Source organism: Ictalurus furcatus, chromosome 18, assembly GCF_023375685.1.
Source record: "Ictalurus furcatus strain D&B chromosome 18, Billie_1.0, whole genome shotgun sequence".
NCBI lineage: Eukaryota > Metazoa > Chordata > Actinopteri > Siluriformes > Ictaluridae > Ictalurus > Ictalurus furcatus.
In genome coordinates, this window is record NC_071272.1 from 20,774,733 (window position 1) to 20,846,821 (window position 72,089).

The 72,089-nt window shown below is 38.8% G+C and overlaps 3 protein-coding genes across 4 annotated transcripts; all 3 read left to right on the forward strand.

Annotated features, from left to right (window-relative positions):
• Positions 1 to 4,633: 4,633 nt before the first annotated feature.
• Positions 4,634 to 15,613, forward strand: pde6b (phosphodiesterase 6B, cGMP-specific, rod, beta). The gene is made up of 21 exons (XM_053648856.1): positions 4,634 to 6,083; positions 6,732 to 6,884; positions 7,161 to 7,250; positions 7,679 to 7,819; positions 8,231 to 8,305; positions 8,388 to 8,452; positions 9,164 to 9,230; positions 9,348 to 9,395; positions 10,696 to 10,845; positions 10,966 to 11,109; positions 11,211 to 11,276; positions 11,646 to 11,792; positions 11,963 to 12,070; positions 12,161 to 12,270; positions 12,968 to 13,055; positions 13,152 to 13,252; positions 13,994 to 14,101; positions 14,251 to 14,314; positions 14,396 to 14,470; positions 15,012 to 15,095; positions 15,255 to 15,613. Exons 1-21 carry the CDS (start codon positions 5,613 to 5,615, stop codon positions 15,480 to 15,482), a joined length of 2,583 nt encoding a protein of 860 aa, XP_053504831.1. The 5' UTR covers positions 4,634 to 5,612; the 3' UTR covers positions 15,483 to 15,613.
• An 11,385-nt stretch (positions 15,614 to 26,998) lies between these two features.
• On the forward strand, positions 26,999 to 27,936 carry hspb9l (heat shock protein, alpha-crystallin-related, b9-like). The gene has a single exon (XM_053648851.1). It carries the CDS (start codon positions 27,073 to 27,075, stop codon positions 27,688 to 27,690), a length of 618 nt encoding a protein of 205 aa, XP_053504826.1. The 5' UTR covers positions 26,999 to 27,072; the 3' UTR covers positions 27,691 to 27,936.
• Positions 27,937 to 31,602: 3,666 nt separating this feature from the next.
• Positions 31,603 to 41,032, forward strand: zgc:103482 (uncharacterized protein LOC450001 homolog). 2 transcript variants are annotated; one of them, XM_053648846.1, is made up of 9 exons: positions 31,603 to 31,789; positions 33,580 to 33,837; positions 33,938 to 34,049; positions 36,276 to 36,422; positions 36,509 to 36,580; positions 37,535 to 37,618; positions 38,793 to 38,958; positions 39,044 to 39,229; positions 40,746 to 41,032. In XM_053648846.1, exons 2-9 carry the CDS (start codon positions 33,582 to 33,584, stop codon positions 40,788 to 40,790), a joined length of 1,068 nt encoding a protein of 355 aa, XP_053504821.1. In that variant the 5' UTR covers positions 31,603 to 31,789; positions 33,580 to 33,581; the 3' UTR covers positions 40,791 to 41,032. The 2 variants fall into 2 exon arrangements, with proteins under 2 accessions (XP_053504821.1, XP_053504820.1); XM_053648845.1 differs by having other exon boundaries at positions 31,604 to 31,789; positions 33,571 to 33,837.
• The last annotated feature ends 31,057 nt before the right edge of the window (positions 41,033 to 72,089 follow it).

Sequence of the window (72,089 nt, forward strand, 5' to 3'; positions counted from 1 at the left end):
CCGTTACTTTTCTCCCAATTGAATGACTAGTCTTATTTGTTTTTATTTTGTCGCTTTCGTTCAGGTCATTAATATGAAATGACTAAGCTTCACAAAATGTTCATTTAACTGATGTGTCTAATTGAAATAAATAAGCCTTTTAAGCTTAACAGTGTAATCCGTATATATAAAATAAATGCTAGTACAAAGCTATTAGTCGCTATTAGCTTATCTTACTTGTTAGCTACATTAGCCTTGTAGCGCTAGTGTAAAACTGAAGAAGCAAACCTCAGACACTAAATACGAATTGATGTGAATTAAATATGTCTTGTGCAATCGATTAAATATGGGTAAAGGGGATATTATGTACATGCATATTTTCTGCTTCCAATCAGTATTTCAATTGAGGGTTCCTCATAATTTGGTTTGATCCACTATGGTTCCAGTAAGCAAGCAAGATTATATGATCTTAATCCCCTTTTACATCGCTCCTCTTAGTGTGCATCCACAAAAGTCCTGTTGTGTGTGTGTTTTCCTCCTTTTCTGTGCTGGCTAATCCCCATACACACTGAGCCATGTGATTGGTCCTGGACTTCAGACAGCCTGTCCCAAGTCACATGATTCTGAGCTGAGCACTTTGGGGCTACTGCTGAGTGAGCACACATTCCCACGGGCAGGGACAGTCGTCTAGAGCTGAGGCTTTCAGTAAATTTGCACCTCTGCGTCTGAACACTTAAAGGCCGTTTGCTCCGGCTCCCTAGTGTGTAGAAAGACGCAGGGTTTAAAATCAAACTGTTTCTCGTTTCGGTGGAATTGTTCCAGTAAGACACAGTGGGCCTCATTTATCAAGCGGGTGCAAACAAATGCATTCATAAATCACAGTAGGAGTTTACACAAAAAAATCTAGTATTTGTGGGAAAATCCAGTTCATTGGGACACACGGTTGAGAGCTCGTGAGTGGGTGTACATTTATGTGTAAGGAGACTCACTAATGTGAACCTTGACTGATTAGCTTCAAACCATATAATTGGTGATGAGTTATATATACAGATTACACAGCAAAATCACCAGTGTTGATTTAACACCCTACAGTGTTTATGTAAGTCCATTGGACTCATATAAACACTCTGGGCGTTAAGTCAACACTAGGGATTTTACTGTGTATGCTAATAAGTTTAAATAGCTCATTTATTTCAATGGCACACCCCAATTTAATGAATGCTTTGTGAAACTCATATTAACAAATTCATATTAATGATTTGAAAGAAAGCAGTCCAAAACACATCCATAAATGAAGTCAAATATGACTAGCCATTCAGTGAAGACGAAAGCAACGGTGCCTTATAAAAGGAGGAAGGGTCATTGAGTTCCTTTGGTAGTCAGATAGTGCTGCAATGGCTGAGTTGCATTTCTGGAAGATTTAGTACATGCTGCACTTAGGAGCTCTCTTTGGGTTTTGCATATTATGGACATTTAAAGTGAAGTCCGTTTTGCTGTTAATGCACTAGATAACTGATTGGCTGATTGGTGTATTTCAACATATGCAAGTAAGTATGAGGAAAATCAGCATTAATGAGACGTTTTTTTTCATCTGCCCCGAATTTTTTAGTTCCCTTTTCGCCTTCACACTTTGCCAAATGATCTATCAATGAGGACCAATGTACTGGTTAAAATGTAGTGTTGAGGAAGGCCTGGAAATAAAATAAAAGTTTGGATCTGAGATCACTGAAAGTCTATCCAAAACCAAATGTCTAACCATTTGTCCATGCAAAGTGGATTTCGTACAGTACATAATTTACCAATAGGACAGCAACGGCTGTTTATGGATGGTCGTTTCTTTCCATTTATCTTTTTGTTGTTGTCACTTTAGCAAAACTTTAACATGTCTAAAGCCAACTTTACATTGCTTAGCAGCCCTGTTCCTACTGTGGGTGGGGTTACTTTTCATTCCAGAAAAATGTGAACAGAATGGTTCTCAAAGAGGGGACAGCTGAGGGGTCGCTGAAGCATATCCAAGCATTGCATTATTATTATTATTATTTTTTCCTTTTGTTATAGTGGTGGAAATCATAGATAGATAGATTGACAGAAAGATAGATAGATACTCTGTTCAGAACTTTACTGATCCTTGAAGGACATGTTTTGTTGCAGTACAATAAACAGCAAATTGCAAGCAATCAGGCAATAAACAGAGAACACAGATTACTGTCATAACAGTGGCTCCAGGCAGATGGATACAAAACACCTAGAACAAACCAGAATGCAGGGAAAAAAAAAAAAACTGGGAGACAGGGATCTAGGCTAAACTAGGACAAAAAGGAGCTAGGAAAAAACTTGAAAAAACAAAAACTATACAATGGACAAACAGCAATGGAAATCTCAGCCCCGCATGTAAACACAGGCACAAACACAAACTTAATGCTCCAAAAAAATAAAGAAATAAAAGGAGCACAGGGAACTTAAATAGGGAGCCTAATTGTAAAATAAAACAGAAGTGCATAATCCAGGGAGGAAATGCAGCAGCCAACAAAAAAAGTTGTTCAAAAACGTTAGTGCCCTCTAGTGGTCTGGGGAGGAATTGTCCATCGTGGCCATGACAATTACAGCACCTATAAAGCAGTAAACTAAGTAAATAGATAAAAAATGAAATGCTAAGAAGCAACAAAATAATTTAGTTAGTTAATTACATTTTTATAGCGCTTTTCTGGACACTCAAAGCTTTACATTGTATTGGGGGGGTGGGTCTCCTCAACCACCACTAGTGTGTAGCATCCACCTGGATGATGCAAGAGCAGCCATAGTGCACCAGAACGCCTACCACACACCAGATATTAGTAAAGAGGAGGGAGTCTATCCATCCATCTTCTATACCGCTTATCCTTTTCAGGGTCATGGGGAACCTGGAGCCTATCCCAGGGAGCATCGGGCACAAGGCGGGGTACACCCTGGACAGGGTGCCAATCCATCGCAGGGTACAATCACACACCCATTCATACACTACGGCCAATCAGTCTACCACGCATGTCTTTGGACTGAGGGAGGAAAACCCCGCAGCACGGGGAGAACATGCAAACTCCGCACACACAGAGCCGTGGGAATCGAACCCCCCAATCCTGTGAGGTGAACGTGCTAACCACTAAGCCAGAAGAGGAGGGAGTAATGTAGACAATTAAGAGATAGGGATTATTAGGGGGCCATGATAGATAAGGGCCAGTGGAGGAATTTCTCCAGGACACCTATACCCCCAGTTATACCCCTACACTTTTACCATAAGTGTCCTGAGATTTTTAATGACCACAGAGAGTCAGGACCTCGGTCTCACCCAAAAGAGAGTGCTGTTTTTACAGGACAGTGCACACAGCACTATACTGGGGCATTAGACCCCACACAAACCACAGGGTGAGTACTACCTGTTGGCCTCACTAATACCACTTTCAATAATAACCTTAGTTTTCCACACGAAGTCTCCCACATCCAGGTACTGGACAGGCTCAACCCTGCATAGCTTCAGTGGGACACCAGGTGAAAACTGCAGGGAGACATGGCTCTGGCCGGTACAGTAAGTGGTTGTAATGCAAGTGATCATAAGGTGACTGTCATTAGAACGTGTGCGTATGAAAGGGCACCATTATCAAGCTTATTATAATTATTATTGAATTCTTACAGTTGTTTGACTTGTCACAACAATGACTCAAAAACATGTAGGCCTATATATAATATCAACATGAGTCTAATGTCACTTTTATAAAAAGAATATGTTCTGATGGTGGAAAGTTCAGGAATAAAATGCACACATCTGCTCTGGCAGAACTGTCAGGTCATTAGGAAGTAGGAGCAGTGGCTTTTATCTTTTAGACTGCTCTTAGATGGATCCAGCTATCACAGAACTTCAGACATGCAGTGCAGCCTGTTCTGTAGATCCAGTCACTGGCGTCTCCGCAAACTGCATTGTGCTGCCCCCTCCTGGACACACACTGCACTGCACTCACGCCAACTGTAGTCTGTGTACAGTTATTACCCTGTTAGAAAGTTAGAAATCTTTAGAAATGTTTCAGGTCTTTTTCAGTACATAGGTTATGTCCATCCACACAGCAGCTCACCAGTACTTAACACATCACTGATACTTGTGCTACAAATGTGCTAACCCTGTGCTGGATGTGAGCTAACTGACTAGTTGACTGACCCACTTCTGATAGACCAACAAATCGTTAAATAAATAAATAAAATAAGATCTTATTTACATATTGGTAAAAAATACATGTCAGCTGTAATAAATACCAGTGTATATAGTTGCTTTAATGTTTTGTTAACAATTTAGCACCCTAATGTGGGTGAAGCAAACTGACTCCACTGACAGTTTCTAGCTCTCATTATCTAATCAGCAAACTGAAACAAATCTAACATTATGGTTTATATATATATATATATATATATATATATATATATATATATATATATAACATTAATAGTAATCTCAAATGTTTTATTTATTTGGTTACCCAACCTGACTGGATGGCAATTCAGAACAATCCATTATGTGCATTCTTATACTCACTCATACTCACACTTATAGATTTATGGTGTATTTTACACTGTTTATATTATCTTTTCGTTCTGTATTATTATTTTTATTGATGTTATTGTTGTTGTTAAGCACTCTGTGGGTGAAAAATTGAAAGAAAAATTCACTCGCTTGCTTTGCTTTTCTTTATTAACAGGCTTTGTGCTCACTGCAGCTCACTATAGGGAGGTATGAAGCTATTAATGTTGTAATAATCCTCCTGACCTTTTCCTTAAGATGTTTACCGACTCTTTATATAGATAGGCTATGTACTTCAGATCTGAATTTAGGGATTATTGGTTATGGACATTTTTTTTTTAGCTTATCTTTTATTTACACTCCATGTATATAACTTGGGAGAAATATTGTACATGAGCCACAACTATAGCACTTATTGAAGCTTATCATTTATTTGAATAAAATAAAATAAATAAAATACTGTCTGTTGTACATTGACAATGAAGTAAATTTGGACATGGATTTTTTTTATTATTATTATTTTTCTCTTTACTGATCTCTTGGTGGCAGTGAGGATAGGACCAGGGTGCTGAGATAATCAGCTAGTGGCCTGGCTGAATAGGACTTAGGCATGAGGAGTGTGTCTTTAATAAGAACATAAAGAGCTTGCGGAGCAACAGCCTGGGAGAGGAGACGAGAGACACAGCAAACATTTTTAACTTGCGCCTTTTTCTTTTGAGGCTTTTTTTTTTTTTTTTTTAACTGACAAGTTCTTCACAGTGACAGTTTTCTGTAAACACAGAGAAGACAGACTAGAGAGGATAAAGACTTAAAGAAGTCTGTTGAGGCAGTGGACCCCAGCTTTGCTGCTGATCACCTGATCAGTTTTGCATGAGCAGATCCTTATTCACCTTCAACACTATTAGGGAAACACCTTGCTGACGGTTGGCTAGGACGCCCCTGCTGCTGCAGGTATCACTGTCAGTCCCTCTTTTTCTCCACAGCTTCATAATTATGCATTGCAAAATATAGCTTTTTATTAATTTTTTTAAGTTTTAAGTCAAGACCAGATTTGAACCTCGTTTGAACCTCTTGCGGTGCTTACAAAGCGAAGATGAGCATCAAAAACGAAGATGTGGAGAAGTTTCTAGATGGAAACCAAGAGTTCACGAAGAGATACTTTGCAAAAAAGCTCAAACCTGGAACTGTGGCATCCATCATGAAAGTCCCAGAGTCCAAAGTGGATTTGGACTCTTTTGGGATGATGTGTCAGGTGGAGGAAGGCGCAATATTCTTCGATTTGATCAAAGAGATGCAGGAGAACGTCAACATGGAGAAGGTGATCTTCAAAATCCTGAAGCGAGTCAGTGCTCTGATCCATGCTGACCGATGCAGCCTTTTCATGTACAGGCAGAGGAATGGCATCGCTGAATTGGCCACTCGACTGTTTAACGTCAATGCTTCATCAAAGATGGAAGACTGTGTGGTTCCACCAGACTCTGAGATTGTCTTCCCTCTTGATATCGGAATAGTCGGGCATGTCGCCCAAACCAAGAAACACATCAATGTCAAGGATGTTAAAGAGGTAAGACGTATATTTAAATTTTTGGCATGTTTATTTGACATTTTTATTTTCTTTTACAATGGAACACCATGACGTATTGCTTTGTTTTTATCATATTTGAAATTGAAAAGACAGAAGCACCATTGGCCATCATGCTTCTAGGTACAGGAAGTAGAGGAATAATTTAGACCTGCTAAATCCTCTTGGCATAATCCAGTTATTTCAATATGTCATGACCCTTTCTGGCTTGGGGATTATTTCACCTATGGCATTGTATATTGTGTGTCAGCAAAAAAAGTTAAATAGATCAGGTTTGTATATATATATATATATATATATATATATATATATATATATATATATATATATATATATATATAAAGTTATTCCAGCTTAAGCATGCACTTAAAAATGCATTAAAAAAAAAAAAATTGGTCAGTGTAAAAATATTTCCTACACCACTTGCTATCAGTGTATGTGCATTGATAGGCTATTCATAAAAGACCACATGTAAAGCATAATAGGCGTAATAATAATAATAATAATAATAATAATAATAATAATAATAAATTATAATTCTCCTTGGACTAAACACACAAGGTTTCTTTAAGACTTTCTTTAAGACTGTAAAAAAAAAAAATTTAAAAAAAAATTAACTATTCATTCCAGAATAGCTACTTCAGTACGTTTGTTGATGAGCTGACAGAATACACCACCCGCAACATCTTGGCTACTCCCATCATGAACGGCAAAGATGTGGTGGCGGTCATCATGGCAGTCAATAAAAATAACGGACCCTATTTCACAGATGAGGATGAAGATGTGAGTGACTCACAGCACAGATAAGCCTAAACCTATATTTTTCTACCTGTATAAATGTCTTAAGTGTTAATTTGGTTAAATAATTAATTAAATAATTAATCAAGGTAGTTTTAGGTTCTACTTTGTGCTAATGACCGGAAGGTTGTGGATTCAAATTCACGCACTGCCCGAGAGCCCGTGTTTAAGGCCTTTAACACGGCCCTTAACGTTCAACCTGTATGCACTTCTTGAATTCGGCCTCAGTATCAGTGTAAAGTCTTTGTTTTTCACTCACAGCTTTTTTTAAAGTATCTCAAAGTTGGCACGTTGAACTTGAAGATTTACCACCTGAGCTATCTGTACAACTGCGAGACACGTAAAGGCCAGGTGAGTGTGTCTTGTATGTTCTCAGACCCTCTCAGCTAGGTCGGGGCATTTTAACAACGTTATCTTGATATTGTGATCAATTATGTCAAAGTGCACTTTTCTGAGATGTCATGGGCATCATAAAATCTTTTAAGGACATTTTATTCCGTAGTATACTCAATAACGACTACAGACTCTGGAAGCAGGACGCACATGTTTTGATCTTTAGCATTATAAAATAAAAATAAATAAATAAGTAAATAAAAAAACGTCTTTTTGTAGACATTAAAGTCAATTACTAAGAAAGTTTTTTCTATAGATTCACTAATGTTTTGCACTACTAGTTTGCAAGCAAACCTATATATTTTTAATGCAACAAACTTATGAATCATAGAAATACAAATATTCAAGTATTGTGATGTGAGATTGTTGTGATGTTTTGTGTACAGCTGCTTTTGTGGTCCGCTAACAAAGTGTTCGAGGAGCTCACGGATATCGAGCGTCAGTTCCACAAAGCTTTGTACACAGTACGGGCATACCTCAACTGTGACCGCTACTCTGTCGGTCTGCTGGACATGACCAAGGAAAAGGTGCATCCAAATCAAAAGTGGAAGTCTAGCTATATAAACTATATGAGAAGGGAGTTATGAAATAACTGAAGTCTGGGAGAAAGGCCACACCTAAAGCGCCACCTTCTTCCTAGTTAACTTCGTATAAATCTCTCCGTTGCAACCACTGGTGATGAAATTTGTCCTCTCCTCACCTACTATTAAAAAAATTCATACTCAAAAGTCTTAAGTTGGAGGTCTGGCTATCTGCTGTTCTCACAGTCCTGCCCACGTTTTACATTTACTTGAGGGCGTGATCTGCACTCATGAACTCCTTCCTTCTCATTTGTCAGAGTGCCTGTTGCCAAACTTTAAGTTGATATAAATGAATACATAATGGTTCAACACATGGCTTGGGTCTGACTCTTCTTTCTCACACGTGGTCTTGGACAGGAGTTCTTTGATGTCTGGCCTGTGTTGATGGGAGAGCAAGCACCATACTCTGGTCCCGTCACTCCAGATGGGAGGGTAGGTGATTTAATGACTCTGATGTTTCACTTCTGGTCTTATTAAAATTAACATGGAGGCTCATTTGTTTATTCTCATGCAGGAAATCATTTTCTACAAAGTCATTGACTACATTTTACACGGAAAAGAGGACATTAAAGTCATACCGTAAGTTCTACCTATGGCTACATGCATGTAGAAGTAAGGATGATTAAGATCTCAGTCTGATATAAGCACGACGTTGATTATTTTCCTATAGCGGCGCATCCCAAAGTGTGTTATTCCTCTCATACCACAGTGATTTACAAATGCCAATATTTATTTATTGTTAAAACAACACATCATATATATATATATATATTTTTATCCATTTATAGTATGCCTGTAATGTTGTGGAATGTCCACGAAACAAGTTCCTGTTATCACTTACGTAATAGCAGCTATAAACAGTTGTTCCCCCATCAGCTCCACTTTTTTTCTGTCTCTTGAAGTTAATAAGACAAAAAACTTGTCATATTGCAGAGCAACTGCAAAAAAAAAAAAATGCAAGCACCTTTGTCCTGAAGACTTTATTCCATAAATTCTAAATACAGCCTCACAGTAGACTTCACTTTATCAGTAATTACACATGCTTATTAATCAGTTTATGTTGAGTATCTTTGAATGATTTTTTTTTTTTACTATAGAAAAGAACGAGCACATAAACCATAAACTTAAACATAAACCTTTTGATTTGTAGCTGTATTACTATCAGAGCTGCTGTTATAGAAAATTAATCTTCTGAATTGAGAATTCAACAGCAATGTTCTCTTTTGTTTGTTTGTTTGTTTGTTTGTTTGTTTGTTTGTTTTTTTGTTCAATAAATGATCATTGTTACAGAAATCCACCTGCAGAACACTGGGCACTGGCTAGCGGCCTACCCACCTACGTAGCAGAAAGTGGCTTTGTATGTGTAACCCTTTTTTCATTTTTTGGCACTAAATATAAAAGTCATACAGTAAATTTATTAGGCACTGAAAGCCACACTTTGAACACTTTGTTTTTATTTTCTTCACTGTTTTAGATCTGCAATATCATGAACGCACCTGCAGAGGACATGTTCAAATTTCAGGTAGACACCCAGTTGACTTTTAAAATAGTGAAATCAGGAGGCTCTTGAGTGGGACAGTTGTCTAGCTTAGTATAATTCGCTGCTCTCTGAGTGGGATGGATGGTCTTTGTGTATCCTCTGTAAATCTGAGCAATACTAGCCAATCACAATTTTTTTTTTTTTTAATTCACGTATATAGAATAGGGCACTTAGCACTCTCCTCCTATGATGTTGAAGCCTGGGAACACTCTTCACATGGTGACATTTTGGCATTTTTTTTTTTTTTTAAATGTGATATTTCCCCCCAGAATTACAGGATTTTCTCAACTGAAATGTGTTTCTCTTTTGAATTCATAACAATCCGAAGTAAAGTTCTAGCATTATAAAATCTGGTTCCCTCCAAAGTGAAAACTGAGGAAACGGCGTTTAAATATTTACTTTCGTCTGCAGTACAGGAGCATTACCGACAGTTTGAAAGCCAGTATCTGATTACACTCTAATCATAGCTATGTAACACTTGATCAAAGCGTGGCATTCACTGTGTGGGGAAATCACACATAGCTAATAAGGTTTTAGACATGTTTAGGCAGACTGACTGTTTTTATCATTATATTGTTAAACCCGCTCCTTATCCAGCATTATCATTGCAGGAAGACATATTAGAAAGTAAATACAAACATTTGCAAGTCATTTTGGTGAAATATATTTACGGTGTCATAAAGTTGAGGTGTTAGGCTCCCGAGCGTTACAACAGAAAAGCGTTCATCCTATTATCGGGACACTGCGAGTCTGAGAACGCATAATTAGCCGTGGTCTTGGGGTGTGAAGGATGACGTGCCCTGTCAGTCACTCCTGACACAAAACAATCATGGTTGTCTATATGCGGAAAAATATAGACGAGGGATAGGGATATTCCGACGTTTGACAAGATGCGGTGGCTTCATGAGTCTCAGAGGAAGTACGCGCTAGCTTTCACGTTCCCGCTGGTAGTTGTCATGTGATGGGGAGAACTTGCTATTTGGTTTCGACAAATTTGACCAAATTGGACCAAAATTGACCAAATTGGTAGTGTCAAGGTCATGACCTTGACACTATAAATTTGGTCAGCTGGTAGAGCCAGAATTCAGCCACATTTGTTTTTTTCAAGACCTCCCAAAACATATCTCGGAGGAAACCTGTATTAACTCTTACAGTCAGAGATTGGTTGTTGTCATGCAATTGGTGAGCCTCAGTTAGTGGGTGGGAATCAGAAAAGGCTTAATTGGAAGAAAAAATCTCAACTCTCAAACACCAAGTATGCACTTGTACCTTTGTGTTGTAGAGCGAGGCACTTGATGAAAGCGGCTGGACCATTAAAAATGTGCTGTCTCTGCCAATCGTCAACAAAAAGGAAGAAATTGTTGGAGTGGCAACTTTCTATAACAGGAAAGATGGCAAGCCATTTGATGAGCAGGATGAACAACTAATGGAGGTATATTTCTTTCTTTTTTTTTTTTTAAATCTTGGAAAACCAGCACATTATTACTAACTAACTGCTTGTTTGCTATGTAAACACGAGTCTTGGATTTAGTGAACGCTGTTGATTTTAAAGGCTTTGACCCAATTTCTGGGCTGGTCGGCGCTCAACACAGACACCTACGACAAGATGAATAAACTGGAGAACAGGAAAGACATCGCCCAGGACATGGTGCTGTACCACGTCAAGTGTCGAGATGATGAGATTCAGGATATCCTTGTAAGACTTAGGTGCACCGTATTAAGTCACAAATAATGACATAATCTAGGAAAATAGACCGTGACATTACAGTGCATAATGTTTGTTTTTTTAAACGATAGAAAACCAGGGAGTATTTCGGGAAAGAACCAAAGGACTGTGAAGAGGATGAACTTTGGCAGATCCTGGTATGTACAATCTAACTTGTTAATAAATGTTATTAAAAATATAATATAAACTGGGTAACAATATTACCCCCAGCCCAACACATTGCATTAGCATAACAAAAACAGAAGGGTTCTTGTATTTTATGGTGCAATATTCCGGTTAGATTTGCCAGTAAGTTTTTTTGTTTTTTGTTTTTTTTTTACCGAAGTGAGGGGTTTTTGGCACATTAACAGGTTGGGACACTCAAATGAATTCCACTAAAAGGGTTTAATCCAAATAAAAAAGTTTGTGTAATATTTTCGTCTGTCATTTTTTAAGTAAATATTAGATCTAATTACATCTATGCAGAGTTAACTGTTTCCTTCCGTATCTCGTATCTCTTCATGTAGAAGAAAGAACTTCCAGGGAAAAATAAATTTGAGATATACGAGTTCCGGTTTTCCGACTTTGACTGCACAGAACTGGAATTGGTGATGTGTGGCATCCAAATGTACTATGAAGTTGGTGTTGTGAAGAAGTTTCAGGTCCCTCAGGAGGTCAGAATTCATGTCGATTATCAGTGGCTTTGTTAACTAGCACTCTTTCTAAGATACAACTTAATACATAGAACTCAATGTTTACTTGCATTGTCTCTGTCCAGACCGAAAATCAGTTCGGAATGTGAGCACTCAGGTATCTAATGACTTTACAACATTTTCTCCATTAGGTTCTAGTGCGGTTCATGTACTCAGTGAGCAAGGGCTACAGAAAGATCACCTATCACAACTGGCGCCATGGCTTCAACGTTGGACAAACCATGTTCACATTACTAACGGTATGAAGGTCTTTACGCAACACTTTAGCCTCAATTTGAGACTTGATCCGGTGGGATCTATAATTTGGGTTGAATTATGTGTGAACTCAGACAGGGCAGCTGAAGCGATACTACACAGATTTGGAGGTCATGGCTATGATCACTGCTGGATTCCTACACGATATTGACCACAGAGGCACCAATAATCTGTACCAAGTGAAGTAAGTCACTCTCACTAACCGTGTCAGAATATGAAAATAAAGCATACGCATATAAATAACTCAAGCTTAAGTTACAGTGCTGTGGAAAAGTATTTGCCCCGTCCTTATTTCTTCTGTTTGAGGATCATCAGTGTGTGTTTTGGTAAAATTCAGGTGAGCCTTAATGCTCGTCCGGGTTAGCAGTGGTTTTCGCCTCACCACTCTTCCATGGATGCCATTTTTCCCCGGTGTCTTTCTGATAGAGGAGATATTGGAGGAATTTTGGAAGGTCGGCCACTTCTGGGAAGGTTCACTACTGTGCTGAGTTTTTCCATTTGGAGATAACGGCTCTCACTGTGGTTCTTTGGAGTCCCGAGTCTTTGAAATAGCTTTGTTTTAACCCTTCCCAGACTGATGTATTTCAATCACCTTCTTCCTCATCATTTCTGTCAATTTTGGCATAGTGCGATGGTATTGGATAACTTTTTTGCTTCAATAAATCGCATTATTATTTTAAAAACCGTATTTTGTGTTTACTCAGCTCGCCTTTGTTTTATCTTAGATTTTGGCTACATTTTTCAAACGGTTTAGTACGAGATATTCATAAGAAATCAGGATGGGGGCAAATACTTTTTTCATAGCACTGCATATTTTGCATAAACCACATCTGTTGTGATTTCACAGTGTCTCAGTTGTGTCGTTTTTAATATGTTGTTAGATCCCAAAATCCATTAGCAAAGCTTCATGGTTCATCCATTCTGGAGAGGCATCATTTAGAATTCGGCAAGTTTTTACTTGGAGATGAGGTAAAAAAAAAAAAAAAGAAGATAAAATAAAAAATGGTTGCGAAATCTTTCAGACTGCTATACAAAACGACGTTTGTCATCTCCCTTTGTTCGCAGTCTTTAAACATTTTCCAAAACTTGAACAGAAGGCAGACGGAGCATGTTTTCCACCTAATTGACATCGCCATTATTGCAACTGACCTTGCCTTGTATTTCAAGTGAGTAAACATTTACTTCATCGGTTGTATTTTTTTTCCCACACTCTTTAAATGATAACTATGGTGTATTTAAGGAATGAAAAGCCTCCATGTCGTGCTGTTATAGGAAAATAATCAATGACATGGTGATGTAATGAAACAGAGTTATTGCTCCATTCTGAAAGTGGATTACTTTCCTATAAGAGCACATCCTAAAATGTTTTATATACCAAAGCAGTTTGCTAACGATTACAGTTCTTATTTATTGAAGATCGACGTTAAATTCATTTATAGTTACATTTAATATTGTGGAACATCAAACCATGTTAGAAAACTTAAAGAAATACTAACGTATTAGAACCACCACATTAAAATAAACCTGTAATTTGCAGCCGCACTAGTGTCAGAGCTCCTGTTATAGAAAATCAATCAACACCTTCTGACCAATCAGAATCCAGAATTCAACAGCGCTGTGGTATACTTGCATATAACAGCTACAGAATAGAATCAATAACCAAAAGAGATTTTTTTTTCTAGCACCAGCAGTTATGAAAATGATCATGTGTCCTAGTTTGCAAGTCCCAATTATGAAAAGGAAAAATTCGGTTGTTATGTTCCTCCTAATTATGACTTCAAGGGACATTCATATGCACCTTTTAGATTGGAAACTTGTATTTATGATATTTCGGATTTTCACATACGAAGGCATATGATTAATTCAAATCTTGACTGTTTCAAAATGACCTCTCTAATGTGAAACAGGAAGAGGACAATGTTCCAGAAAATTGTGGATCTTTCTGAGACGTATGAGGACGAGAAGAAATGGGTCGATTTCCTTTCTCTGGAAACGACGAGGAAGGAAATTGTAATGTGAGCGCAAACATCGCAATGGGTCACAAATATATAAACATAAAAAAAGAGATACTTCAATTGATGGCTTGTTTTTACTGCTGCAGTAAGGGCATTTTGTTCATTTTTTTTGTTTTGTGGATATGGCTTTGCTTACATGGAAACAACAGGGCCATGATGATGACTGCTTGTGATCTGTCAGCCATCACCAAACCATGGGAAGTTCAGAGCAAGGTGAGTGTGTCTGGATGGAGTAATCTCGTCAAAACAAAAAAATTCTGGAATTCAGATGTATAACTTTTTGTGTCTACCCAGGTGGCACTCTCTGTAGCAGCTGAATTCTGGGAGCAGGGTGACTTAGAGAGGACTGTACTTGAGCAACAACCCATTGTGAGTCTCACATGCTTGGCACCTTGTCCTACAGTGGTAGCATTCCTTAGATGATCCTATTTCCTAGTCTGCAAATCATAATGAATAGCGGGTAAAGGTCGGGTATCAAAACTGTTACTTAAGCGTTAAGTCCGTCTGTATTGAATGTATTTTCTCCCAAGGTGTGGTTCAGGTAAGAACACAAAACTCACACTCGGGTAGAGACCAAAACAACCGCTCCATCTGAGACGATCTGAGTGAGGCGGTCTCAATCCGGTTCCAATTGAACTCTAGTGCGGTTCGAGTGAGAAAGTGACTCCTAATCAACTAAGTGAACCAAGCACGTTGTGTGTTTGGGTTGCAGGTGAAATTCTTCAGCAGATCAGCTGCTAAACTGATCTGTGAAGCGCAAACTGAGCCAAACGCACCAAGCTGTAGTGCTACAAAAATACCATGGGCACTAGAGATTTGTACTGATGTCATTTAGTTAGTTTAATTATGTGCTAAAGTGAAAAATATTAATACTTGTTGCATAACTGATACTTGTTCGTTCTCATTTTAGCCCATGATGGACAGGAACAAAGCTGCAGAACTCCCTAAGCTTCAGTGTGGTTTTATAGACTTTGTCTGCACTTTTGTCTACAAGGTATTATTTAGGAGACATCTCTAATTAAACTGCTTAATTATAATTAATCTCAACTGCTAAAGCTGCATTATATTCTGGTTTGAAATACCAAAAAAAGAGCTTGGAGCGCTAAAGGCAAATGAGGCAAATAAAAGTATTACATGAACATATCCTCTGCAGGAGTTCTCACGGTTCCACAAGGCCATCCAACCCATGTTCGATGGCATCCAGAACAACCGAAAAGAGTGGAAGGCTTTACAGGAGGCGTATGAGGCGAAGCTAAAGGAGGCTGAAGAAGCAGCCAAGGCGAAAGCAGAAGCAGAAGCAGCTAAAAAAGGTTCGGCAAAGACATCACATAAAATTCTGACTAAATATTTGCTTCATTTGTTATTGAAAGTGAAAAAATAGGTGGCAAACTAGGTTACATGCATCAATCAGCCATAATATTAAAACCACTGACAGGTCAAGTGAATGGCATTGATTATCTCATTACAGTAGCACCTGCTGAGGGGCGGGATATAATAGGCAGCAAGTGAACAGTCAGTTCTCGAAGTTGATGGGTTGGTAAGCAGAAAAAATGGCCAAGCGTAGAGATCTGAGCGTCAAATTGTGATGGTAAGATGACTGGGTCAGAGCACATGATCATGGAGAAGCAGTAAAAAGATCTGTTTATCTGGGAAGTTTAAGAAATACTTCCTGGGTGAAGCTCCTTCATGATGTTGGCTGAGAGAGAATGCGCAAAGTTTCTTCCGCAATACTGTTCACAATTTAAAATACAATAGTTTTCATTCATTTAACACTTTTCTCGGTCAGTGCATCATTCCATTTGGGTTATGTCCTAGTGTTCATATCTTCATTATTATGCTAAAAAAAAATAGTACAAAATGAAGACCTTCTATGATCAGGGATGTACAAACTTTCGACTGGTAGTGCGTATGAAATACACAATGTGACAGGGCGCATTGTGTATTTCATAGAAGAGATTATACATGGTGCTGTTTTTGTAAAAATGTTTCTTTTGCTTCAACAGCTGCTGCCAATAACCCATCATCATCGGGGTCCAAGACCTGCTCAATCTGCTAGAACTGAATGGCCATTAGAGAAGGCAAGGTATGTTAGGGATTCAACACAGCCACTGAAATGGATGGCACATGGTGAGAGTGGCCTCACCCCAGAACAGAGGGACGCTGGGAAACACTGAGCAGGACAATGCATCACATGCTTCCAGTATGCCACTAGACCAACTGGGGCCTGACAACAAATTTCTGTAGACACAAACCAAGGTGACTGAGTTTTGCCTCCGGTTTGTACCATCATTGGGTTGTAGTTTTTGGTTAAATCCATTCTCGTTGTTATGTCACATGATCACTGAGTCTTGTATGTTCTTGAGCAAATCCATAAGTGGAGTGTGTCTATTGTGAAGATTAGGCATCAAATATGATAGCTATGAGGTGATACTTGTTGCTTCTTTGTAAAGTACATATACCAGTTCTTACTATTGTTCAAGGAAACAAGTGTGTTATATGAGCTGTGTTCCAGTCTTACGAGTTGCATGCTTTAAAGGCTCCTGTATCATTGGGCAGCATTTTACCTGAAAGGCAACCTTGGCAGGCATCAAGTTTGGGTCACATCATACATCATTACTGAAAGCATCTGAGAATGGATCCCAAACTAGCTGCAGCTAGTGATGGATGACAAACGTGTTGGTAAGGTGTTGGTCCACCACGAACCACTAGAACAGCTTTAATTTTCCCTGGCGTAGATTGTACAAGTCTCTGGAACTGTACTGGAGCGATAAACACTGTTCTTCTAAACGATATACCCAAAAAGATTTTGGATATTTTTGATGATGGTAGTGGAGAGCACTATAAAGTCAACTTTACACTGTGCTATTTTGGGTCTGATTTTACTGTCACAGACAAAAAAAGTCGCACATTGTAAAAGAATTCTTTGGGCGTGGGATGAGACAGCCGATTTAGAGCCACTGGAACAAGACGGCTAATGACAAAATTCTGACAGCGTGAGAAGGTTTTTTTTATTAAACGATCCTGGGAAACACCACACCCATCAGGAAATGTTTTATTTTAGGAACAAAGGGTTTGCAGTGACAGTTCCCTTTAAGCGAACAAGTGGACCCAAGCCATGCCTGCAAAAATAAACGCCCCCCTCAGCATATCAGAGCCACTCTAATTTCCTTTCATTTGTTTCCCGACCGTATGTTTCTGGTATTGAACACAACTAGGCTACTCTTTGCTTAAAAGCATAACTAGATAGCGAACTTAATATCCACAAATTAACACATTTGAACGCAAAAATAAATGCTAGTTACAAGTTACAGTATGCAGTTCATTTATACTATATATCCAAACTGTATTCCTCATCAGAGTGACAGTTTGGTACTTGTTGCACTATTTTATGGTGCTCTGATCTGACTAACAGAATTATGGGATTATCTAGACCAAGAAGGAGATGCAGATGCTGTCCAGTCCTCAAATTTGTACCAGCATAAAGAACTCAGAGAGCAGCATGTAATTGCTGCTAACAATGCTAACAATGCTGCCTGCCTAGGTAACTGCCTTCCAGTGGAACACAATAATGGTCTCAAGACCCACAGAGTTCTCCAAAATATAGATGAAATGTATATGTAATGACCCAAAAAAAACAAGCAAACAAAAAAAACGAATATGAGTGGGTAGTGACTAACAAATGTGCTCATGATATGTGCTTGTTTATCAGTCTACATCACTAGAATCATTTTAATAGCATCATTTTAATGTACTTTCTATGAATTTCCATCATGGCATTACATCAAGTGCTACCATACGTGTGCTTTTTCATACGTGTGAGTTTACACTTGTGAAGGAATACCAGTGCCAGTGGCCTTCATACCTCTACTCATATCTCATTTCTATCAACTGTCTTCTCAGCCAACTTGTAATGACACTAAACCTACAGACGTTATGGCTGTGTGTGATATCGTGAAGAGTATTTAAAAAGCAGTACAATGTCTCTAATTTTCCAGCGATGTTTAAGGAGGACGAAGTGTCTTTCCTACAGTAGGAACATCTACAAAAATTTGCAGACATCGATTGTAAATCTTAATTATGTCAATGAACAAATAGACTACTTCAGGTTTAGAAGGAAAGCATGGCATTATGGTATAATGGTATATTATGACAATTAACTTAAGCTAGTTTATTTTATGTAGAGTAAACAGAATACGGAACAATCCATTGTTCAGAAAAGGTCTTGACTTGAACGGGATAAATCAGGGGTCCATGCACCAGAGGTGCTGGGACTCTTTTGTTTGAATTAGGATTTTTTTGGTTGGTTGTGTTGCTTTTATGGGTGCTGTTACATATGCAGTGTTTAGTCTGTTTGGATGGAAACCTGGTGTGTTCTCCCACTTGGTGCAGTTCTTTAGGCAGGTGAGAACACAGCAATCACACGTAGGTCCGAGTGAGTGTTAACGTGAAAGGCTTTGGATCCACTGCGACCCTGACCAGGACAAAGCGCTTACTGAAAATGAACGAACACGGCGCTGTGTTCTTTGTGCTCAGGTGATTTTTCTGATTTATACACACACTTGGTAAAACTTTGTTTATCTTTTTTTCCAAGCACCGTATTTTGGATCAAAGAAAGTTTATTTTATTTATTTATTTATTTATTTTTTAAATGTATGATTATGTAGTAATTATGTGCAGTTTGGAACCAAATCAAATAGCAAACGCTCTGATTCAAACTCAACAAAAAGACTGATAGGTGTCTAAGCGCCCTAAAAATCCCTCTCTAAAGCTATCTCTGTATGTTATGAGAAATAAAGTATGCATTTTTATGAACTTGGAAGGTTTTCATTTTTAATCTGCTTTTTTTATTTTAAAAACTATGAATGGTTTCCTTAATTCCACACCTCACACATTTTATTTATAGAATAAAATCATACTTTTTTTTTTTTTTTCAAGCGTGTAATTACAGTTCTAGCAAGATTTGAAATGTTCAGGTATGTAAATAATCCTAAGAGGTTAAAATTCAGTTGCTCTCTAAGATTTTGTTGGTGGTATATTTTTAATACTCTCTCTCTCTCTCTCCAGCAGCTCTTTAATCAGAGTGTCATGTCACAGCCAAGTATGAGCAGCGACTCATGTCTAGTAAATCCTCTTATCTAATACAAACTATCAGCAGTTTCCAGTCTGCTCAGTGCTCATCTGCCAAGGTTATATTAGGAACTGCAGCTCATCTCTTAGTAAAGACAAAGACAAAAGTTCACAGTTGATGCTGCAGCTGCTGTGGTCACGTATTTAATATTTGAATGATTATGTTGTTCATTTCAATGGCCTGAATGTCGCATTATTACGACACATTATACAATATAACATTTCTTCAGATTTAAATCCTTGAAGCTGTTTTATTATTTGTTTGTATTTTTTTTTTTGTAGCTGTTGCAAAAAAAAATAAAATAAAAAATCAGGTTGCATAAAATAATAGTTTATCACTAGGAAAGTGATAGTGATGGCTAAAACCTGCTAGAAGTGTCTTGTAAAAAAAACTCAGCACTTTTTTGTATTGGACTGTGACCTGAATCCTGGGATTTATGCTAAACCGCGTATGGATTACGCAGCTGCTGTCCCTCTTTAAACCTCGGCGTTGTGGTGCTGAAGGGCAGCAGTGATAGCTGAACGGCTATCTTTACTGTTTCATAAATGGGTTAGGAATATGATTGTGAAGATTTATTATAAAATTGAGTGACCAGTGTATATGCAGCATCTTTGGGCATAAAAGGCTAATAATAATTGTATCTATTATTTTCATTTCATACTTCTTTATTATTTTATTTGAATGAAACTATAAAGTATTTGAATCTTTATTTAATATTTAGTTATTTTATTCATTAAGAAAAAGTAAAGCAGATTGGACTCAGAGTTTCAAACCAGATTTAATAGGTGTAGATGCAAACGATCATTTTACACAGAAATGGCCTCTGTCTTTCTTACAATCTTACTTTTGTGATTATTCAACTGTGATGCGTTTTGTGACCTTCAGTGAGATAACTATGAAAGCTAATTCTATGCTTTCTCATAACTTAGACAAGGGGCAACATGGAATTGGAAAAGGATAGTAGCGCTATGCTGGATTCGTGTGGAATTTATTTCAGCTAATTCACGATTTCCCACACGGACCTAAAAGGGATTTTTAGACAAGTACTTTTAAACTATTTAGCAATGACCCTGAAAAATATTTGAAAAATTGTGTATCAGTGTGTAATGACTGACTAGCACAAGCTGCGTCGAGATAAAAAAAAAAAAAAAGACAATGTAATGTAAACATTTCATTATGTGCTAAAGATTGCTGCATGAAGTCATTCATCATTAAGAAAGCATTATTTAAGTATACACCGATCATTAAAACCACTGACAGGTAAAGTGAATAACATTGATTATCTCGTATTAATGGCACTTGTCAAGGGGTGGGATATACAGTGCTGTGAAAAAGTATTTGTCCCCATTTCTTCTGTTTTTGTGTATATCTCATACTAAATAGTTTTAGATCTTCAAATGAAGTACGACATAAAATTGGAGCAAAAAATATTTATCACCCATGTGAAAAATTAATTGCCCCCTTAAATTAAAATCTGGTTGTGCCACCTTTAGCAGCATTAACTGCAACCAAATGCTACTGATAACTGGAGATCAGTCTTTCACTTACTTCTAGGACTAGGATTTACTCCTGTGCTTTGGATCATTGTACAGTTTTACTGCATAATCCAGTTGCACTTAATTTCAATTTACGGACTGAAGACCGGACATTCTCCTTTAGGATTTTCTGGTAGAGAGCAGAATTCATGTTTCCCTCAATTCTTGCAATTTGCCCAGGCCCTGAAGCAGCAAAGCATCCCCACACCATCACACTTCCACCACCATGCTTGACCGTAGGTATGAAGTTCTTTTTGTGGAATTCTGTGATTGGTTTATGCCAGATGTAACGGGACCACCGTCTTCCAAACAGTTCCACTTTCAACTCATCAATCCACAGAACATTCTCCCAAAAGGTTTGAGGATCATCAAGGTGTGTTTTGGCAAAATTCAGATGAGTCTTAATGTCCTTCTGGGTTAGCAGTGGTTTTCACCTCACCACACTTCCATGGATGCCTTTATTGCCCAGTTTCTTTCTGATAGTGGAGTCATCTACAGTGACCTTTATTGATTCAAGAGAGGCCTGTAGGTCCTTTGATTTTGTCCTTGACTCTTTTGTGACTTCCTGGATGAATGGTTGCTGTGCTCTTGGAGGAACCTTCCACTTCGGGGAAGGTTCACTACTGTGCCTAGTTTTTCCATTTGGAGATAACAGTTCTTTGGAATCCCACTCATTTTGAAATATCTTTGTAACCCTTCCCAGACTGATGTATTTCAATCACCTTCTTCCTCGTCATTTCTGGAAACTCTTTCAATTTTGGCGTAGTGTGTAACTGGGTAAGACCTTTTAACCAACGTCATGCTGTTGAAAAAGTTCTATGTAAGTGCTGATTTGATTGAACAGGGTTTGCAGTAATCAGGCCTGGTTGTGTCTAGTCCAGCTGAACCCCATTATGCTTACTACAAAAGCTTACTACAACAGACTACATTGCATGGCAAAGTAATAGTTGATTGTCAATATTAAAAATAACAATTCATTATTGAACATTGAGCTATTGAACACTGGAATTTATATTGTTTTTGTCATCGCTTGGCATCATGCTTTTGTTTTTATATATTAACGGCAGCTGTAGTTTGGACAACACTGGTACACTGGTGCGACACTGGTATTCATTCCAAATGAAAGAACCCGTTTAAATATAATCTTTATTAACTAGAAGAATTGTAGATACTGGCAATATTGTTGGATATCCTCTGGATGTAGCCCCCCACCCAACACACACACACACACACACACACACACACACAATCAGACTGTGTCTAACTCCACAAGACCTCTGAAGTTGTGCTGTGGTATCTGTCACCAAGATGTTAGCAGCAGATCCTTTAAACCCTGTAAGTTCGAGGTGGGGCCTCCAGGGATCGGGCTGTTTGTCCGGCACATTCCACAGATGCTCAGTAGGATTGAGATCTGGGGAATTTGGAGGCCATGTTCAACACCTTGAACACTTTGTCATGATTCTCAAACCATTCCTGAACAATTTTTGCAGTTTGTCAGGGCGCATTATCCTGCTGAAAGCGGCCACTGCCAACATCCACATGAATGCCAGAGACCCAATGTTTCCAGCAGAACATTGCGCAGAGCATCACTACTGCCACCATCAACTTACCTTCTTCTCATAGTGCATCCCGGTGCCATCTCTTCCCCAGGTAAGCGACGCACACGCACCCAGCTGTCTACATGATGTAAAAGAAAACATGACCCACCTGAGTAAAAATGTGTCTTAAAGTTCTGGCTAAAAACATGTGAAATTACAACAAAGGCATATACATCTACATTCAACAGACAAGAAAGTTCACATGCATCTGTCCTCTTTCTGGGGGGAAAGAAGACAGCTGGGGAAAGGCAGCTGCTTCCCATGGGTCTGGGTACCTAAAAATATTATAAAACTGCTCATTCAATCAAGCAGCTCCAGGCATAACTGACCCATTCTACCCAGGATCCTAGCGGAACCTCACACTGTAACCCCACATATACCTACTGTAAATGTCAATTAATTCTTGAGGGCACCATTTTTTACATGGCTGGAAGAATTAAGAGGTGAAAATGAAACTTTTACATTGATAAAAGTGGTGATGTTAGCAGTGATTTAGTAGTTTTAGTAGTACTACGTCTAAAATATGTAACGGAACGGAGGTATCAAAGCCTTATGTGACAAAAGCAAAAATAAAACTTCAAGAAAATGCTATGTATCAGACAGCAAGTACAGTAATAACTTTCACTGCTATTTCTAGGCTCTATATAATGTGATCCACTTGACCAGACTTTCATCTGTCTTCCTAGGGTCTCCCTAGAGTCTTTATCAAAGGGAAATTGAACATAATGCACTCTTTTTGAATCAGAGGATTTGACCTCGATCAGGATCTAAGGCACACAGTTACCCCTCTCTACGTACCCAATTCAACAATGCTTTGGTCAACGGGGAATCTCAGCATGAAGGGTGACATTGTAGTCAGATCCTTTACATTGCTCACCCAACCTCAGTGTCTGACCTCACTAATGTTCTTGTGGCTGAATGGACAACTGCCCACAGCCTCATTCCACAGTCAAGTGGAAAGACTTCCCAGAGGAGTGGAGGTTATTATAACAGTAACATAGGGACTCAATCTGGAATGGGACGTTCTAAATCTTAGGTGCAAACACTTCTGCATGCTGTTCTAGTAAATTTATAAAACACAAGCGTAAGGGGAAAAGTGACTTTGATGGTCTTAATTCTAGAGCACAATTACCTCATTTGAGGACTGGAGCACATAGATTTGAGGTCTATGAAGCAGAGTTTGAACAAAGTCTCTAGGGTAAGGGGTTACTATTCTCTTATGTTGAAGCATCTGGGGCAAGAGATTTTTTTTTTGGAGGGGGGGGGGGGGGGTTGGATATAATGGGAATCATTCTTTCAATATGATCCAGTAGAGGGAATGTGAAGGATGCTCAGATCCAAAGGAAACTAAACACATTCACCCCTATTCACCTGTTTGAGGTATCATTTGCTATATATTAGAGTTGGGGTACTCGATCCTGGACTCGGACTCGAGTCAGATTATAAACGAACTCGGAATTGTCACGCACTCGCGTACATTTGTACTGGAACTTGACACGGACTTGGACATTTTGGGCTTGGGAATTTTTCAGAGTATATGTACCTTATGTACCTTAATAAGCAGAGAGTCCTGAACAGGGGGTACCGCATGGTTTGCTGTTAAGGTTGTCGCTAGCTGTACAGCTGCTATTCAGTTTACAACTGAGTACAAAAGTTTGTATACCCTCCTTTTGAAATGAATAAAAACAAACTGTATGTTTAGGTTTCATATGCGTTCTTTTATTATCACGATTAGCCTAAATGGTCGTTTTCAAATTGTTTTAAAATATAAATACTGACATTTTAAAACTATATATATTTCCGAATGTAATATAAATATTCTATACAAATCAATCAGTTGTACGTAATGAAGGACAGAGGCACAAACTAGAGACTGTCACCAGTCATTCTAATTTTTCTTTTCTTTTCTTGGCTACATACTGTATCTAGTATGTGTAATCGTGTCTTTTCGTTATGTCTGTCCTATACTACTATATAAATAAGATATATATATATATATAAATAAGATATATATATATATATATATATATATATATATATATATATATATATATATATATATATATAAAATAAAGAAGTCAGCTATTTTATGGATCCCTGTGAGAGAACACTTAATCATTTAAAGAGCATTTTACTAAACTTGTGTTACACTTATTTTTAAGGAAGCAATTAGAAGGTGTCTGATGGCTTGCTGAGAAACGTCCACTTTCAAACTTCTAAAATAACCAGAGTAATTGAATAGGTAAGGAAGAAAAACACTCCATGTCCTGCTGGTGTAGGATAATAATCAATGACTGAGATACTGTTATCATGCTGAAGTTGATTATTTTCCTAGAACACGTCCCCAAGTGTTTTATTCCTCTTATACCACAGCAATTTGCCAACAACGATTTTTTTTTTTTCGGTTTGTTTACTAAAGAACAACATGTCATCTTTTTATTTTTACATTTAATGTTGTGGAACTACTGTCACTAGAGAAACATATTAGAACCAGCATATAAATAAGCTGTGATTTGCAGCTGCTCTACTGTCAGAGCTACTGTTATAGAAAGTGAATCAACATGTTCTGACAGTCCAGAATTCAATAATATAGTCCATATAATATGGATATTTATGTATAAATATCCATATTATATTCTACATGTTCTACTTTTTCTTCAGGTTGTCTTCTCATTGCATTCCCCCCCCCCCCCCAGTTGATTATCATCTATTCAACAAAATTCTGTGATGCCTATGATTGAAAACCAAAACACTATGAATAGCATTTAGTTGGTATTTTTAAAGCAGGAACAAGATGTCTGGTACAAGTGTGGTTCGATGGTCAGACCTTGAATGGAGAGCATGCTGAGAAACTCTGGCTATATTTAAGCACATGACAAAACATTATGAATGGAAACGGTTGTGAATTTCCATCCTGACACTGAGAAGTAGGTCATAGGATATTTATGACACGCTGTGATCATTTGAATATAATATAAAATAATATAATATAAAACAATATAATATTAATAATATAATAATATAATGGGCGCACGGCGGCTTAGTACTTAGCATGTTCGCCTCACACCTCCAGGGTTGGGGGTTCGATTCCTGCCAATGCATTGTGTGTGGGGAGTTTCCATGTTCTCCCAGTGTTGCGGGGGTTTCCTCCGGGTACTCCGGTTTCCTCCTCCAGTCCAAAGACATGCGTGGTAGGTTAATCGGCATGTCCAAAGTGTCCGTAGTGTGTGAATGGGTGTGTCAATGTGTATGTGTGCCAGGCGATGGATTGGCACCCTGTCCAGGGTGTCCCTCGCCTTGTGCCCAATGCTCCCTGGGATCAGCTCCAGGTTCCCCACGACCCTGAAGGATAAGCGGTACAGAAAATGGATGGATGGATGGATAATAATATAATAATAATATTTTTAAACTAATATAGTAGGCTATACAAAGCTTTCCAGTCTATGTGATGATCAGGGGTGGAAAAAGTACAGAACAAATTCAATTGAATTGAAACTAAGGGTATTATATCTCATAAAAAAAAAAAAAAATCCTGCTATTTAACAATGGAAAACATATAATAATGGATGAGTTTTATGTGACAAGATGTTTATTTAACATTTATGGAAGAGGTCTCCCAGAATCACTACAGACGTAAGGCTGTAATGTGAAGTTTTCTGATATGTATGGAAAAGGTTTCGGGCCAGAGGAGTTTTACACTTTACAGTTTCTCAGTAACAAGCTTCATTTTTGTCTTATTATGACTGTTTATAGCTGCTGTAACATAAGTGATAACAGGAACTAATTTGTTTTGCTGACATTCCACAGCATTAAATGTAACTATAAACTAATAAAAAAAAAAACAAAAAACAAAAAAACCCCACGTATGACACGTTTTGTTGATAAATAAAAAATGTGGGCAGATTGCTGTGGTATATGAGGAATTCAACACTTCAGGACATGCTGTTATATGAAGATATGGTAACAGTAACTCCACTTCACCACACCACCTTGTTGTTGATTATTTTCCTGGAACAGAATGACACGGAGTGGTTTATTGCTTACGTGATAAATGAAGGTAAAATGCACCGATCGACATGTTAGTAACTGAACTGATTTCTAGGCAGAAGGAATGCTCTTTTTTCATGTAAATTTAATTGAGTAAGAGTACAATTATTGCTTTTTAATTATACTGTACTCCAGTAAAGTACAAAATACTTACATAAGTATAAAAACTAAGTACTGTACAGTTACTGAATTATTATTATTATTATTATTATTATTATTATTATTATTATTATTATTTTTAGCTCTGGTGCTGATTTACCTATATACCTACACTTACACAATAAGATTAATAATAGGTGTTAGCTGTGTTTAGGGTGGTTTTATGACAAAAAAATAAATAAAAATCCAGCATGTGTTTGTGGAAGCCTGTTACTGTGCTGTAAATAGAACAAGGACACACTCCTCTGGCATGTGGCAGTTAGAGCACACAAGCCCATCCATCCATCTTTTTTTGGAGTATGACTTCATGTACGTCGTCGTCACAGCACTCCTGGCACACACATGACTCATAGCGACTGAAGCTGGATGCTACTGGAACATTCTACCCCAGGGTATAAAAGTGGCATGCTGAGTGCACGGAGCCAGAAGCAGCGAGACAGCTGAGACGAGCACACAAGAGAACAAAGAACCAGCACAGCAAAACTGACCATCCACTGATCCAAGATGCTTTGCCCAAGCACATTTCAGCCTCCCTTCAGCCCATTCGTGGACTTCAACTGGCCGGTGCGCAGTCTTTGGCCTGAGACGAGACCTCTGTTCTTCCAGATCGAACAAGAGATGATGAGGCACATGCAGGAGATGCGACACAGCTTGGAGTTCATGGAACGCTTCCACAGGAGGATCTTCGATGAGATCGACCAAACCTCACCTTCAGCTGTGTTCAAACCCATCTCATTCCAGCTGGGCAAAGATAGCAACCGCTTCGCAATAACCCTGGACACAAAAGATTTCTCCCCTGAGGAGCTTTCCGTCAAACAAGTGGGCAGGAAGCTGCGTGTGAGTGGAAAGTCCGAGAAGAAGCAGGATGATGGGAAAGGGTCATACTCTTACAGATGCCAAGAATTCCGGCAGGAGTTTGATCTTCCTGATGGCGTGAACCCTGAGGCGGTAACCTGCGCTTTAAATGATGGCCAGCTACAGATCCAGGCACCTAAGGAGACCTCTGCTGGGGCAAATGAGAGAGTGGTGCCTATTACATACACTCCTGCTGTGAACAGCCCTCCAGCTCAGACTCCAGAGCCGCAGAGCCAGCCAGCCCAGGAAGATTCCTCTAAGAACTGAGATCAGCATCAATAACGTACTATGCTGATAAATGACCATGAACTTTAGAACTAATTTATTACCAATGGTGTAGATGGTTTTGAGACTGTGTCCAGTTCCTTGCTGCAGTACAAACATGATCATTTACTGTTCGCTTATTTGATTTTGTTAGGTTTGGACTGTGGGGAATTACCTCAGTGTTAAAACATTTCACTGGAATAACTGGCTTATTCATGTTGTACATTATTAAAGTAGTTTTTCATCAAACAATTTTCTACTGGTTGTAGGTTTCTTCAAGAGTTCACCCAGAAGGATTACTATTTATAATTAAGAATTTACTAGAATTTACCAGATCCTTTTCCTTTTTTTTTTTTTTTTTCCTCTAAAAGTGTACATCATTTTATATGAGACATGTCAGGAAATGTCTAGAAAGTTTGATTGTTTTTTTTTTCTTTTTTCTTTTTTAAATAATAGAAATGCTAAATATTCTAAAGGCCACTAGACTAAAACCTTTAAAAGCCTTTTAAGACAATGAAAACTACGAGTTACATCAAAAATGACCTAAAAAATAAAGATAAAGCAGAATTAGCATATCAGAATATCTTCGCTAATCAGCATGAATATATTCTCAGTTTTGAGCAGGAAATACGATAAACGGCAATTGCACACTGGGTAACTGTATGAATTCCTCAAGGATTCTTTGGCTGGTTAATAGTTCTAACTTTTTAAATGGGTTCTACTTGTATAATTTGTTGTGGAGTACTACAAACCCACCCCTCAAACTGCAATCCGAAACCTTCTAGAAGAGTACTAGATTTAAAGCAATATCTTTATATATATATATATATATATAAATGAGTCTTTATTGATCACATATACATTACAGCACAGTGAAATTCTTTTCTTCGCATACCCCAGCATGTTAGGAAGCTGGGGTCAGAGCTCAGGGTCAGCGCCCCCGGAGCAGAGAGGGTTAAGGGCCTTGCTCAAGGGCCCAACAGTGGCAGCTTAGCAGTGCTGGGGCTTGAACCCCCGACCTTCCGATCAGTAAGCCAGAGCCTTAACTGCCAAACCTCCACTGCCCCCAATTATGATTACCAACACATGGTGTATGCTGCAAAAACCTGACACATTAGCAAGTGGAAGTATCTTCTGAACACTGAACCCCAAGTTGCTCCCGATGGCAAGTTAGCGCCTTGCATGGCAGGTCTGCTACCATTGGTGTGTGAATGGGTGAATGAGACACAGTGTAAAGCGCTTTGGATAAAAGCGCTATATAAGTGTGCCATTTACCATTTATTTCCTATTATAAGATTGCAATAAACCAAATATGTTTATTAAACCTATTTCTAGACACTTATAGATGCTTGAAATAGCCTAATTCTATTGGCAGATAATTTTGCTGATTTGAAGCATTTATTTCTAGAAATAAACAAAATAGACTGCCAGTAGAATAGGACCATTTAAGCACAATACCCACAAGAAAACAAAACAAAAATGAAGTGTCTAGAAATTGGTTTAATCACCTTATATTTGGTTTATTGTAATATGATAAATTTATTTCAAAAATTTTGACAATATTCATGTTATTTTCACTTGATACGATATATTCAATTCGATTCAATTCAATTTTATTTGTATAGCGCTTTTTACAATAGACATTGTCTCAAAGCAGCTTTACAGAAATATCAACATGGTATACAGATATTAAAGGTGTGAATTTATCCCAACTGAGCAAGCCACTGAGTGGCGACGGTGGCAAGGAAAAACTCCCTAAGATGTTTTAAGAGGAAGAAACCTTGAGAGGAACCCGACTCAGAAGGGAACCCATCCTCATCTGGGTAACAACAGTTAGTGTGAAAAAGTTCATTATGGATTTATATGAAGTCTGTATGGCCTTAGGAGCAGCCGTAGTCCCAGCAGTCTGGAATTAGAGAAGATTTGAGCTCCATCCAGAGGCAGAAAGGATCTGGATCTGTAGTATCTCCATAAATTCGTTTTCCAGTATACTATATTAAATATCTAGACTAATGTATGCATTATATGTATGTGTTTCGGTATAAATTCACAACCACAATGGAAATTATGAATCCTGTTATAATGGTTTGTCATGTACTTAAATTTAGCAATACTTTCTCAGCATGCCAACAGCTGTCCACCATCCCACATTAAATACCAGACATTTTATTCCGAGCATTAAAAATAACGGTAGTGAAATGCTCCGAGGACTGTCTGCCGTTCAAGGCCTCTATGTGTCCTGACATCAGGTTTGAATCAAAATCTAAAAATAGACGGTACATACACATTTGAACACATAATTGTTTTTAATGAATTGAATTATAACCATTAATGTATGTCTACGTCAGTCAGGAAAGTATGAATGCCTGTACAAAACTTGTGATGGGACCATGACATTGCGGGGACAGGACCAATTATGTCTGTACTTCCTTCCAGCCATAGACAGCAAATGAAACAGCTGGTTTGTGTAACTGTTGATCCAAATAAAGCGCTACGAAGATCTCACTTTGAGAATCGTCATCTTTATGCACGGATTATTTCTGGTTGCGTTTGTGATAACACGGGTCCATTAGCTAAAACATCTTTTAGATTTCAAAAACGTACACATGCCTGTAAGCAAAAGGTGACATGCACATGTTTATATATCCGGGCCTTTAAGAAGACGAGATAACCATAGCTACCCTAGCTAAGTTGTGGCCACACTAGCGAGGATGTCACTAGCGAGGCTGAATATGTAGGCTATATTCATACACTCACAGTCCACTTTATTAGGAACACGTGTACATTCACGCAGGTATCTAATCAGCCAAGCATGTGGCAGCTGTGCAATGCAAAAAAATCATGAAATTCATCACTTAAATTTGGTTGCATATTGTTATATTTGATGCGTATTTTCATTTGGTTGATGGCATTTTTATTTTTTACTTGTCCTATATTTTGGGTACAATTTTATTTATATTTTGCTTCTACGAGATGATGCACTTGAAGGATCAGTCTAATTTGATGCAAAGATTTGTACATTAGCAGGAATGTAGCACAACATGGAGGTGAAAGCAGCGGTCTGTTTATTTAAATGTGAAAGTGCGATAAAAATATGTTGTCCCTAAAATCAATGCATAATCGTGATAAATAATCGAGATCTCAATATTGATCAAAATAATCGAGATTATATTGGCACCCTGTCCAGGGTGTACCCCGCCATGTGCCCGATGCTCCCTGGGATAGGCTCCAGGTTCCCCGTGACCCTGAAAAGGATAAGCGGTATAGAAGATGGATGGATGGATGGATGGACGGATAATCGGGATTATCATTTTGGCCATAATCGTGCAGCCCTAGGTTCAATAGAGCAAACCTTAAGAATGTAAAAGAGTTTAACTGTGAGGGCGAGTCCACATACAGCAATTTGGTAGGACTTAGAGTTTTCTCTTCCCTTCTTTTATTTTTTTAAATAATTATTATTATTTTATTTTTTTATGTCAGTAAAATTTACTTGTGCGTTAAATTTGCCAACTATACCATGTACCGCTGATATAATGGAATGAGGCGATGGGGCATGCCGCTTGATAATAACCCGCCGCAAAAATACTGCGCCTCTTGCGCTTCTAAATAAGTACTCTCTTTACTTATTTATTGCTCGAACCTGACTCTTTCCGTTAGCAAATATGTTTACCGTTATTATCTCTCTCTCTCTCTCTATATATACCCGTCGGTATATATCTTAGTTTTGAAGCTGTGATCTAAGAAACACCAATATCTCTCCCCTCGCAGAGGCGAATTTCCTGGAACTTCTTATAAGAAATCGCTCCATGTAATACTTCTCTCAATGTAATACACGCATTTCTTATATCATTGACTCCCTTCCATACAGACAGCGATACACTATGACTTCATAAAATTCTAAATTCTAAATTCTTGAAGATTCCTACCAGTCAGTGGTAAGGCTACATCGGTCTTTCGCTCTGCACTTCAGGGTGAAACGTTTCCACGAGCGTCCTCCGGTTTGCATGTTGTCCAGAAAAGGTGAAAAGACTTGCGCAGCCCAGCCAAGAGACGCCAAATTGTCGTGGAAATTAGACAACACTCGCGGACTCGTCCTCTGAAGGTATCTTTATTACAGAAAGATGGTTAATACAGGATAGAGTAAAGCAGGATCGAATAATGAGAGCGCTCTGAAGTGCTTGTGCTGAACCACTACTATATATATATGAAACGCATATATACGCATATATATGAAGCGGTTTGAGGCAGTTCAAACAGGCTTTGTTTTAGGATCTTGGAAGATGTTTAGAGGAACCTTGAACAGAAGAACATGTTTGTGTCTCTGTAAGCAGATAAACATTCTGTACTGATCTCAGAGACATGACATGGCCTTCTTAGGCGTTCTCCTCAGATGAACAGAAAAAGAACAAGAACAAAACTATTACAAAGTAAAAATGAGTAATTCCCTCACACTCTCTGTACTGTTCTGTTTGTTTGGCATTTGCACCTTTGGTAAGTGATGGCCCATTCATAAAGGGAGGCATGAAAGACTGGAAACACATTCACCAAAGGATTGAAATTCTCATGTCTTTGGACAATGACACTGTGATAAACAAAGTTGCAGAGACCAGTGCATCGCTCAGGTGTTTATTAATGTTTTAGGGTTGGCCATGCGTCCTTGAAGCTACACTTATGCAGAGGAAAAAGAGACGAAGCCGTGATTAGAAAGTTATACTGTGAAAATAATTCTTGCAGAGAATAGTGAGATGCTTGTTTTATTCTTTATTTGCGTTTAAGGATTGGATATCTGTGAACAATTTTGCACAGAATATATATTCAGATATTGCAGAAAAGGACATTGTGATGTTTTAAAGAATAGTGCTGGAGATTTACTCTTTAACTAATGTTCTCATATTTGTGTTGAAGTTGTAAAGCAGCCGTTTCCTTAACTTATGCAAAGGACAAAGAGATGATGGTGTCATTCGAAAGTGCAATACATTTTATTTTATTCTTTATTTTTTATTTTATTTGATATTTTTTCATTTCAAGGTTGATATTTAACACTATTTATTTATTTATTACAGAAAATAGATTCTGATACTGTTAAACATGACATTGTGTTGTAAAGAATACTGTATTTGCACTGAATTGGAAATGATATTTTTGAAAAATACAATGAATTACAAGGCTGTAGCAAACAGTGCACTATTGCAGACTTATATACTGAGGTTTTAATTACATTATTTTAATATAGTCAGTCGTGAACTAAAGTGAGCCAGTCTAAGGCATGAAACTCCAGGGTTGAAAATGAGTCCCAGTCCGGCCCTGCTAGACCCTATTTTCTTCTTCTTTTTGTTTTAATGTCGGTTGGCAAACCAGTTAAAGGTGCATTACCGCCACCTACTGGACTGGAGTGTGGGCAGTAGATTGGCAGACAAAATAAAATGGAAAATAATAATAATAAATAAATAAATAAACAAATAAAAATTAATAACAACAAAACAATACTACATAAATAAAAGAAAATAAAGAGATAAATAACTATATACTAGATATTCCTACTAGATTACTAAAGTCTCTCACTTATCACATGTTTTACATAGTTTATTAGGGGGCGGTGCATGCGTGACCCGATTTGTAAAGCCCAGTCCCAGTTATCGCGATAGCTTCATTCTTAGATCTGTATTAACTTCCGGGGCGGGGCTAAAGCCTTGCTCATAAATTTCCCGCCATGCAGTTCGCGTTTTCCTAACAAGCTCTGCCTAATTGACGGTTAAGGGTATAACTGCTAGCGTTTCCTAGCGATGCTTTCCGTGTTTTGACTTTCTGAAACCGTAGAAAGTTTCCACCGGACTCTATTACAACCCCTCCATGACTTTAGACTACGTTTTTATGTATCCCGAGCTGCTGCAGGTATGAAGGAGCTGATTGAAGAGACCCCCGACAGCGAGTACAGCTGCGCCGTGGCGAACCGCTTCGGCCGCCTTCTGGATGACGAGTCCGACCCTTTCGACCTGCTGTACCAGGCCCAGATGAAAAACGAGAAACGGAAGAAGAAAGAAGAGCTGAAAAAAGTCGTCACTTCGGCAAAACCCAGCAAGAAGGAGTCGCAGAGAGACAGGAAGGCAGTCGTTCGTGTCGAGGATAATCCCGCAGACAGGGCTGTTGCAGGTAAGTGTAAATAACGCATGCGCAGTGAGTGAGTAATTAACGCATGCGCAGTGAATGAAGGAGACGAGCGCGCGGTTCTGTTTTTATGACTTTTCCCCAGCCCAAAAGCGGCCTGTCCGAGCTACACCTGAGGACCGAGGAGAAAGACACGTGACCTTCAGTGAAGCCAAGCTCATTGAGGGTGAAGTTTCTCTGGGCTACTCCATCGAAAGGTGAGCGTTCTCTGCTTTGTTTTTACTTTGGTCTTGGTGAGTTGGAGGACATTATACAGGATGACTTCATTGTCCCACACTCTCAAAACAGATTTGTTTAAAAAGTGTTCATACTCATTGTCCCTCTAAAACAGGGGTGTCCAGTCTTATCTGGAAAGGGCCTGTGTGGGGTCAGGTTTTCATTCCAACCAACGTTAGAGCACAGTGAAATTCTTTTCTTCGCGTACCCCAACATGTCAGGAAGCCGGGTGGCAGCCATGATACAGCGCCCCTGGAGAACACGGGGTTAAGAGTCTTGCTCAGGGGTCCAACAGTGGCAGCTTGGCAGAGCTGGAGCTTGAACCCCTGACCTTCTGATCAGTAACCCAGAGCCTTAACACCATTCCCCCTGCCCAACCACTGCCACCCCCCTAAAAAAATAAAATAAATTATGACTTAAAATTTGCATGTCATGAATTTCCCTTTTTTTAAAAAAAAAATTCTAAATAAAATGTAAATCGCTTACCCATGTGTAGGATAAAAATGTTGTACATGAAATAAGACAATGAATCTTCCAATGTGTGTATAAACCCAAAATGTTACCCTTCAGGACATAAATACTTTAATATTGAACTAAAATGATAAATATCATTATTGTGCAGCATTTAGCAATGATGTACAGAATTTCAGCTGTATGATAGGAGGTTTTTAGGAGGTTAAAAGAAAAATCAATAAAAAAAACACAACTTTATTGGAGTTGGGCACAAAAACATTTTTTAAGGATTATTTAGATATTTTGTGTACGAAGTTTGTGAAGATATACTTGAGATTCCACAGCGAGAATAGCAAGTGTTTTTTTTTTTTTTGTTTTTTTGTTTTTTTCTTCTTCTTCGTATTTATCTTGAGAATTTTATTGTACTGATTGGCACTAGAGAGCAATAGAAATCACGATGGTTTCAGAGAGAGAGACTCTGATAATGAGACTCCTAAACACGTGCGCACACACCCACACCTTATACTCTGAAGGCAAGCATTAGTTTAAATTCACTGATATGGTGGCAGACCAAAAGATTTATTAAAAGCATGAACATGTGAATAATTATTAGTGACATTAGGCTACATTTAGCTGACAGGACACGGGCTGAATGGCGATGCATGGTGGCCCATTCGGAGGTAGTTTATAACACTGCAATGCGTTAGCATCATTAACAAATAACTGGCTATCGCAAACATTACCTGGAGCATAACGCTAGCTGGTTTCATGGCCACAATGTCAGCTGTCTCAAACAAATATAATATAGGATTGTCTTTCAGGTGCTTCGCCAAATTCCAGGTGTTTCCTCGCTTTGTTTGAAATGAACGATGGCATCGGTTGCACACCGGAAACCGATACTAGCTTTCCTCTCTTTTCCTCTCAACGAGTCGGGGAGGAGCTAAACTTGTTAAGCTAAGCTAATGTTTTATAGTTTTTCCTGTGTGCTTGTAGGCGTTCTTCACCACTTGTGGACCGACTAAAACACTTGCGCGTATTTGCTGCCCCCATCAGGTCCGGAAGAATCGCAACCTCGGTACTTTCTGTACAATCGGTACCAACGGCAATGCAGAAAAACAAGTACCGTCACGTTTTAAGAATGTTGGTACTGAAGTAACGGTTCTCGTGACCTCCCTAGTCTCAGGTGATGTGGAGGTTATTTACATGTTATATTTTCCTAAAACAGCCGTAAACTGACTCTCCATGAAGGTGGACGCTAGTCCTGAATGGGTTACCCAGCACTAAATGTATTAATTAAATCTCAAACATTAAAGTTTAAAATGAAGAAAAATGGTGTCTGATGTAGCCCTGTGGCTAATTTTCACATCAAAGTAAGAGTTAATTAACATTTCAATTAATTAAAAAACCTTAACATTTTGAATGCATCTTTTAATGAAATTGAATATAGCGCGCTCCTATAATTTCTTATTTGTTCGAAATGTTTGGCTCTCTTGACCTTTCTCAGCTGGATTTTAATGCATACACGCATGTGGCTATCTGATCATGGCACAATAGATGTCTTTCATTTGCGCTATTAAGGCTAAAGTTCATACACTGTAGACTATTAATGTTGTCTATACTGACTTAATGTACTTAGGCTTGCTACAGTACATTATACATGTTTTTATATACAACTAGAATCTATATATAACCGTTAGTTTTGTGCCATTTTTGGCTAGTTGTGTACTTTCTGAAGTCTCTGTACCCTTTGTTAGGCCTGGAGAGCTTTTTGATCGAGCAGCACGGGGAAGAGGAGGTGGAAGGGGACGTGGGGTCCGAGGTGTTGGATATTTCAGATCTGCTGATGGTTTTGATACCAGGGGGAAACGGGAGTTTGAGCGGCACAGTGGCAGTGACCGCGCGTAAGAATACAGTGCCGTTTCTAACAGCGTATAGTTTTGGTGGTGACCTCAGTTGAATGTAATATTAGTGCTATTTTTTTATGCAGGAGTGTTCGGCCTGAGGAGAAGAGGGGTGGCAGTGGACCTCGCAACTGGGGCTCCATGAGGGACCATGTAAGGTAAAGCATGTGCTTTTTAAAAAAAATAAATAAAATAATAATAATAATAATAATAATAATAATAATTTTACATTAATTTTTTAAAAAATCCAATAGTCTGCTTATTCAATTAGTTTTATTTGTATAGCGGTTTTAACAATACACATTGCAAATTAGCTTTTATAGAAATCCGTATGTACGTTTAGATCCCTTATGAGCAAGACGGTTTGAATGGAAAAATATCTGAAATGACCTTGAGTAGAACCCGACTCAAAAAGGAGCGCACCCTCTTCTGGGTGACATCGTATAGTGTGATTTCTACATCTGTATACGATGTATAGAGTAAAAATGAACGGTGTTCAGTACTACTGACTGCTCTGTAATCCACTACTCCTTGTAAACGTGTTGCATTGCTACTTCTACCTAGCATTCACACCTCCACAACTCTCTATAGCAGTTCAAAGGTCGCCTACCTCTGAGAGAAGGGGAAAGGGCTTGACAACCTTGTAAAGCTTAAGCTGTTTGGCTGAGATCATTTCTGCTGTGATTGCACAGAGTACTGTGGGCACTAGCAAAATCTTCTCATAACCTGACTGGTGGATGCGGGTTCAACGGGAGTAAATGCATCCACGTTTGCAGATTAATCTGCACGAGTCGACTTTCAGGAAATCCACCAAAGAAAGCCGAAGATCAAAACACATTCTGCATGATGAATAAATGCACATGGTGCAATCTATAAATAAATGGGTGAATAAATGTTTGGATTGCAGGTTTTGTCTTGTTGTTGCATCATGTTTGCACATCTTATTTTATTTTTGTGGAACTCCTTTCATTTCAGATTATGCAACAAGTATACCAATAAATACATTTGCCATCACTTTTATTTGCACAGTTTAGCCGCCTTTTAAACTAAATTTGTCCAACGTCATGTGGTTTTTCATGATGCAGCTTTTTTCCCCTCTTTTGCTTTAACAGTGCAGTGGCTGAGGGGGCACGTAATGAGGAGACCGTTGAAGGCGAAGAAGTACCAGATACAGCAGAGACTGAATTGGAAAATGGGTCAGATTTACTTCTCTGTAGAAGAAATGGCAAGAGTCAGCTGACGCTTAAGCCTGGATTAATGTACTTGTTTGGCCTCCAAAGAGCTTTATGCAGTGTAGATGTTTTTGAGTTAAATTTGTGTATATATATTTGTATTTAAAGTATTGACTTCGTTTCTTAAGAAACGAACCAAATTACATGTAATGGGTGGGGAAAAAATAAACTCTGAAAATGGTGAACTTTGATCTTCAAATAAACGGCTTTCTTTAACAGCTTCCTTTTTCGCTAATCATCGTTTATGGATGCACTGCCAGAGTTTTTTATGCTGCCAAGCATTTCGTTTACACTCTGCTAGCTGTTCTAACACAAACCTCTTGTGTGGGTGGGGCTTAACATTGATTTACACTCATTGGCTAGAGAGATTTGGATTGACGCTCCCTGACCAGGAAGTAGAGTCTTCATTGGTGTGAATTTTGGAGAGCGTTCTGAATGTGGTTCTCTGTATAGTTAGTGTTTGTACTTTTGTAGTGGAAATTACTTACTTGATCAGTATATTAGTTCATAATTAATATTTGAGTTTTAGGTAGTCTTGTACTACTTTTTAAATTTTTTTTTCCTCTCCCACTCTAGATGAGCTCTCACTAGCCCAGACGTGAGATTTGTGCCGGAATGGTGAACTTAAACTTGCAGAGTGGAAATCAAAACTCTGGCCGCGCGTTCTTAAACCACGATCGGAGAAAAGGAAGCTTAGAAAACTGTTAACAAAGAACGCTGTTTATTTGAAGACCATGTTTAATTTTTGCCGTTCCGTTTCAGTGGTTTTCTCCTTTCTCACTGTATATTTGTTTTCATTTCTTGAAAACTTCAATACTTTTGGTACAAATACAGGTACATCTCAAATTTGAACATCGTGGAAAAGTTCTTCCCCCCCCCCCCCCCCCGTAATTTAATTCAAAAAGTGGAACTTTCAAATATTCTGGATTCATTACACACAGTGAAATATTTCAAGCCTTTTTTTGTTTTAATCTTGATTATGGTTTACAGCTCATGGATATCAAAAATCCAGTGTATCAAAATATTAGAATAAAGAATTTATTATAACTTGAAGAAAAACCCATGAAGTTTGGACCATGCTAATGTGGTACATGAAGTACGCAAGAGTTGTGGTGTAAGATTCGTTCTATTCCCGCAGGCCCGTTGATGCAGAAGAAGTGATCGAAGTTGCTATTGAGATGTCTTTGGATGAATGGAAGGCCATTCAGGAGCAAAGCCGACCAAAGGCAGAGTTCAACATCCGTAAGGCGGACACCAAGTTGCCCCCCAAAGCTGTGGTGATCCACAAGTCCAAGCGCCTTAAGGTGTTCTGAATGATCTTGCATAGACCGTTACAGATGTGCTGCCTGTTTGCACGTATTCACTTTTGCCATCCGTGTTGTGTATTAGGAGCGTGGCCTTGGTCTGAACGAAGAGGACCTAGTCTGCCGGCGCCCCACGAACGATATCACTTGTCAGGTGGACATCAACTTTGGGAGTCTGGGGAGGCCTTCTCGAGGGGGCCGGGGTGGGCGTGGGGGACGAGGCCGTGGGGCTCCTGCCACCCAAAGATCGCTTCAAAAAGATAGTGAAGTGGTAAGTGTGCATGAGAACATGCACGCAATGCTTATTTACTTTTAGAAACTTTTTCTTTTTTAAATTAAATGGTGTGAATTACGCCTCGACTTGCGAAACGTAGAAGTGAAAAGTGAAGTTATCAGGGCGATTCCACTAAAATGAAGCATCTCAGCTGCTGTTCACCACAGAGCACATGCATGTGTAAGTTGTAACATTTTATTTCAATTGTAATGATGTAATGACATCAACCTGACATGCACCATGTATATCTGGCCATTCTCACAAGTCCGATTACGTTCTCTCGGGCTCTTGGCAACGGATGGCTCTGGTATCGCATTTATTCAAACTCCTGATCTCTTGACGATTGGGTGAACACTCTTGCTGTGCCACTTATTAGCCTCTATTATAAGTTTTTAACCGATTTGTCCGAGCATCGCTTCATTACGAAAGTGGTGTGATTACACGGTGGAGAATTACCCGTCATCTTGATGCTTATTTTGATGTAGCCCAACACTCGGGCAGTAAAATTCCGCTTTGGTCTTCCAGCCGCCTGCGTCGGGGTTCTGTTTTGACTTTCTGTAAATTTTTCTCGCGAAAGCCGCAATAATGGCTTTTCAGCAATGAGCTGCGACCAGTCGCGCTGACTGATGGAGAGAATGTCGATATGTAGTCACACTCTATTGCATTGATCTGAGACTCGGTGCTGAATTACCATGAAATTGCCAAGTTTAAATTGTGCAGTATCCTCCGTGATTAACACACCCTGCTCGTAATGTGTATACAGAAGTACTGAGAGGCCATGTGTTTATCCATTTATTTCCTCTTCTCTCAATTACAACATGCACCTTTTCCTCACAAAGAACAACACATAGAGAATTTTATTTATTTTTTTATTTTTGTGCTGCAGGATGGTCTTGGATCATCACTTTGATAATGCTCAATTCATTCATTTGATTCAACAGTAAGATGTGGTGCGATTGCTCCACGAAAGCCTCGGGTTCTGCACTAAACCACCTAGAAACGGTGCACGTTAGCTATAGATATGGTAACACTAGAGCTACATGTTTAGCCCTCAGCAGTGGCTCTCATCTCAGTGGCCCAGGTCATCTCAACTTGCCTAGATAAATGATTCTTGAAGTTTAGGCTAAAACATCGTATGTTGATGCGATTTTAAGCCCAAGTACGTGTAAGGATGCAGTTTATAAAACGTTGCTTAAGAGTACGAGAGAAAGCGATTAAGAGAAATTGGATGGGTGATTTGAAACGGTTGATATTTTTCAATTTCAGTTGTCATTTTTGCTTTTCACAGCACGTCTCATTCACTATGTTCTGTCCCCGTTATAAAGTTACGAAATGTACGCAACTCTAATTAGATTGAATAATTGTGGCAAATAACTTTTCTTTGAAGTACCCTCTGTGGTCACCCCATTAGAGAAACCAATCTAGAGTCTTGTGGAAAGGTTAATCATTTAACGTGTGTTTATTTCAGGGTTGTCGCTTTGCTTCATGTCCGAATAATATTTTCATGCCTCAGGCTCCGAACCCAGATGACCCTGAGGATTTCCCTGCTCTGGCTTGATGAGATCGACGGTACTGAGTCAGCAGATGACTCCTGGGACTCGAACAGCACTTGAGATTGTTGTGTTTAAAATTAAAATTAAAAAAAAAAAAGAGATTAAACCCACGTTTAATTAACTTGAGTCTTGGTGGCATGTGTTCCCTCCCCAGACTGAATTACTCTCCCTCAAGACCTTTACGTTTACATTGTGATGCTCATTCTAATAGCTTAAACGTGAAAAATAATAAAGCAAGCAAAATAAATGCTACGTCTCATTATTCTGACTCTGACATTTCAAAAGTTTATATTTCTGAGCCTGTGTAGTGATGGGTAATGGCTAATATCAGGATCTGCTTTGTGCCAGATGGCTTTAAATTTAATATCTGAAATTGCTTCCAAAAAGTTGGAAAGATTCTGCTGCACCCAACATGAACACTGTACCATGTCTCGATATTGACTTACAGTCATGGAAATGATTTACTACTCTTAGAAAATACTTCATTGGATCCAGGCTGTGGATGTATATTAATGTGACCTTCGTTTATTAATGACAAGACACGTTTGCATTATAAAGTTCTGACCTTGCTTTTAACCTTCAGTGGTTCATTTAATTTATTTCATGCTCAATTAATTTGGTTAGCTCAGCAATGTTTTTTCACTGTTGGTCTATTTTTAGTTTGGGGCATGGCTTCCTACATTACCCACAATGCTGTTTGACGACTTGCTGACGGTGGTGCGGTGGGATTTTTGACCTGGTTCATCTCGACCTAAAGAGAGCAGTGCTTTCAGTCGTTTTAGCCTCTTATCTCATCTGTACACTCTGTTCAAACAGATCAGCTTCCAAAGCTTCAGCTTTCATTCTAATACATCACATTGATCATCTCGTAGATCACTAACTAGCTGGGGCTCTGCTGTAACTCTGTGCAGCTGCATTGCATCCTGGGATGATGCATGTCAAATGCAGTCTTTCTTCTTTGCTGGATTTCTCATTAGCATGACATTAAATCCTGGGCAATGCTGAGGGGGGAACAGAACTCCTACTTGTTTGGTTTAAGGAGCAAACAGCAAAATGAGCCATCCCTTACATTTAGACTGTTTGGTTTTTTTCCCCTCCTGCCTCAGTATTAACAGTGTAACCCCCCGCCCCCGCAGCAACCAACATATTAGTAGCAGACTCCCTCAACACATCACAAATCTCGCTATATAAACTTCCACCCATTTTCTGTACTGCTCATCCTATACAGGGTTGTGGGGAGCCTGGAGCCTTTCCCATGGGACTTGGCAGGGGGACACTCTGGACAGGGTGCCAACCCTTTCCAGGAGGCAATCGTGCACACACGCACCCATTCATGCATTGTGGACAATTTGGAAATGCCAGTTGACCTACAACTGGAGAACCCAGAGGCGATCCCCAAAGCGCTGAGTGAACATGAATCTGGAGATGGTTCTCTGCACACCAGTCCTGACAAGGTGCTGGGGGAAAATATGTAATGATAAAGCTGTATCTGATTTTGATCATCAGATATCTTTAAATCTGAGAAGTTTGAAATGTAACGTTTTTGGAAAGTCTTGAGAGGTTGGTTTGTTTGCGGACAGATGTGCTGCCATGTGAGCATGCTGCCACTAGATGGAGCTTTTACACCGATTTGAATGTTGAGCAGCCATCACCAGTGGCCGTTTGAAGTCCCTGCCCATCACATGAACATCAGATGATGAGGCAGTGTAAATAAGGGTGTATTCTGTTGTGTGTGTGTGTGTGTGTGTATATATGAAATATGATTAATTTTGAGGTCACAACTGTAGAATATTTTAACTCTTTTTAAATGAATGGGGTATTTTTGTCATGACTTGGAGTTTCCATTGTGGATGATTTGCTTACCACATAAATGCAAACCAGCCTCTGTTGCTCTTTGGTTTTTGCAAACCGGCATGTTCAGAGAAAATCCCTGAATTGTTTTGACTGTTGCCAGATTAGTAGTTAATGTGTTTGTAACTCTTGGATTGACTTGGGGAAAGGCAATGTCATGTTTTATCTTACTGAGATAATGATAGGCTGTATTTGAAAAGAAAATGGCTAGTGCTTGTTGTCTGATGCATTTTTTCCCCCCTTCTTGAGCGAGGATGCTAATGTTGTTGGTAGCAAATATGCAAATTTCCTGTCAAAAACATCACACACTTGCCTCAAACATATTATTTTTTTCCTTTTTAGTTTAATGGCTGAAATAAACTTGTTTCAGTCGATAATATGGTTTAAATTTTTTGTATATTTAACATGGACCTGGTTTGCTATATTATGAAACTGTTTATGTAAAATTGGTGTTATTGAACCAAAAAAAAAATAAGACTGTTGTAACACGTGTATGATTAAGGCGTACGCCGCAGGAACTCTAGATTTTTTTCTCGACCAAGAGTACAGTTTTACATGTAATTCTACAGGAAGTAGGAAGTGCTCTTTTTGTTTGCCAGGTTACTACGATTAGGGACACACTGATTCTATTCAGGTTACAAACTGATAGCTAGCGAGGAAAAACAAACATGGGAGGATAAAGTGTGAGGAATCTGAGCAGATTCATGACATGTTGAAGTGAAAATATTTCTTTGCCAGTATTCCAACATTGCAATGTAGCTATAGCATCATGGGTATTTTTGGGACATTCACCAGTACACAGTGTGACGTCCCACTTTACCTGTAACCCACTTTAAGTCACACAAGAGGCTCAGATTCTCCTCTGCATTACTGATGATGATGTATCTAATCCATGGGGCTAGCTAGGCTAGTTATTTACCTGTTATCAGTATAAAAAGTCTTCCAGCCAGACACATTTCTATGTAAAAACAGTAAAACATTGTGAAAGCAGCCTGGCATGGGTAAATTTGTAAATGTGTCTTCTTATGCATTGAAATCATTGCAAATGAATCTTTTTGAATCTTTTCACTCTTTTTGAGTGAACCATTGTTGGGACTCAATTCCCCTACTAGATCTTCTTACACTACATTCATCTAGCAGATTTTTAAGATGTTCTGATGGGTTTCTACTGTATGTCCCTCGATCCCGTTTAAACACTAAGAGGGATAGAGCTTTTTCAGTTTCCGCCCCTTGTTTATGGAATCAATTGCCACTGGGCATCCGTCCACCTTGCACCGGAAATGATCATTTTTAAAAAGAGGCTGAAAGTGTAGCTCTAGTCCCAGGCACACAGTCAACGTAAACAAACTCCTCGTTGCGTTTCAGCTCTTCATCATTCACTATTCCTTATATAATTTATTCTGTAACATTTAATTTACCATTCCCGTGATTTATTTTCCCACTTTTCATTTACAGCCCTCTAAAACGCGCCCTTGAATTCGCCAAAGCGAACAGTCACAAAGCTCCTCCTCCATCTCGTACGGAGTTTCAGGCAATATTGGCTGAAAAAGAGTCGAACTTGGGAAATTTACCGGAAATACTAGACCATCCGGGTACCTTTTGGGATACTCGTTTCGACGTACTAACGATTTGGGACACGCTGATTCTAATCTCAGCTACTATTAGGGACGGATCGTAAGCGAAATGGGACGCAGCGAATAACTTTCTGAAAATTCCGATCCTAGCTACAATTCCAAGACGGTGGCACTTCTAGCGACGTAGATCTTTGTGGGAAGTGACACTGTTGTGTGCAAGAATTGTGTTTAAGTCGTCCAAACAATGAAATATAATGTAAAGATCATAGGTTATCGCTGTTTTCTGTCATGGTGACATTTCTTTGTGGATGGGGAAACAGACTGACAGCAATAGAGTGGACAAAATATTTAAAGATAGATAGATAAATAAATAAATAAATAAATAAATAAATAAATAAAAGAACAGCATTCGTTTTCGAAGTTACCCACGTCGGTGTGGACTCGGCCTTTCATTTTGTTTCATCCTAAACCAGCAGCTACACTATAAGCTCATCTGTTAGCCTCGTAACTCCAGTACAAAAACCAAACGTGAGTTGTTTACTGCGTTTCGTTTTTGGTTGAATTTATTCCTTTAATCTGAGCAGAAGGCTAAAATCTCTACTATCTGTATTAGAGGTTTCTATCTGTCGGATGCAGTCAGAATGAGACGATTTATAACTAAATAGCCTGCAGCAGGGTGCATATGGTATATGTGCATGAGAAGCATGATTTAGTGATTTGTTTCCCTGCTGTCCAAGTCCTTGCCTTATTTGTGTAGTGCATCTATCACTGCTGAAGGTTAATGTCCTACTCTGTGATGGAGTGTTTTAAACCTGGCAGCTCGCCTACTGTTCAAACACACACTGAGGAGTGCTTTAGATATTTGTTGTTTATTATTCAAATTCTGCAAACCATGTTTTCCAGATTAACACGATGTATTTTTTGCCCTCTAACAGTCTTGTACAGGAGAGTTAATTGTAATATGCTCTTTGATACTCCAGCAGACAGGCTAAGGTTAACTCTGACATAACATGAGGAGGAGGGGGGGGGGCGACACGTAACCATGCCAATTATTCGGGCTATTAAAATAGAGTAATCGTTAATTTAATTACTCAAAAGTTTTTGCGCAAAAAATAATAACAAGCCTACAGTTTTACAGTGGATGAACAAGAAAGCGTGAATGTTACAACAGGGCTACGCTGTGCAAGATAACTGCGGCACAATTCCGGATTCAGAAGGTGTTAATTAACCCCTTAGTGAATGGTGTTGCCATCTGGCGACGATTCATTTATCTCCAGTTTTAAAAATAGGTAATCATACAACACTACTATTTTCCTATTTTTAAGGAGGCTTTAACTTTGACATGACACAAAATAAAATTCAACCAGGAACGGCTTGTAGTCACATGACATGGGGGCTCTCAAGTGGTCAGCGGGCTCTCAGAATGTAATTAATTACTTAATAAATTTTTCATTATTTAAGCAAAACTACTTAAAGGAAAAAAAATTGAAACACTATCCGAGAAGTTAACATTTATTTTTTGTCATTTAAACAATTTTCTATATGTTGAGTATTATGTTCAATGGGAAAATGTCATTGATGCCATAATAGCAACAACGTAGGCACTAGGCTTCTTTAATAGAATATTTCAGTTGTTTCCACATTCAAAGTAAGAAAAACATTTTGGAATTTCACATGTTTTGCAGTTTATTTTCTAAATTTTGTTTCAAGCGAAAGAATTAAGACTTCATGAGAGAAGATTGAAAATGTACTTCACCCAAAACATGTTTGGATCAGATCTTTGTGTGTTTTGAGTGAGAAAATCCATCCATATACTTTTTACAACTGTAATTCCTTTCTAGACGATGCAACTGTTACTTGTAGTGTACTAGGTGGCAAAAACACTGCAACTTCTGCAGTAATTGCGATTGTAATCGCACACATTGTTAGTTTTGACTATCTGGTACTTTCCAGCATTGCGTATTGTTGAAATATGTCAACAGTTTACCAACAATGTCTATCTATTGTTATTACTTGAACTAATTAAAGTATTAAAAATCCTTAAAAAAAAAAAAAAAAAAACATTTTTGATGTTCCTGTTATAGGAAAGTAATGCACCCCCTCCCCTTTTCCAAAGTGCATTAGTTTTTGTATAACAGCATGGTCTGGATTGTGTTATTCCACTTGTACCACATCAATTTACTAACCATTACAATGTCCATCCATCTTCTACCGCTTACTCCTTTTCAGGGTCACGGGGAAACCTGGAGCCTATCCCAGGGAGCATCGGGCACAAGGCGGGGTACACCCTGGACAGGGTGCCGATCCATCGCAGGGCACACTCACATACACATTCACACACCCATTCATACACTACGGACACTTTGGACACGCCAATCAGCCTACCATGCATGTCTTTGGACTGGGGGAGGAAACCGGAGTACCCGGAGGAAACCCCCGCAGCACGGGGAGAACACCATTACAATGTTTAATTTATTAATGAGAAACATTACACAACATTAAATGTAACTATAATGTCTTTAAAAGTAAATTGTAATAGTTGGCAAATTTCTGTAGTGCAGTATAAGAGGAATCGAACACTTTGGGGTGTGTTGTTGCGGGTAAATAATCATCTTCGTGGTGGTAACAGTAACTTTTCCTAAAGCAGCAACATTCATCGTAACCTCAGCTGCGCTTCCTCAAACAACGCTGTCTATCAAGCTGGAAGAAATTCTTGCTCTCTCATATCTTTGGCTGTAGCTCAGACCGTTTTACAGACACATGCCAAAAAAACGTGAAGTTCATCTGCAGATTTGTAAATTAAAACAGCACAGCGAGACTTCTGTCTGCCAGGAGCCCGGTGATTTCTCTCGGGTCTGAGCCAGGAGAGTTTTGGCTGAGTATGATGTGTCGGTGTTTGAAGACAGTCGGGTGGTGTTTTAGCGGATTGGGCCAAGAACCTGCAGCTGGGTTACGGCAGTGATTGTAAATGTTAGGCTTAGGTGTTCTCTTTTCACTCGGTGTAATAAACACAGGCGTGAGCTCATCGCAGCTGACCGAGTGAATCCAGATGGATGAAGTCGAAATACGTCAAGAATGCATCTGTAGCTAAGCCCTGATTTTCCTTTATCTCGAGTATGCGCCTTCCCCCCCCCATCCCTCTCCCTCAGTGCGTCATTGTTACTTTCTCCCCGTCGCACTCTTGCTACGATGCGATTTGAGAGATCTCATGAATTATGTACATAATGGGCTTTCCGCTGCATTGGATTCATGAAGGCTCAAAAGACCATGAAGAAATTGCTGATTGATTTACAGCAAGAATGTATACACTTCTGATTCCTTGGAGAGAGAGAGAGAGAGAGAGAGAGAGAGAGAGAGAAAATACTTTATGAAATGGTGTAAAGTGAATAAGCTTTGATGCTTTAGCTAAGGTGTGTATGTACTGTGCAAAAATCGTGTAAAGAAATGCCGTAGAGCAAAGATGCCTTCAACAATAACAAAATGAAATGTTTGTACGTTAATAAAACTACTATAAAGAGCAGTGAATGCTAATGAATCGAACAAACTCAATATATGGTGTGACGACCCTTTGCTTTTAAAAAAAATATAAATAAAAATAATTAGTAGTCTCAGTTTGTTATTGACACCCTAAGCGACCGCGCATTATTAATTTATTCTTTCTTGTTTTCTCGAAATAACAAAAAGTTATTTTCTCATGAATGAGTCTTTTTTTTATTCACATATACATTACAGTGAAATTCTTTTCTTCGCATACCCCAGCATGTCAGGGTCAGCCATGATACAGCGCCCCCTGGAGCAGTGAGGGTTAAGGGTCTTGCTAAAGGCCCAACAGTGGCAGCTTGGCAGTACTGGGGCGTGAACCCCTGACCTTCTGATCAGTAACCCAGAGCCTTAACCGCCAAACCACCACTGCCCCAATGAACTCAACATAAGTTTTCATCGTGATCTCGACATCCACCGTCCCAAACTCAATGGGGTTTTTGAATGGGTGTTTTGATGAAATGCCTGAAATAACGTCAGTGGTTAACACAAGCTCAGGATATGTTCACGTTTTATATTACGACATAAAATACGTCAGTAATACCTCACTCAGGATTAAAAAAAAAGCCTTTTACATGTCTTGAAAAAGACGGTGGCTAACAAATGTCTAACCCAGCTAGCTAGCTAGCTTGGTTGTGTATTGTTTATCTACTGAAGTGATTTCTCTAGCCATATCTAGCTATATCTATTACCTTATATCGTGATGCCATTAGCTAGCTAGCTAATGACCTCAATAAAATACTCAGTGGACTAACACTCTAAAGTCTCTGGGTGTTGAGTCACTTTCCAAGACAGTATCTCAGACAGTAGTGCAGCTGCAAATCACAGTGTACATTAACGTGCATGTTCTAATACGTTATTGTTTTTATTGTAACTTCTGTAGCAGATGCGCACATAACTGGATTAAAAACCGTGTGTATACATTTATTGTGGCGAAGAATATTTATTTAACATTAATGGAAGGAGTCTCCAGTGTCAGTGCTTTGTAACAGTCAGAGGTAAAGCTATAACTTAAATTTTTCCACTGCAGGCAAATCTTCACAGTAGAGGAGTTTACACTTTGCTATTTCTCTGTTGCATAACTGTGTTATTTATTTATTTTTTTGTCTAATCTAATTAATTAATTAGAGAAAAAAAGAGAGGCCGATGAAGGAACGACTGTTTGTAGCTGTCATAACATGAGTGCTAACAGGAACTAAGTTGTTTCATGGACATTCCACAACATTAAATAACTTAAACTGTAAATTGTATAAAAATGTAATTGTTGGCAAATTACTATAGTACAGTATGGGGGGGGGACCCGGTTGAGACCATTCTATTGTAGGCAAATAATCAACTCTGGGGTGTTAACAGTAATTCAATCACATCACCCCATCATTGATTATTTTCCTATAACAGCATGACCCCAATTGTTTTATTCCTTATTTACTTTATTCTGAGGTCAGTAAAAATAGGGGTACTTGCTGGAGGAATTTTTAGCTCATGTGCTCAGTCTCTACACACACACACACACACACACACTTACACACGCTTTCACACATCTCTTCTAAAGTTGATTAAAATTGAAACGAGTTCGCTGGGCATGCACTATCCAGTCTGTTTTGATTAGGGTCTTTTTATAACCCAAAGAGAGAGCGCTACAAGTAAAGACCTTTTCACTCTCATTCTCTTTCTTCTGCGGATTGGCTCAAGGTTTGCCCTTGTGGCAGCGCGGTTTGAGTCTCAAAGAGCCGCAGCCAGCTTATTGATTTGAGCTCTAGGGCTAGCACTCAAGCTAACAGGGCTAAACTTGAATCCAGAAATTCATTTGTTATTGAGACCTCCTAAAAAATAAAGAGCCTTGATCTTTTCCATCTCACGTTGTGTGGTCCGGGTGTTGTGCCTCTGCATCTGAATCGTAATTTATCGATCCGGAAATCGCTACATCTTAAGTCATACTAGGCTGAAATGTCTGTGCTTTCTGTCATGTGCTTGACCATTTGTGGAGTGTTTGTAGGAGAGGTGCCAACATTTTTGGTTTAGTCATGGATTTGACAGTTTTTGTCCCCTTGCTGCAGTGATACGGGAGACAGCAGAAAACTATGCTTATTTCTTTTTTTTTTTCTTCCCCAGCTAAAACACAAGTCAGACCAAACACGAATGAAAAGTGGAAAGGACATGTGATGTAAAAAAAAAAAAAAAGGCTTGAAATTTACATCTGGTAGTGGTTACTTTTACTTCATGCTGACTTTATCTAGAATTCTGAACGGTGAATACTGGCTCTCACTACTAAGAATTGTGAAGACACCAATAAGGCGGGACTGTGCACTCTTTGGTCTGTAAAAAACATGGAGGAGCTGATAATTAGTCATCACACCAGACTCAATTTAGAGACTTTACCACTAGTTTTGGCACCTTTTTAGACTCCTTTAGCGGCTTGATTTCACAACATTTATGCAGCCTAGTGACAAATCTAGCCACTTTCTGAGTAGATGTTAGGGACTGTTCTGTATTTAATCTGGCTCTCCAGATAGTTGAGAAAGCAGGTGCATGCAACTTAACACCAGTGTCTAAAGCCTTAATTTTGTTTGCACAAGCCAAATCACTGATCACTATCGTTCCCAACGACCAATCACTAAGCACCATCGTTTTCAAGACCAATCACTGATCACCATCGCTCCCAACCACCAATCACTGATCAGCAATGTTCCCAATGACCAATCACTGATCACCATCATTCCCAATGACCAATCACTGATCACCATCATTCCCAATGACCAACACTGATCACCATCGTTCTCAAGACCAATCACTGATCACCATCGCTCCCAACCACCAATCACTGATCACCATCATTCCCAATGACCAATTACTGATCACCATCATTACCAATGACCAATCACTGATCACCATTATTCCCAATGACAATCACTGATCATCATCGTTCTCAAGACCAATCACTGATCACCATCGCTCCCAACCACCAATCAATGAGCACCATCGCTCCCAACCACCAATCACCAATGTTCACCAATGTTCCTAATGACCAATCACTGTTCACCATCGCTCCCAACCACTAATCACTGTTCACCAATGTTCCCAATGACCAATCACTGATCACCATCATTCCCAATGACCAATTACTGATCACCATCATTCCCAATGACAATCACTGATCACCATCGTTCTCAAGACCGATCACTGATCACCATCGCTCCCAACGACCAATCACTGATCACCATCATTCCCAATGACCAATCACTGATCACCATCATTCCCAATGACCAATCACTGATCACCATCATTCCCAATGACCAATAACTGATCATTGTTTGTCATGCCCACACACTTCTTGTTCTTAATTTTAAACTCTTCTTTGAGTTATTTCCATCCATAACCATTTCCTTCATGTCTATTTCCTGACTCCTCACTACCACTGCTTCTTTTTGTCTGAGTGTTTGATAGAAATGATTGAATTTTTGGAAATGATTAAATAGTTAGTTTGTGGTGCTGTGAAAAAAATCTACTGTTTTCTTTCTAATCTATTATTTTCTATTCTGGTAAAACTGCAAATGATTCAGTGAATATACAGTTTAAGTTTAATCATCCGGTGACTTTTAGCGATTTATGGAGCATGTTTCAGCTACTTTTCCCTATAAAAGGTTGGTAACACAGGTTGCTTGGTGCACATCTGGGAAAAAAATAGCTAGAGAAAAACGTCTCATCGAACAACAACAGAGTTTCACTGCTCTCTCTGCACGCTAGGATTTTCTTGTTATCAATGTGAGCGCCTTTGGTAGAAAGCTAGAGGCCAAAGTCTTAACCCTAATATATTAATAATGGGCGGTAAATCAATCAGGACTGCAGGGATATCGAGACACAATGCGCTTCAGGTCTCTGGTGGAAGGGAAGGCCAATGAGTAGGGCGCATGGTCATTACTAATGCAGCAGCCTGGGGCTCTTGGCGCTCACTACCCCGCAGGGTTTAGAACGCGGGTGTCGGCTCAGCGATACTCCAGCACAGCTCTGGGATCGTGTTTGATGTAGAATCGCTTTCAGCAGTTTCATGATGTCAGGCCTTTCTCTGGAACCATGTTGAGGATGTTTTCTTTTGCACTGGTTTTTATCATGTATCATTGGTTTTGTCAGCATCTTTGTCCAGCTTTACTTAGATGTAGGGAAAAACAAATGAAGAAAAAAAATGAAATATAATTGAGAGCCTGTGGAAGTACATATGCAGTGACAGCCCAAAGTTTTTGACCACCCGGAGTTTTATTACAGTTTAATCATGATTACTGCCAGAGAACCAAACTCGTGCAGAATAACAACTCAATTAAAGGAAATTTTTATATATATATATATATATATATATATATATATATATATATATATATATATATATATATGATTATTAACTGCTCACACATCCTAATGCGACTCTAAAGGAGTCTGTTATGCCCAAACACCCATAGACAGCGCTAGCATTAAAATATAATTATGTGGTGTAAATGAGTGATAAATTTTTAGCCTTTTTCCCAATAGAAAGAGGGAGTTTTGTAACATTTAAAGAAAAAAAAAAAAAGCTAAAACATGGGTTGTTCTTAAAGTTCTTGTTACAGTAAGCATTTAATTTTTTTTTAATCTATTTTTTCTTCTTTTAGTAATGCCCAAATATTGCAAGCCATAGGCTACTTCCATCTATCACTAGAGACACTTTTGTCTGTAAATGTGGCCAAGATCAGCCTTCTTTCACTGGAAGAGTCCGTTTGACTTTTTCTGTGCTGGATTTTGTAATAATTTAGTTGAAACCTAATTATTTGTATTTAAAGTGCACCTATTATGGTTTTTCGAATATTCCCTTTCATGTAGTGTGTTATGGAGCTGTTTGTGAATGTAAAAACGTCTCCGAAGTTTCAAAAATCAAAGCGCACGACAAACGGAGTTATTGACTCCCAAAAGAAGGAACCGCTTCTGAACAGCCGAATCGAGTCGTCAGTGATTCCAGACTTACTTCCTGTACACACCCACGTAGGTTTGTAACAAAAAACCCCGCCTTTGTTCTTCATCGGCAGCTCGCTGACGGACGGAGCTGAAACTCGTTATGGTAGTGGGCGTTTCCCTTTTGAAACACGCTGACAGTGGTAGATCAATCACAACAGACTGGGACATCTGACCAATCAGAGCAGAGTATTCTCACTGAAAGGAGGAGTTTTGAACGAATCCTTTAGAACGGATGGTTGAACGAGTCGTTTCAAAACCATAATAGGTGATCTTTAAAGCTGCATTGAAATCATCATGTTGAAGTGACCCAAATCCTTTTTCTGTCTTAATGTCACACAGATCAGATTTTCTTTCAGGATTGTACGGACACAAAAACCGATCTTTGAAAATCCGACCTCGGCAAACTTCGTTTGCGGTCCTAGATCCAATACATAAGACAATGACCGTGAGACATGAATGAGAATGGTGAGATTGAAATTAACGTGGCTTTTTCACAACACACACACACACACACACACACACACACAGACGCACATCACTGTTGTCATCGCCCAAGGTCAGAAGCACAGCAAAACAACAGTGCCTTAGCCACCTGACCTTTTTTTTTTTTTCTCAGTCTGCTCATATACATGCTCATATACAGCTGACAAACTGTCCCCAGGCATGGGGACTAGCTCATTCGTTTGTTGGTTCGAATATGATGGACTGTCTCACAGATATTAAAACAGCAAGCTTTTGTTGTTCATGATGCATGGGAATCAATCAAAACTGATATTGATGCGCATGTGGGATGCTTTGGGGATGGTTATGGGCAGATATGGATCGCTTACATTTATGAGTCTGAACCGTCAAGATAGACAGATCTGATCTGAGCAAAAAATTGTGACTGTGAAATGAAGCTTATAATAATACAAACATAGACAAAGATTGGATTTCTCCCATCTTTTCAGTGTGGTGTGTTTTTTATTTTTTTATTTTAATTTTTTTATATATTAAAAAAAAAAAAAAAAAATTAAATAGCCTTTTTAAAATCCATCTTTACCAAGACAGCCAATAATTCTGCAGTGTCTTGTCACCTCTCTCTGAAACGTAATCTGCCCTCTTAATGTTGCGCCGCCATTTTCGTGACTGCGTTTGAATGTGAAATATTCGTATTTCTCATTTCGATTGTTCGTGAAGAAGATGCCTGTCTGGTCTGAATCGTTTTCGCTCTCCCGGAGACGAATCAAAGGTTCAACAACACGTCACATGTGGGATCTGAGAGCAATTTGCTGAAATCTTAGCAGTGAATAAGGTTTGAAAGGAGAAGTAAGAATGGTTAAAATACAACCATCCTAAACAGAGAATTTTTTAAGGTGTATAGTCTGCTCCAGAAGTATTGGAACGACAAGGCCTGTTCTTTTGTTTTTAACTATACGCTGAAAACATTTGGGCTTGACATCAAAACATGAATATGAGACGATAGATCACGATTTCAGATTTCATTTCCTGATATTTACATCCAGATGTGTTAAACAGCTTAGAACATGGCACCTTTGCTGGAAGACCACTGTATATTAGCTTACATTTGAAGGAAATGCTTTGTGTGTTTGTGTGGTCTGGTCTGCTACATTAGCTTACATATCATGCCTGTTGGATGTAGTTATACAGTCTCAGAGGATGCTTGGCTCTCCCAGTGGTATCGTACAGCTCATGGCCTGACACGTTATGGCAGCGCAATCCAAACAGCATGCTGTGAAAAGCTCTAATTAGTTCCCACTGTTTGCACAGTGGACACCCAGAGGACCTTTAGGCACACTGTTACTTTGTTTTAATGTGTTTACGCTCAGATGTAAGTAAGTCGCATTAATCACCCAGAAACCACCTTGGCAGTGCCCTAGGGAGCATCAACGACGAGAAAGTAGAGGCAGGAGTGTGTGCGCGCATATATTCAAACCGGCAATCCACCCTGTAATATGTGCACTCTTATTTCACATTTTGCAAGGCTGCTTCTCTGAGGGACCTGACGCATCAAACCAGCTGTTGTCCATTGAGTTGTTGTTGAATAGTCGCTTGTAGAGCAGCCTTTGTCTGTTCATCTGTGGACCTATTCTGCAAAAAAAAAATAAAAATAAATAAATAAATATTATTACACACTCACCATCCACTTTAATGGGAACACCTGCTCATTTATGCAATTATCCAATTATTCAATCATGTAACAGCAGCTCGATGCATTAAATCATGCAGAGACAGGTCAAGAGCTTCAGTTGATGTTAACATCAAACATCAGAATGTGGAAAAATTTGTGATCTCTGTGGCCGTAATCACGTACTGTGACGGTACATACTGCATTCGATGCGGAACCTGCTGCACGGCCGTCGAAACAGTACGTACTAATCAGTATGTGTGTGTAGCGTGAATACAATCCTGAACATACTACATCCGCCATGTTGGCATCGTCGTGTGACCTTTGACGTCATCATAAACACAAAAACCTTGAAGGGACCACCAGATTAAAGCATCGGTAAAATGCGTATCAGGAAAGGTAACTGAATTAGTGATGTAATGTGGGTGGGGTTAACGGGATGAGGTAAATTCGTCGTTGTTAGCTTGGCCGGTTAAGGCATGATGGAGATCACAAAAAAAGGTTTCAGACGATGCCGTGAGAACTGTTTTCTTGTTTAAACCTTCAACAAGTTTATTCGGGTACTATTAAACACGTCCTGTTTAAGCAAGGTTTAATACTTAAAAATGAGCCGACACGATTTTTTTTTTTTTACTTCTGAGCTCGTCCACACCAGTCCCGTTGCATCATGGGATTTTTGACTCGCGTAGTTTTTCGATCAGGTGCATACTGCAAAATCTCACCAGAAGCAGTGCGCCATCTGGGTGTTTCTCGCCTGCTGAGAATTCGGATATACAGTACTACCCCTCTGGCGTACTGCTTTCCGCGTTCTGTGTAGTAGGGTAGGACGCGATTTCGGACGCAGCTTGTGACTTTAACTGTGGCATGGTTGTCGGTTCCACAAAGGCTGGCTTGAGTATTTCAGTATTTCACGGCTGATCTCCTGGGATTTTCAAACACAACAGTCTCTAGAGTTTACACAGAGTAGTGTGGGAAACAGAAAACATTTAGTGAGTTCTCTGGGAGGAAACGCCTTGGTGATAAGAAGGATCTAGTAAGTCGTGTAATCACCCTCTACACCCGTAGTGAACAGAAAAGCATCTCGGCACGCACAAAACATCGAACCTTTTGGTGGATGGGCAACAAACAGCAGACGACCACATCAAGTTCACTCCTGTCAGCCAAGAACTGGAATCTGATGCACAGCATCATGGGCACAGGTTCACTCAAACCGGACAGTTGAAGAGTTTCGGCTGAGTCTGTACCTATGATCACCTCAGATTGAAAAAGACTGCATAAATGTGCAGGTGTTCCTATTAATGTGAATGCTAAGTGTATGTAACACGATTCATTATACCACATGGCTGTTGAATTCTTGAATCTGATTGGACAGATGGACAGTCTTGATTCATTTTCTCTAACAGCAGCTCTGACAGTAGTGCAGCTGCAAGTCACAGGTTTAACATTAAAGCACTCATTCTAATTGCTATAATTTCTGTAGTCTTACACAGGTTGTTATTTAACAAAGATATATTTGATAATTGTTGATATTTATTTATATTGACACAGCAAAGTCTAAGCACAGATGGACATTGTGGTTTCATGGTAACAAGCTGCAGCTGCATTTTTTATCTTGTTCACTTAGGGAATGGCAGTTTATAGCTGCTAACCTGTTACGTCGATGTTCCACGACATGAAACAACCATCAATGGCAATCAAGTCATGACATTTGTCTAAAGCTGGTTGTTTCTACTACTACGATAAAGTCGGAAATCCATCGAATTGTACGCTATTATGGAAATGTGTGCTGAGCTGCCAATACACTCACTTTTTATAGCGAGCCAGAGCAGGCCATTTCTTTTATATGTAGATCTTTTGACAATGTGTTTTATTCAAAATCAGCCTTTTGTACAAGTGCGCCATGCACTTATACCTATAATATTTGCTCCTGTGTCAGGAGAAGAAAATACTGTTGCTTTTTTTCATTATGCAATACGGCATCTTCTCGTCTATTTCTTTTTTAAGGAAACACCAACTACGGTCCCTTTCTGCTAAGGAGAGGTATTTTAGTTTACACAACATACTGTAAGTGCGTGTCCTCTATAAGCGTGTTGATTTGATGGTGTGTACAGTATGAGTGCATTCATCAGTCAGCCTTGATTTCCGTTAAACGTCGACGTGGTGGAGACCCTGCTCTCTTCTTACAGTATGAAAACTTGATTACTGCAACGCACGATATGCTGGAATTATCCAGTCTTCACTCGTACAGAACGCTGCAGCTTGCTTTTTGACTGCGACCGAAAAGAGAGAGCACATACAGTAACACCCATCTCATCCTCACTCCACTGGTTCCCGGTGAAATACAGAATCGATTTCAAGATTGTATTTTTTGTTTTTAAAGCCTTGCATGGTCTTGCCCCTATAGATATTGCAGATCTCCTCTGCTTTCGCGCTTTTGCACGTTCGCTCAGATCATCCTCTCAGTTTGATCAAAAACTAAAGGTGATGGGGCCTTTTCTGTAATGGCGCCGAGGCTTTGGAATAGCTTTCCCCTCTTTATCAGATCTTCCCCTACAATAAATTCGTTTAAATCGTTTCTGAAAAATTTATTTCTTCTCTCAGGATTATTTCTAATCTGCCCTGTCTATCTGCTTATTCCCTGGACTTAGTTCTATCTGGTTTGTCTTCTTCTGGTAATTATTTGTTGATATATTCATTTGAGTGCTCTATTTGAATGCATTTATCACTAATTATGCATGACGTACGACACTCGTGTTGTTTTAAATGTGCTGTATAGATCGATTTGACTTTGACGTTGACTTTTGTGACGAAACCATATGCAGTACATAAGTAGAGGCCTTTTGCACCAAAGTGCCACATGGCAATGATGTTACAGGTCAAGGACTGTGTTGGCTATGAGCTGCCAGACGTGAAGGGACATACACGGACAACAGTGTATACTGTGCGGTGGAGATCAGCAGCCCGAGGCAGGATGAGTTTCGGAAATAAATGTTAAGGTCATGATGAAGGTCATAGTTAGATTACAGCCTTCCCTGAGGACTCAGCCTAAAAATGTCAGTGATGTCTCTGCACTTGTTAGTATATCTCTTGGTTTGACTGTCAGTGTGGCGCTTGAGAAACTCCTGATGTGTGATCATACTGATGCTGCATGCTGCGTGACCAGTCTGAGAGCACCTACTAATCCTCTGTAATTGAAATCGTAATAAGACAGTGAGGTACAGCTGGTTGCTTCTGCTGCAGGGAACATCCTGGATTTAAAGCAATCCAATTGGGCTATCCGGTGTGTGGTTGTTTATTTTATACTATACAATTTAGATCTTAGCATTTCTAATAAAAAACCAATTATGATGCAATTCTCAAAACTCTGGAATATTCTCAGAAATGTTAAAGCATAGAGTCTGTGCTTTTATATCGCATATGTCTAAAATAATCTTCCCTCCTTTTGAAGTTGTGGGAATGGAATATATCAAAGTTGTTAATCAGTAACATCAGTGTTTTTCACTTTTTTACAATATTGATAACGCTCAACAGACCAGCAACTGCTCTTGGCCAGAGATTTTGGTGGTGCAGGATGACATTAATAATTATAATGACATGGCCTCAAACTAAATTAATTCAATTGAAAGCCTATCACACTTCACGTATGCTACAGTCTACTACTATCTAGTGAATTTTAGAGCTAATCTCATAATAGGCAGCCGAGACCCGACAGCAAAATGTCATCCAGAGTACAGTCGAGCCGCTCCTTTCGAGTGGTTTTAGGTGTGTATTTGTTCAACTGTGTTCGGGGTTATATCATTAACCAGGGTTTTCAGGTTTCAGCACAATTTCCGGTCCAAATACACCTCAGAACCTGCACAAAATACTTGAAACAAGCCTTTGGGCATGGGGAAATGGAGACGTTTCTTCTTTAAGTGGGGAAACATGTATTTCATATGCATTTCTGATGGATGGACATTATTCACTCTGTAATCCCCCTTTCTCTCTCAATCTTTACAGTATATCTTACAATAGAAATGGTTCTGTACATCATAGACACATTGTCTGCACCAATTCCAAAAAAGTTTGTGTCAAAAGTAAATAAAAACAGAATGCAGTGACTTGCAAATCTCATAAACCCGTATGTTATTCACAGTAGAACATAGAAAACGTATCAAATGTTTAAACTGAGGAAATGTATCCATCCATCCATCCATCTTCTGTTATACCGCTTATCCTTTTCAGGGTCACGGGGAACCTGGAGCCTATCCCAGGGAGCATCGTGCACAAGGCGGGGTACACCCTGGACAGGGTGCCAATAGGAAATGTATCATTTTAGAAAAAACATGAGGTCATTTTGAATTCGATGCCCACAACGGGTCTCAAAAAAGTTGGAAAAGTAAGTGTTGGTAAAAAGGAACAGCTGGAGGTTTATTGGGAACGGGTCAGTAACAAGATTGGGTGTAAGAAGAGTATCTTAGAGAGGCAGAGTCTTTCAGAAGTAAACATGGGCAGATGTTCACCAATCTGCGAAAAACTGCATCTACAATTTGTGGAAAAATATGAAGTGAATGCAGCTTTATGACCTGGTATATAATGTAGATACACTTACACTATTCTGTGGTCTTAAAGGGCATATCCAAATCCAAAGCGAGGCAGGATACAATTCAAACCTAGAGCTTAGATTGTCTTCAATGGCTCCAAAGTCACTTTTTTTCCCCCTTTCCTTCTAGTTCCTAATGGTGAGAAACAAAGACATGCATTGGATGGAAAATGACTTTTCCAGACATGTAATAAAACATAAAAGTTGCAGTTCTGTTAATTGGAAATTATACTAGATAACAGATAATAAGTAATGATAAAATATAAAATAAGCTTAATTACCTGCTAGATAACAAAGATACGTAAATCTAAAGTTGGAGCTATTTGCGAAAAAAAGACTGCAGTGTTTTTTAATCACATTTATACATTTTTAAAATCACATAAAAATCATGTTTTTGTATAGAAATAGTACATGCTTGGGCTGGGGGATGCTTTGTAAATTATGCATTAATTCCGCAGTAAAATCAGGTTTTAAAGCTGGATTGGGCTGGAAATTGTTTGTAATAGTGCTAGAATTAACCATCTATAGCTAGCATAATTTCTGATGGTTTTATTCTACAACAAGTGGATTATCAGGTGAAATAAAAGAAACAGGGAGTTTTAACAGCTGTTACATTCCTGTTACTGATTATTCAGTTCGTATTTCATTATTTTGAACTTGTTGTTTATTTCCATATTGTCTTTTCACCAAAGATATACTCGCTGTAAGCGATGCTAATAAGGTCAAATTAAAAGGCTGATTCATTTTGCATGTTCAATATTAATCACTCGGCTTATTATTATTATTATTATTATTATTATTATTATTATTAATCTCAGCTAAAAAACGTTTCTTTTTGTGATTATGAGAAAAAGTCAGGGTAATGGATGCTGTATGCACTTATGCACTTGGTACACAAACATTAACGGGAACTACAGAAATTATGTTCATTGATTTTTTATTTATTTATTTATTTTTTCGTCCCCCTCTGGCTTAGTGAGTCAGTTTCAGCTCGAGTCGTGGATGATGAAATTACTCTCACTCAGAAAGATATGAGCACATTGAACGATAGTTTTATTGAATGAGGGCTTTTATGTAGCAAACCCGATTGGACAGTCGTTTACGGTATTTCTGAAGCGATACCACTCGTTGTGCATAATTTACATCTGTAGTTGATGCTGTGCTATACTGTTATTATATGTTATGTGTGCGTTTCAACCAGCTGGAACAATTTTTGGCATTACATTTACACTATTCAGTGGTTTTATAGGGGATAGCAAAGTTAAACCTCCAGTGTGAGATAAACATATTCATTATTATTATTATTATTATTATTATTATTATTATTATTATTATTATTATTAAGTGACTTAGGCACGATACAATGTAAACACAGAACTTAGATACTAAGGGGTTGAGAGTTGTGTGCAATAGCTCAACAATGGCTTTTGTCCCCCCCCCCCCTTTCTTCTCTTTTTTTAATTGCCAAAAACAAAGAAATACACCAGAATGTGACATTTTCAGTCTTCTAATAAAACATAAAAGTAGCAATTCTGTCAAAGGGTCATTGAAATAGCTGTCATGTGACCATTGTCGGTAAAGAGACAAGTGATTAGTCCCAGCTCCTTCAAATAATAAATAATAATACAATATAAGTTTTGACTTGCTTGCTGAAAATCTACAAATCAACAGTAAAATATTTTGGAAAAAGAAGCAAGAGCCAAAGTTTGATCGTTTCCTTTTCGGCGCCAATGTCTGATTTAAAGAAGACAGTGTGTGATATCAGATTTTAATATTTTAACTCACATTATTTGATCATTTTTGTTGGTTGTAATGATAAAGGAGAAGATATATATATTATTCATTTTTCTCCTATTTGCTAACTTTGTGCAAACTTTTGCCCTGAGCTGTATTCCATAGTTGAGTTTATATACAAACAATTTTGTTTGGATTATGAGCAGATTAGATTAGCATTGGGCAACAGTTACATTTTGCCCTATTGGCTTTTTTTTTTTTATATTTATTTTTATTTTTTAGAAATGTGGACTATATCTGTACAAACCTTGCCAGTACTATTTGACCTTAAAGTATAGTAGATTAATATTTTTCACGAGGGATGCCAGTCCTTCATTCCATTACAGTATGGCTGTCTAGAACTTTTATTATTGTTTTGCCTGGCCTGCACTGTGTAATTCGATCGCGTTATTCATAGCACCTCTTAAAATGTCTCCCCACTAACGTAGCGTGACATTATTGTTTGCTGGAGATAAATGGATTAACAGATAGCCCACTGCTGGGAAATTGAGCATCTATATTTGCACTGGGTGCGATAAACAGAGGCCAGGGTCCTGGGATTTGCTTCTGTTTGTCCTGAGTTTGCAGCCAGCTCATACCTTTGCGAGGTGTGTGCACTGAAAATGGCCCTTTTATCGGCAGAGAGGAAAAAGAAGAAGAAGAAAAAAGAAGCAGAAGAAGCAGGAGGCCTGGCTTCGAGCGGCACAAGGTAAAGCAGCCCGTCGATGTCAGCATGCAGAGCTAATTTTGCTCAATAAGACTCTGGTATTCATCCGAAACGGAAATCCAGAGAAAGTCAACTGAAAAATAACACCATAGCTCAATCTGCGGCCCGAAGCCCAAGTGGAAATTGAAATGAGAGACTTGGTCCCCCAAAATGGTGAGAAATCATGCACTCTTTGTGTGAAATAAATTCAGCCTTCCTCTGCAAAGCTATTTAATTTCGCAGTATTAATCATACACCCCGGCTCAGACTCCACGTGCCAGCACAAACAGAAAGGAATTAGCAGGAGGAAGGAAACGGGTCGCTAGGATCTTCAGCTGAATTGGATTTTGGGAGGCTAATCCTATTGCCACAGATGCTTGCGCTAGAGTTAGAATACTTAAGTAAAGACTAGACATTAGAAATTACATTCATGCTATAAGCAAGGGGGTGGAGGGGATCTTCGGGGGGTGTTTTGACCAGGGAGCATTGATCTTGGCACAAAATAACAGCAACAATATAGCTGCTAACAGCAATCTATGGGGTCTGAGCACTCTCAGTAGTCAGTACTTGCCAAGTGAGAACACTAAAAAGACCATAACTGGACATACCATCCAAATATCATGAAGGCTGCTCAGGGTTAACCGTATGAAATGTCTAGTGGAAGGTGATTGGTAGATTAGCATGCTAAAATGCAGTATAGCAAATTTCAGCTTGATCATCTGTGACACAAAGTGCTTGGGCACCTAATAGCAAATAGCTAGCTAGGTTTCCACTATTGTACCTCTTTACTAAGGTAAAGGACAACGCAAAAATAAAGTGAAGTACAACATTTCAAGTTTCAAGTGGGAAAAATGAGTCACAACGGCTCAAATAGTCACTGAAAAGGTCCAAAAATTTCCTCTATACTTGTCCCTTCCATCTACTGATGTTCATATATTAATGAAACGTATTATTAGTATTATTCCTTATGTATCACACTGAGCAGCTGTGGCTATGAGAAGGAGATTAGCAGAAACTCAGGCTGGACTAAGAGCATATTAAAAACCTCTAATCTGCAGTCCTTATGAGCTTCACTTCACTGACATGAATAAACCTTTCATAAAAATCCTCTCTTTTCTCTGTCGAACTGACCCTTTCCATCCGTGACGGACTGAGGAAATGTCATTTCCCCCATGCAGGTCCTGCCTTTCTAATGTTATGAGTCACGGTTCACACCGGGTGTCACCGGCACTCGTCCCCTGGTGAGAACTGGCTCCATCTCATCAAAAATGTGCGATAAATTTGCTCCAAGGATTCGAAGTGTCTATGTCGCCAGCTCGAACACATGGACGATAAAAATCTGTTGCTAGCTAATGATGCTATTTAACAACTGTGCAAGGAGAGAATTAAAAATGTATTACAAATGTTATCTAGTTGGACGTAAGTCCATATTCACAGTGATTAGTATGACTAATGCTTTTTCTGCTCCTTACATTCCACACCTACTCCACTCCACGGAGAAGATCCTGAGGACCATAGCTCGGTCTGTATTCGTCTCTTCTATCATAGAAGAGTTCTGAATACAGTGTGTTTATGTTGAGAAATATGAAAAAATGTAACACAGAACAAATATACAAACGATGATTTATATTTAGAGAATGAACAATGGAATTTTGATTTTTTTATTTCTTTTTTTTTTTTTTAAATTGTGGTGTGATGCAGCCTGACACAAAGCAGAGTTATTATTACCACCCCAACGTTGGTTATTTTTCTATACAATCCCCTCCGAAAGTATTGGAACAGTAAGGCCATACATTGAAGACACTGAAGGCCAAACCTAGGGCTGAAAGCAAGAGTAGACATTCAGAGCTATTAATTCTCTTAGTCACATGTTCCAATATTTTTGATCAATTGAAAAAAAAATAGGTGGGTTCAAACAAAAGGTGCCATTGTCTAAGTTGTTTAAGACATCTAGAAATTGTAAACTCTCATCTCATAATCATCTTTTGATCTCAATCCAAAATGTCTTTGGTGTGTCGCACAAACAAATGAATTAACTTAATTATTGCTGTTCCAATAATTTTGAAGTATTTAATTCCTCTCATACGAGTAATTCGCCAGCGTTTCATTTATTACATATATTATTAAATACATTTACGGCATTTGGCAGACAACAATGTTATCCAGAGCAACTTACATTTATCTCATTTACACAACTGAGCAGTAGAAGGTTAAGGGCCTTGCTCAGGGGCCAGCAGTGGCAGCTTGGCAGTGTTGGACTTTGAATTCATGACCTTCTGATGAAAAGTCCAACATCTTCTCACTGAGCCACCACTGCCCCAATGAAGTACCACGAAAGAAAACGTTCCAACGTAATTATGATTGTAGTGTGAACAACTTAGTTTAGCAATGGGTAATTTTAGCAAAAAAAAAAAAAAAGAAGTATTACCACAAAGACAGTAAAGAATTTTCCTGCAGTGTATCTTCCCAATCAACTGGTCTTCCGTTACACATTTATTTGAATGTAATGTTTTTAAAGGGACGAGTCACCTTTGGCCATTTCTCAGTGTTAAACCTGAAATAATGGGCCTCTCGAGTGGTGCCCTATCTTCCAGAGATCATGAGTTCAAATCCCCACAATTCCATAGTCATCTGTGGTTCCCAACAATCACCAGTGTTCCCTACGATCACCATTGTTCCCAACAACCAATCCCTGACCACCATTGTTCCCAACAACCAATCCCTGACCACCATTGTTCCCAACAACCAATCCCTGATCACCATTGTTCCCAACAACCAATCCCTGATCACCATTGTTCCCAACAACCAATCCCTGATCACCATTGTTCCCAATAACCAATCCCTGACCACTATCGTTCCCAACAACCAATCCCTGATCACCATTGTTCCCAACAACCAATCCCTGACCACCATTGTTCCCAACAACCAATCCCTGATCACCATTGTTCCCAACAACCAATCCCTGATCACCATTGTTCCCAATAACCAATCCCTGACCACTATCGTTCCCAACAACCAATCCCTGATCACCATTGTTCCCAACAACCAATCCCTGATCACCATTGTTCCCAACAACCAATCCCTGATCACCATTGTTCCCAACAACCAATCCCTGACCACCATTGTTCCCAACAACCAATCCCTGATCACCATTGTTCCCAACAACCAATCCCTGATCACCATTGTTCCCAATAACCAATCCCTGACCACTATCGTTCCCAACAACCAATCCCTGATCACCATTGTTCCCAACAACCAATCCCTGATCACCATTGTTCCCAACAACCAATCCCTGACCACCATTGTTCCCAACAACCAATCCCTGATCACCATTGTTCCCAACAACCAATCCCTGATCACCATTGTTCCCAATAACCAATCCCTGACCACTATCGTTCCCAACAACCAATCCCTGATCACCATTGTTCCCAACAACCAATCCCTGATCACCATTGTTCCCAACAACCAATCCCTGATCACCATTGTTCCCAACAACCAATCCCTGACCACCATTGTTCCCAACAACCAATCCCTGATCACCATTGTTCCCAACAACCAATCCCTGATCACCATTGTTCCCAATAACCAATCCCTGACCACTATCGTTCCCAACAACCAATCCCTGATCACCATTGTTCCCAACAACCAATCCCTGATCACCATTGTTCCCAACAACCAATCCCTGATCACCATTGTTCCCAACAACCAATCCCTGATCACCATTGTTCCCAACAACCAATCCCTGATCACCATTGTTCCCAACAAACTGTTCAACATTGTCTACTCACACACTTTGTGTTTCTCAACAGTATTTACAGTAATAACAGTTGGTTCTCTCTGTAATGGTTTCCATTGATAAATTTTGCCTGCATTTGGAGTCCTGGCAAAAGATGACTTCTTTCTAAAACCAATAATTTAAATTCAGTCATTTTATATTCTAATAAAACTCTGTTCTATTCTATGTGTCTTGAGAAAATCTTCCTTCTTCATATAACATGTCTTGATCTTCATAAGTTCATGATGATTCAATGAATACGCAATTGAATCCATGACATCATCTGGATACTTTTAGTAATGCATTATCTGCTTTCCTCTCAAAAGAGCTGGAAATTCTGTTCACTTCCTGCCATATGAGATCCATGACCAGCCCCGTTTATCGGCCCCCTGACTGTAACTAAGCCATCTTAATTCAGAAAAGACTTGCTTGACATTGACTTGCTCAGAGTCACAAAACTGGCTTTGTATGAAAGTTCCACTTTTTGAATGAAATTGGGAGGGGAATGAACTTTTCCTCGATATTCAAATTTTCTGGGATGCACCTTTAAATTGGTACCCATCTGTGGTTTGAGAATATTGGTCACCACGTCAAGGATCGACGTGTGTACGAGATAAAAGAGGAAAGAAGGAGCTCAGGATTGAAAGAGTGAGGCGAGGTGATTAATCAGTGATTCATCAAATCTTCTTGAAGATTGGCCATGTTGATGCAGCTTTAATAAGTGCACAGTGTGCAGGGCATGAGAAAAGAGCCAGCCATAATGCTGCAATTTGCAGATCCTGGGCTCCTCGGTCATGAGGAGCAATAAAGTATGCTGACGACAGAAATGACACAATTACCAGAGCACTCCTGATGCCTAATTGCATCTGATGGCGTTTTATCCCCTGCTTGATGTTTCTTGGTGAACTCCTCAGCTTTAATAACAGCTTATCGGGGCAGACTCCTCTCAGCGTGGTCAGTCTGTCCAGGTAAAAAAAAAAAAAAAAGAAGGGGAACGGAATAGTGAACCAATTTATCTCCTCGCTATGAAGTGTGTTCAGGTTATTCAGTGCAAGCCTCACATTTTCAAGCACGACTGATGCGTCCTTTATAGCAGGCTATTAGTGCTCTGACATTTTGTCCATCATCATAACACAGGCAAGTGATTTAATAGAGCTTGGAATATATGAGCTAAAAGCTTTGATCCATTACACGGATGTAGCGCCATCATCTTCTGGGCCTGCTTTAATTCTCCTTGATTATAGCGTTTTGGCGTAATGGTACAGATTTTTTCGCTTTAATACGGTGTTTTGCGTCTGCATATATTCTGGTAGCTTTTAGCTTTACAGGATCTCGAGGAAACAGAAAAAGAAAGTTCTACGGAACATTTCCGATATCTGTTTTGCAACACGAGGTGTCGTTAAGTTTTATGTATGGAGTCTACGGTGTTAGCACTTTGTAACAGCCGGTAAGTTTTACACCGTGGAAACTTCTTCAGGATGGATGAGTTCACAGTTTTCCGTTTCTCTATAACATGACGAGAGAGAAAAAAAAAAATACAGTTGTTGCGGGAATGATGGTTTTACAAGGTAAGTACGTATAAGTCTGTGCATTGTGTGTTCTTGAGAGAGAATATCTGCTACACATCTGGTGTAAAAGGCCACAATCATTACCATTGCAGCATTATATAATGTGTTTATAGCACCTTGTGTGTCGATTCCCATATCTTTCATGTTCCATGGTTTTGTTCTGATAGTAGAGCAGCTGCAAATCACAGGTTGATATTAACTCACGAGGACGTACAGCAGACGCTCCACTTAAATGGATTTAAGAGATGTGTAGGCGCTAACATTTTTCAATTCGTAAAAGTGTTTACACAAGAAATTTAACCTGAGCTCCTGAGTGTGTGCAAATGTATGTATAAGGAGTCTCACTGATGTCAACCTCAATTGAGTGGCTTCAAATCATATAATGGGCAATTTTATATATGGATTACACGGTCAAGTTTAAATCGCTTATGTATGTCAATTGCACGCATGGATTTGAATAAAAAGCTCGTTTCACATTAATGGTATTAATTAAATGAAAGAAATATGAACAAATCATTATAGATAGCAAGTCAATACACAAAGTCAGAAAGTGGTGAACTGTATGCTAACATGCTGCAGTGGTTCAGCTGTCATTAGGCTACTGGAAAATTTAGCGTGTGCCGTGCTTAGGAGGGAATAGCTGTTTAGAAACCAGTATGTTTTTTTTTTTTTCCGGAGGATGAAAGCTGGCTTAAATATCAGGTTGCCATGGCATCTTCTTTGAATGCTGTGCAACGCTTTAGAGCCAACACTAATTCAGCCAAAAAAACCCCAAGTTTTGTCAGAGCCTGGATTTCAAGCCACTGGCACATTTCGAATAGAAGTAAGTTGAAACCTACAATGAGCCATATACTCCATAGTGTGCTGCGTGTCTTCATCGGACATCCTGAATGCATCAGGTTTTCTTATGACACATACCCTCCTACTTTTCCAAATTCAATTCAATTCAATTTTTATTTTGGATAGCGCTTTTAACAACGGACATTGTCTCAAAGCAGCTTTACAGAAACATATAAACACAGGATACAGATTTTTAGTGTGTGAATTTATCCCAATTGAGCGAGCCGGTGGCGACGGTGGTGAGGAAAAACTCCTCCTCATCTGGGTAACATCTGGGAAATGATGCTGCTAGATAATATTTTTCAATTTCCATAACATACAATAACTTCCACTTCTTGTTCTGATAAATGTTTTCCTTCGCTGTCTTGACCCTTGACCTTATCTAGAGCTTTTAGCTCTCTGTGAGCTTTTCCTTTAATGGAGTTGTTTATGGAGTATGTGGGTGTCATTAAATGCAAATCAGCTGTAGCATGAATGTGCTTTGTACTTTCCAGGTAATTGCCATTTATCACCCTTGTGTCCGAGTAAGAAGAAAATCGGCATCACGAAACTTTTTATTTTTAATCTGGTATGTGTCCTAGGAAAATATTTACACGGAAAAAAATGACTGAAACATTGATAAATGAAGCACGTTAAATATATTCATGAACAGGTAAAAAGTATGACGTGCCATCCTTTAATTATTAGAAAATGTTGTCTAAGAAAAATAAAACACTTCAGTATGTGCTGTTATAGGAAAATAATCTTCGGGGTGGTACAGTAAGAGTAACTCTGCTTCATCACATCATCCTGTTGTTGATTATTTTCCTATTACAGCACACCTCCTAGTGTTTTCTTCCCTTACCAAAATCCCACTTTACTATGTTTTAAGTGTGATAGTGTGTTTATTACATATTTAACCACGACACTACCATGATTTTACTGTTTAGACTATAGTGTAGTACAGTAACTATAGTAGAAGAAGAAGAAGCCTGTCACATATACATTACAGCACAGTGAAATTCTTTCCTTCGCATATCCCAGCTTGTTAGGAAGTTGGGGTCAGAGTGCAGGGTCAGCCATGATACGGCGCAGAGAGGGTTAAGGGCCTTGCTCAAGGACCCAACAGTGGGTCCTTGGCAATGCTGGGACTTGAACCCCCGACCTTCTGATCAGTAACCCAATCACCCATCACTGCCCTTAGTATAGCCAAAGTTTGGCTTTTCAAATAACTAGAACTTACCCGAATATACATAGTTGTAACCCTGTTATAACAGTCCTCCGCTGACTGCCTTTCACATTTGTCTGAATTTCACTAAAAACCCGCCACCTAAAATGCTATTAATAAGTCATTTTTATTGGACGGCTGACTGATCAGAACAAAACGTTTAATTTCAGGGTCAGGTAGGCACAAGCAGCTTTCCTTAGACTAAACCAAGGTAAGGAAGTGAAAAATAAATCCCACATAAAACCCACATTTTGCTGATACCGTCAGTGTATACTTGAAATTTTCCACATTTATATCATTATATTACTACATGTGTGACAGCTTCCTTTGGAATTTCTCCAGATAACAATATAGCAGAAAAATGAGCAATAATTCAGACTATGTAATGGTTGAATCACCAGTAAATCATTTATGTATACAGTTGAAACACAATGAAAACAATGAAAGTACACACTACTAAAGATACTAATAGATTTCCATCTGCAAGCGTATTTATTTCATGGAAGAGTTGAATATAAATTGTTTTAACGTAACTACTAACATTACGTTCTTATTATAGTAGCACAGCTCAGACCCAATTTAACTGTTGTTACAGAGGCATGTATGCTAACCTACTTTACTTTTATTATTCCTGAAGGGGAACTATTAGTGTGATAATTAACACATATGGCCACGCTCAGTCTTGTATGTCTATGAGACCTCTCTGTAATATGAATTACATGATAATTTAGCCTTGCAGGATAACGCCATTAGTTATAACTCACGCCACCATGATTGTTTACCCATTAAACCGAGCAAACGCTGACATGTGCTACTTGCATTTATGCATTTCCACATAAAAGCCGCCTTCAGATATGTCCGAGTCATCCTTTATCCTCATTATGTTACAGTGTTGGCTGTTAAGAAGTTAATGAGCTGCAAGGGAGCGGTTTAGCCCACCATCATGGATATGCTGCTCCTCCAGTGGGACGTTTATGGGTTTTACATGCTACTCTTCTGTTCAATTAGTGCCAATAAAGAAGCTTTGGAGAATATGGCCAAACTGATAGAAGGAATAATTTGTTTCCATTGGGAAGGAGAATTATCCGAGTTTGTGCCACAGACCGATGGTAAAAACCGTTAGCGTGCCCAGTGTTCATACAGTCTGAGTGCACTACCAAAAAAAAAAAAAACAACCCAAAAAGCATTTTAGTTAATCAGTTAATACACCGCATTATTATTTTTTAAAACTGAGATTATACTTAATTAGAGCTTCATTATTTACTGTATAATTCCAGTTGAATTGATTAGTAAGAGTCTCTAATTGGTAAGAAGGTGTTGATTGCCAGCTGTAAGTCAAATCACAGGTTTATATTAATGTGCTTATTCTAAAGCTTTACTGTTTCTATAGTAACTCAGGACTAAGGTTAAAAATAAATGTTTTTTTTTTAAATTTATTTAACAAAGAAAAACATACATTCTCTGATATGGTGAAGTAGATGTTTATTTAACATTCATGGAAGGAGTCTCCAGTGTCAGTCTATATATATATGTATATATATATATATATATATATATATATATATATATATATATATATATATATATATATATATATATATGTATGTGTGTGTGTGTGTGTTTGTTTGTGATTGGCAACAGGTGAGTGTAATCAGAAGTAATGTCAGCGTGACAGAGTTTGTGTGCTTTGGAAAGTGTAGTCTGCTGTGGCCATGTTTGTACGCCATGGTGCATTCTGGGAAACTGAGTGGTAGGGTTGACCGGACAAGCAGCAGGTTTATAGATGCTATAAAGTGCTAAAAGGAAGTAACTTGTTTTGCATGATGCTCCACACCATTAAGTGTAACTATAAACTGTTAAAAAGTACGACATATTATTCTTTATATAATAACTTTTTTTTAAAGAAAGCTGGAAAATTGCTAAGTATAAGAGGAACGAAACACATGGGGATGCACTGTCTTAGGAAAATAATCGACGTCAGGGAGGTAACAGTACATGTAACTCCGCTTCATCACACCATCCTGTTGTTGATTTTAACAGCACATGCTCAAATTTGTCACTCCACTTACAGTGACTATTTTTTACCCCAAAGTGTTATTCGAGACAAATACGTTGTTTAGTTGTGTGAGAAATCTAGACACCGAGGTGGGAAGAGTGGCCAATTTTTTTTACTCAAGTACAAGTAAAACTACTTATAAAAAATAATTACTCACGTAACGGTGAAAGTAATAATGTAAATAATTACTCGAGTAAGAGTAATAAAGAGTACTTCGGATCTGATTAAAATGAAGGGAAAATCCTGAATCCATCCTACGTGGAGTGATGGTACAATAACACACGACCTGTCATTTTCAACACAAAATCTCACACACAACCCCAAAGAACAAACATTGTTGGGACCCTGTACATTATATAAGATTATACTGTATATGAAACACTAATGTACACATTTCATTGGTTTTTATCCCATCTAGGGTAAAGCTATGCACCGAACCTTCAAGGCGAATGTAGCTAACAATTTTGAAGCAGAACATTTTCTCCTGTCCATAGATTAGATCCTCCTCGAGCTCGGTGCTGCTCCGTTTCCATAATGGCAACCCATAAGGCAAACAAAGCTTCAGTGCAGGAAATGGTGTAAGTTAATGGGAAATAGGATCTCTCAAGCAGCAGAGGGGGCTCATAAAATGACAAACGATTGCTTTAATTATACAGATTAATTATGATTATTACTTGCAATGTTTGCTTGTGGATAAGATCTTCCGCTAAACGTCAAGCCAGTA

Excerpts from the sequence above, each read along its gene's own strand:
- pde6b (XM_053648856.1), top strand. The coding sequence starts at position 5,613 with ATGAGCATCAAAAACGAAGATGTGGAGAAGTTTCTAGATGGAAACCAA. Across the intron at positions 6,084-6,731 it reads ATGTCAAGGATGTTAAAGAG|AATAGCTACTTCAGTACGTT; the intron begins GTAAGACGTATA and ends TATTCATTCCAG. Across the intron at positions 11,110-11,210 it reads ATGAGATTCAGGATATCCTT|AAAACCAGGGAGTATTTCGG; the intron begins GTAAGACTTAGG and ends TTTAAACGATAG.
- hspb9l (XM_053648851.1), top strand. The coding sequence starts at position 27,073 with ATGCTTTGCCCAAGCACATTTCAGCCTCCCTTCAGCCCATTCGTGGAC.
- zgc:103482 (XM_053648846.1), top strand. The coding sequence starts at position 33,582 with ATGAAGGAGCTGATTGAAGAGACCCCCGACAGCGAGTACAGCTGCGCC. Across the intron at positions 36,423-36,508 it reads CACAGTGGCAGTGACCGCGC|GAGTGTTCGGCCTGAGGAGA; the intron begins GTAAGAATACAG and ends TTTTTTATGCAG. Across the intron at positions 38,959-39,043 it reads ACAAGTCCAAGCGCCTTAAG|GAGCGTGGCCTTGGTCTGAA; the intron begins GTGTTCTGAATG and ends GTTGTGTATTAG.